The 71,855-nt window shown below is 43.8% G+C and overlaps 1 protein-coding gene across 1 annotated transcript; it reads left to right on the top strand.

Moving 5' to 3' along the window:
• Positions 1-12,062: 12,062 nt before the first annotated feature.
• Positions 12,063-66,357, top strand: LLGL2 (LLGL scribble cell polarity complex component 2). Its single transcript, XM_056858934.1, has 24 exons — positions 12,063-12,168; positions 28,351-28,448; positions 29,351-29,432; positions 32,902-33,020; positions 34,662-34,820; positions 35,675-35,837; positions 36,462-36,594; positions 37,961-38,015; positions 38,755-38,909; positions 44,598-44,815; positions 47,503-47,570; positions 49,138-49,291; positions 49,417-49,521; positions 53,110-53,402; positions 55,381-55,519; positions 56,038-56,188; positions 57,790-57,906; positions 59,160-59,326; positions 60,303-60,564; positions 61,591-61,744; positions 63,039-63,079; positions 64,094-64,141; positions 65,237-65,279; positions 66,288-66,357. Exons 1-24 carry the CDS (start codon positions 12,094-12,096, stop codon positions 66,355-66,357), a joined length of 3,069 nt encoding a protein of 1,022 aa, XP_056714912.1. The 5' UTR covers positions 12,063-12,093.
• Positions 66,358-71,855: the final 5,498 nt, after the last annotated feature.

Raw genomic sequence — 71,855 nt, 5'->3', positions numbered from 1 at the left:
GAAACTGCAAGGGCGGAGGGAAAGCTGAAGATGGAAACAGAAGGTAAAGGTAGTTGGGGGTATGGTTGTGAAAGGGAAGGAAGCAGGAAAAGGGGAGAAGGCATGGAAGCTTTCAGAGAAGGGAAAGAGAATATTGGGAGAGGGAAATTAGATACTCCTCAAGTCCTTGCAGGCAGCCACAGAGCTGGGCAACGGAGTGCCAGGGGGGAGAAGCGTGCCGCACACGTGCACACTGGCCAGGCGCCAGTGGCCCTGGTCCCCCTAGCCTTCATGTTGTGCTGGCCAAGCTCGGCAGGGTACGGTGGGCTTGGTGGCACCCTCGCTCATGTTCTGAATCCCTGTAATCAAAGTAATCTTGAAGTAGTTGCATCTTTACACCCTGTTACCTGTGAAGAGGCGTTGAAGAAAGCCACTTGACCATACTTGTTCAGTGATGGTGTAGCTTTTGTCCACCAATTTGAGTCATCAGTGTGAAATTATACATGTCTCATAATAAATGGCTACTTCAGGTACTCGGCATCAAGCAGGCGCTCAGCATTTATATCGTACTTCAGATGCTCAAAATGTTGTGTAGAAAATGTGGAGTTTGCCTCCATTCCTCTTTTCCTGCAGCCCCAGGCAAATCATTCCTTTGGTTGTGGGACCTGTGAGGAGGAATAACCACAGGGGTTGGGATGCTGGAGTGAGGAAGGATAAGAAGTTGAAATTATTGGGGCCTTCCTCTTCAAGTACAGCTTTGCCAAGGAAAGGGGTCGTTTTCATCATTTTGGCCCTCTTCAGCCTACTGATCTGCATAATTGTCCTTCTTCACGGGTCCTGCAATCCCAGGGATGATCCTTCAAGGGGTTGGAAGGGGTAGTAGGAATGGAGAGGAATGTGGGAAAACTCCATATGCCTTCCATACATGGACTGCAGGATCTGTACCACTTCACAAATTGCTACAAAGATATTCCTGTGATCTCTTGCTTTATGGAAGAAACCTGAGAAATGTAAAAAAAAAAGCAGCCAGAATAATGACTTTAAATATGCAAACTGCTAATTGGCATAGCTAGGAGCCCCATGGCGTAGAGTGTTAAGCTGCAGTACTGCAGTCAAAAGCTCTGCTCACGACCTGAGTTCGATCCCTACGGAAGTTGGTTTCAGGTAGCCGGCTCAAGGTCGACTCAGCCTTCCATCCTTCTGAGGTCGGTCAAATGAGTACCCATCTTGCTGGGGGTAAGGGGAAGATGACTGGGGAAGGCACTGGCAAACCACTCCGCAAACAAAGTCTGCCTAGAAAACATCGGGATGTGATGTTTCCCCATGGGTCAGGAATGACCCGGTGCTTGCACAGGGGACCTTTACCTTTTTTAATTGGCATAGCTAGTTGAAAGACACCAGCCTAATATAAATTCCGGAAGGTAGCTGTATTAGTCTGTTGGAGCACAAATGGCTGTAGCATACATTTTTGTGGGTCAGAGAAAAATATGTCAGATATGTTTCATGCAGTGGTAGTATGCACACAATAGTATCATTTAGGCAACTTTTGCCTTTAAGGATGTCCCATCAAACTTGCATCCTTGTTAAAAAAAAGGGGGGTCCCTTTGTTTGAAGCTCTTTGATATGATATTATGTAAAACTATCATTTGGCTTATGTTACCGCTGCAGGCAATAGGCAAGGATGACCCTTTATCTCATTGGTATGTATGTACTTTAAAATATCTGCAGCAACATCAGTACAACTGTTACCAATTCAGTTGGAAACTGCTGTAGTATCTATTAGCATATCTTGAAAGAATTTGAACCTTTTTGTTATGCATTCACAACCCTGATCTTTATGAAGAAAAGAATGGCCAAAATGTCTTGTGCAATCCCCCGAAGACAGGAGTGCTGGTTTTCAGTCTCACAGTTGCTTGGCCAGCAATACAATTTAAAATTAACCATGACTTCAAATTGTAGTTCTAATGAATAGGTTTTGATGTTTTTCCAGCAGACAGGTATTCACAGTCAAGAAGTAATTGTGTACTTGCTCTTTTTTCTTCATCATAAATTTCAAAAATGTAGCTAGCTGCCTTTGTAGCAAGAACAGCAAAGAGTATGGCAGACTTAAATTTATTGACATAAACTTTCTTGTCTAATGCATGAAATGAGACCTACAGTTTATAGAGATACACGTATGATTACAAATAGCAGGAGAAGGGGGCAGTTATTACAAAATGAATCCAGAAGACCTCTGCTAACCAGGAGAGGTATGTTGCATAATTTCAGGGCACAAATAAAACCAAGATTCAGTCAAAGGAGAAAAAGATCCAATTAGGATGTGCATAGACTAGCTCGACCCAGTAAATTGGCAGAATAAGTCAAATAGTGTAAATAAATGTCTAAAGAGCAGCAATTTACTTTCTATATTTAAAATAACAAAGCCTTATGGCACCTAGTAAGTCAGGTGATCCAAAGCCTACTTCATCATATGCATATTCTATTGAAACCACGGGATTGTTTCAAGTCTGCATATGAATTCTATCTTTGGAGTCCTCCCTTTTTAGATTGCTTTTGTTGAAGTATGGCAGCTTTCAAGTCTGTGGGTTCTCATGGTAGAGTGGGTGGGTGTTGAGATGCTCCCCTGCTGGGTTGTTTTATTTTTTAAATTTGTAATGTCTCACTTGTGCCCATTCTTCTGCATAGAAGCAGTCTGATTTGTCCATTGTAAAGTGGCAGAAAGGCAGAAAACAGCATATCTCATTAGAAGATGTACAAGTAAATGGTGGTGTTACATGTTGTGACAGTGTTGGCTGACTACCTTTGGGGAATAAATAGTAGATAGTAGAAAAAAGCAAGAGTCCAGTACCACCTTAGAGACTAATACAATTTCTGGCAGGGTATGAGCTTTCGTGAGCCACAGCTCACTTCTTCAGATAGTAGATAGGTGACTATTTGTTCTTCATGATGAATTTTGAGGGCTGCTAGGAGAGACACAAGTCTCCAAGGTCTTTACGGTCAAACTGTGTTGGTCAAGACTAGCATTTTGAATTGTGCTGTTGAGGCTAGAGGAAATGAAGAAAAAAATGGTGTTTAAAATTGATCTAGGCTTTTTTTAAAATAATTTTTTAAGCTGAGTTTGAGCTTCCTTTGAAAAGGGGTTTAAGTTGAAATATGAATTGAATGTGAATATGCCTTAAAATTGACTTATTAAAGTAAAGCAGCTTTGTTGAGAACCATAGGGAAAGCATCTTAGTCATCTGGGTGATTTTATTCTTTAAAAGCTACCTGACCTCAACAATTGTCTTGAAACTGTAATTAAATATTGAACTGTCTCTGCCAAAGAACATGAACACTTAATTTCCGTCTTATGGAGAATACCGATCTGCCCAGTAACTACTAGTAGCCTTAGTTTCTGGTTGAGATTGTAGGAAGGATCTGTGTTGGGTAGTTATGACATTGGCAAAATGGATAGAATAAAACAGAAAGGAATACTGGTAAGATGAAGAAACTTCTAGGGTTGATTTCCACTAACAGCCTAACGCCTGTCTACAAAAAGCTGTCAAGTTATAAGAGGTACTGTTTGGGGTCATACATGTTAATATTACCGTAAACATTTAACTTACTATATTTTTTCAAGAAACTTGTGGGTTGAATAATGGCTCAGTTTTAAATCAATGTTTTTTATGTTTATAGCTACAAATTAGTTGTGCTTTTGGAGTGGAAAATTTTGATGTAAAGCAATAGTTTTAAATTGGCTGCTTGGTGATTTAAACTCTGATTTAAACTGCTTATTTAATTTCATTTGTTTTAAACTCCTCCACGCTTGTAAAATCCAGTGCACTGAAGCCCATACCAAAGTAGTTTGCAGTCTTGGCTTTATCTACCTTAGCCTCCATTATGTGTCAATTCTGCAAGTGAACAAGAAAAAGATGTATGACATTGTGGGCATTGTACTGCAGAAAATTGCATGTAATGTCTGGAATGTAGGTGTGTATTATAATCCAGATGGAACTGAAAGAAAAATCAAGAGTAGCCACCTGCATGTGCATCAAGTTTCATAGTGGTTCTCTATTTCACAAGATCAGTCTGGGGGCTCTTCCTGGACTGGTTTAGTGGTGTGTGGGTTTTTAAAGCTAAACACAGCGTAGTTCTGAATCTCTTACTGCATTTAATACTTCCTTTTCTTGATTTTGTTTCTCTTGGAAGGGTTTCTGTGGCGGATGCTGGGCACTTTTCCCTTCACACCTGTTCTTGCTAAAAGTATTCCCTGAGGGCTCTTCACTCCATCAAGCTAATGCACCAAATAGTACAGATTTTTGCCCTTTGGAGAGGAGAAATTAATAGGAAAAGTGCAATTGAATAGTCAGTGACTGATCAGTTACTGGTAATGTATCTTCCCCAGTTCCTACATCTGTGGTGGTGACTGCCTTTATCTTACGCCAAGACCATTTATGGCTTTATGCTGTGAAGGGCAACAAGGCCATTTATGCTCCTGTATGAACCTATGTGCTAGTTCTGATGAAGGGAACTTTGACTCTCAAAAGCTTATATCCTGAACATCTTGTTGGTCTGTAAGGTGCTACTGTACTCTAATCTAGCTCTTCTAAGTGTTAAATAGGATTGCCAGCCTCCAGATAGTAGCTGCTATTACAACTGAGCTCCAGCCGATAAAGATCAGTTCCCCTGGAGAAAATGGCTGCTTTGGCAATTGGACTCTATGGCACTGAAGTCCCTCCCCAAACCCCGTCCTCTTGTAACTCCGCCCCAAAAACCTCCTGCCGATGGCAAAGAGGGACCTGACAACCCTAGTGCTAAATCTGGTGTTGAGGCCCTTCTCTGTTTACTCCCAGCTTGAGGCAAGGAGGGTGGGTACCAGACATTTCTTTTTCTAGTGGCACCTGGACTATACGATACTCTCCCTGCAGCCGTTCTCCTTATCATTAACTTGGGGTTTAGCCCCTAGGACATACAGATTATTCATGCAGTGTCTTGGTTTATTTTGCTGTGTCTGTGTATTTTGTGTCTTCATTCTCTGTTCCTGGATTAATTTTTTAAAAATCCATTGGACTGTCTAGTCCAGTGATGGCGAACCTTTTAGAGACCAAGTGCCCAAACTGCAACCCAAAGCCCACTTATTTATTCCAAAGTGCCAACACGGCAATTTAACTTGAATAGTGAGGTTTCCTCCCAGCTCGGCAAAGGGGGGGCGGCGGGAAGTCCAGGGAAGGGGAGCCCTTCAAAGCCTGGCGGCGGGGAGTCCAGGGAAGGGGGGGGCTTTGAACGGCTCCGCGCTCCCTTCAAAGCCCCCGCCGCCCCCGCGAGTGCCCACAGAGAGGGCTCGACGTGCCAGACTTGGCACGAGTGCCATAGGTTCGCCAACACGGGTCTAGTCACTCTTCCTTTTATTGTTTATTTGCGTTAACTAGATTTTTGTTGGCCACCTCCACTAAGAATGGATAGCAGATTTGTTTTTAAGTAAATATGACTCTGATCAGTATTTCAATACTGGAAGAGATTAGGAAGCTACAAAATTGCTTGTGAAGTCTGAAATAACTGGTTCAAGGACTAATGGGTATGAATTCAGCTTGCTGACATGGGAAGCTCTACAACTCTCACTTGGAATAGGATGAAGTAGCAGGTGAACAACAGTCATGGAAGTTAGACCACACTCTTCCACTGGAACATTTCCAGATGGCTACATTTTTCCCACGAACCTCTGTGCCTTTGTGGATGATATATACGCTGAATCATTGTTCCTGACAATTGACTGCCATACTGGGTGTGTACTGAACTTTGTTCTGATGGCAGCTGCTAGCAAGATCAGCATGGGTGGCACAGTGTCAAAACAGAGACACTAGAAGTACGGTACTTCTTTTGAGGCACTTCCTATGTTGGTGAACCGGTCACTGAAGGAGCTGCCCCACTGGAGTTCATTTTGTGAATGGTTTATAATGTGTTCCTGGCATTTCATTGCTTAAGTATGTAAGTGGCTGTATCATCTACTGAACTTTCCTTTTCTTTTTCAAGCTCCCATGACCCAAGGGTCTTGAACAGTAGGTGTGTGTGTGTGTGTGTGTGGGGGTGTGTGTGTGTGTGTGTGTGTAAAGTGCCGTCAAGTCGCAGCCGACTTATGGCGACCCCTTTTGGGGGTTTTCATGGCAAGAGACTAACAGAGGTGGTCTGCCAGTGCCTTCCTCTGCACAGTAACCCTGGCCTGCCTTGGTGGTCTCCCATCCCAATACTAACCAGGGCTGACCCTGCTTAGCTTCTGAGATCTGATGAGATCAGGCTAGCCTGGGCCATCCAGGTCAGGGCTGAGCAGTAGATAGGGAGCCTTTATTTCTTTAAGGAAAATATGGTGGAGAGATACTTGGCCACTGCCAATGTTATTCTTGGCTCTCTATCCACCAGCAAAAAGGGGACTATCTACTGAACTATTGCATGCAACATTGGTGGGTACTCAGGAACTTATCCCATAGCACCTGCCTTTATAACAGAATTGTTCATGGACGGATGAGGTGAACTGTAGTTCAGAGAGGAGGGCAGATTGCTGTTTAACTTGCATTTTACCTGAAGATGTATATACATTTTCCTCTGGCTGCCAGCTGGGAAGGTAGAGGATATTGTTGATTCATTGGGTTTTGTGAGAAAACTCTTGGCCTATTAGGGATGCTTAACATGTGAGGGCGTTTCCTGTACATCCGTTTTCTTCGTCTAAGGGTATATGCTGCTAAATGTAGAGAATTCTCAAGAGGTAGATTTGCCGAGTTGAGACAAAATAAACACTTGCTTGCTTTCACTGGTGGTGTACATCTTTGGTGTGCATTTCATTCAGTACACTTGAGCTGGCCTGTGTAGATGTGCTGTAACCACGAGTTTTTGACAGAATCCCACTCCTAACTGATGATCTTGGCCTAGTCCAAAGGATAGGAGGCATAGTTGTATTTGCTATAGGACAAGCCCTGAGCTAGTTGTCATATTTTGTATTACCCTAAAAGACATGGGGGCTTCTCACTCTGCCTTGGTATCTAATTGGGTGTGCAACGTGCTGACCTTGTCAGTTATGTCCCTTTAATTTGGTGAACGGTTCAGTCTCGTGTAGTGAGTTGATTGGCAGTTCTAATAAAACCCCTGCAGGAATAGTTTGATTTATGACATGCCATGTGGGTGATGACCTCATTACTGGTTGGAATGCAGAGAGAATGAGTCCCCTTGTTTACATTGGCATAAAGTAATAAAACATCTCCGGCTATTGAGACCTTTGCTGCAGTCTAGAAGTTTCATACCAAATGGGTGTTTGTGTGGTCTTAAGTAGCTTGCCCGGTGTCATTACTGCCCTTGCGTCCCACGATACAGAGAAATTGAGAATGCAGTGCTAGTTCAATTTAGGCTTAAACCTTTTTTTTTTTTTAATAATTCTCTTTTTATTTTTTTCCAAATCATTATACATTTCATTTCACATATTAAAAAGTATAATTCTTTAACTTCCCCTCTCCCCTCCTCTGATCCTTTAAATTACATTGTTTCTCTTTGTATTATTTATCTAATTCAATTATAACAGAAACATCCGTATCCAATACATCCGCTCTGAATTAGATCAAAATATGTTTGTTAATATCACACTTAAATTCATTTCTACAATAATTAGACCATGCCTCCCATTCTTTTGCAAATTCATTATCGTCCTTTTGATTTATCGACGCCGTAAGTTTTGCCATTTCTACTAATTCCATCATTTTTTCAATCCACTCTGATTTATTTGGTATATCCGTCATTTTCCATCTCCTGGCATATACCATTCTGGCAGCGGTAGTAGCATACATCAAAAAAGGTCTCTGGTTCACTATGGTATCAGGTATTATACTCAACAGCATCATTTCTGCTGTTTTGGGGATATTTTGTTGTAATACCAGCCTTAATTCATTGTAAATCATATCCCAATAATTCTTAGCCTTCTCACATAGCCACCAAACATGATGAAAAGAACCCACTTCTTTTTGACATTTCCAACAGTTTGGTGACATATTTCCATACATTTTGGCTAATTTCTTTGGTGTTAAATACCATCTATACATCATTTTATAAATATTCTCTCTCAAAGATTGTGAATACATATGTTTCATATCCTTTAACCACAATCTTTCCCATTTGTACATGTAATTTAGGCTTAAACCAACATGGTGAGTTTGCTTGCATCTAAACCATGTATTGATTCATAGGGATACTTGTAAAGCTGTATTCTTCATATTTTGTGCAATACGTGTGTGAAGCTGCAGAAGTATTTTTATTTTGAATTCTGTTTGTCTAGCTTGTTCTTAAGTTGCCCATCACCTGAAGTAATCTGTAGGCATCTGTTTAGATGGTAAACCAGGTAACTTGTGTTCCATTGTAGACCCATCTTCTGACTTCTTGTAAAAACACAGCCTTTTTAAGGGCAGATCACTGTTTGAAAGACTTCAGCATATCTTCAGCTGGCAAAGGTGTGAAAGCAAATTATAAACAGCCAAAAGGCCATACAGTGCACGAGGCATAGTTTGTGATATTTCTATGTAAAATACAAATCTTTCAAGATAACTAGAGTGGCTTTCACAACCACGGTAATCAATAAAGTAGAGGAGAAGAAGAGCTGGTTTTTATATGCCGACTTTCTCTACCACTTAAGGAAGAATCAAACTGGCTTACAATCACCTTCCCCTCCCCACAACAGACACCCTGTGAGGTAGATGAGGCTGAGAGAGTGTGACTAGCCCAAAGTCACCCAGATGAGAAGACTACCAATAACACAATTCTCTCCCCCCTCCCGGTAGTGGGATACCCATAGGTAGGGTTGCCAACCTCCAGGTACTACCTGGAGATCTCCTGCTATTACAAGTGATCTCCAGCCGATAGAGATCAGTTCACCTGGAGAAACTGGCTGCTTTAGCAATGGGACTCTATGGCATTGAAGTCCCTCCCCAAACCCCGCCTTCCTCAGGCTCCACCCCAAAAACCTCCCACCAGTGGCAAGGAGGGACCTGGCAACCCTACCCGTATGCTACATGGGCTGTAAATTCTAGTTTGCCACTTTTTCCTGTAGATAGGCCTTAATTTCCAGTCATTCGCATTGTGAGCCATAACAGCCCCAGAGACAAACAACATATGATTTCTTGGTACAAATAGCCACTGCAGGAAGTGTGAGTGGCAAGTATGTGAGCATGCTTGTCTGCAAGTGACTTTGGGGTGGGGTCTCCTTCCCATCTGTGGGCTGGCAGCCCCGGGGAGATTCAGGTGGGGAGGTAGAGACTTACCCAAGTGACATCCCGCAATGCTGCGATGTCACCTCTGGCTGTGTAACCAACCCTTGTAGGATGCTCTAGGATTTCCCAAAAATGGTGACATCACTTCCAGTTATGCAGTCAGAAGTGACATTGCAGGGCCACCCATTTCTCCTCTGCCACCTTAAGGGACTGAAGGCAGGGTTCTGCCTGCCAAAGCAGGCTGCCTGGCCACCCTACTGCCTATATACATAGGGCTTGAAGATTTACTTCTAGATCTTAATGTCTTTCCTTCCCTGTTTCAATATCCCTTTTAAAATTGGGCCCATGCTCTTTAGGCTTAGGATTCAAGGTTCCTCAAACCTCTTAAGCTATGATTCATACCTAAGTCATAGTATTTCCTTAGCTTCCTCTGTGAGTGAACAAGTTGTATTTTAGGCTCAGTATTCTAGTGCCCCACATGCTATTGTTAGTCCAGTAGATCACGGCTATTTATTTCTCTGTACAGTCGCTTATTGGCTTTTGTGTAAGTATGAAGCACTCAGGTGTGTGAAGAGGTGCAAAGAACTGTGTAGGCTGCAAGTCCTTCAGTTTTCAGAACGGTTGTCACTTTCTCAATGCTATCTGCTTTAAGCAGAGGTGTTTGCACTTCACCTTCTACAGAAAACAGGTTAACCATTAACTCAGTCCATATACTAATGTTGCATCCCACTCCTGAACCACCTTCTCGGCTTAGTATCCATAAACGCAGAGCGTGCAGAAGAGTCCCATGGCCCTTAAAGAGGGGCAAATGGATTGTAGCAGAAGCTTTCTTGGACTTGAGTCCACTTGGTCAGATGCCTATGAAACAGACAAAACAGTTCTCTGTACATCACAATTGCTGTGGGGGATGCATGTATAATGTGTGGAGCTGCCCAAATATGCACATAAACTGTACACTGCTCAGAATAGGTAGATCATTTCATTTTCTGAGAACATTTTTTTCCATTTGCTATTTCAGTTTTTTCAGTGCTATATTTTGCATGCAGTAGTAGGTGACTACAATGTAATTTAAGTGCCTGAAACTGAGCAGCTTTGCAGCCAAAACTTGTAGGATTTTATAGTTCCCAGACTTTCAAGATTACTTTGACAGTACATTTTGAAGGTACCCGTGGTCAAAAGGCATGTTATGTCTTTTGAACTGAAGTTAGTCTCTTGCTAGGGCCTCCTTTCTCACTGGTGTTGGTCTGATTGGCACCTCCTACCTCTTTTAAACCTAGGGTTGCCAGGTCCCTCTTCACCACCAATGGGAGGTTTTAGGGGCGGAGCCTGAGGAGAGTGGGGTTTGGGGAGGGACTTCAATGCCATAGAGTTCAATTGCCAAAGCAGCCATTTTTCCAGGTGAACTGATCTCTATCAACTGGAGATCAGTTGTAATAGCAGGAGATCTCCAACTAGTATCTGGAGGTTGGCAACCTACTTAACCATCCAAGTCAGCTCTAATAGTCTAACATATGTGAACGTGTCTTGAATGTGTAAAATAAAAATAAGCAACTTAGCATAGTTTGTATAATTTTGAGTGTGCGTATTTGAGCTCATGTAATAGGATTTTTTAGACTTATCATTACTGGGAGAAAGGCAGGCTTACAAATATTTTAAATAAATCCATCAGAATAGATACAGGAGTGATAAAAAGCTGGGTGGCTTGATATTCACCTTTCTAATCCTGGTTAGTGGTTTTGTGGAACCAAGGTGAGTCGCTTCAAACCGGAGCATAAGTCTTGTGCTGTTTTACCTGTTACATGTCAAGGAGTCCTTATGATTGTTTGATGTGTAACAGGTAAGATGGCACAAGCCAGCATGATGTAGTGGTTAAGAGTGGTGGTTTGGAGCAGTGGACCCTGATCTGGAGAACCAGGTTTGATTCCCCACATGATTTGTGTCCCCACTCCTACATACAAAGCCAGCTGGGTGACCTTGGGCTAGTCACAGCTCTCTTAGAGCTCTCTCAGCCCCACCTACCTCACAGGATGTCTGTCGTGGGGAGGGGAAGAGAATGTGATTGCAAGCCAGTTTGGTTTTTCCTTAAGTGGTAGAGAAAGTCAGCATATAAAAACCAACTCTTCTTAAGGTTGTTGAGCCTGTGGGCTCTTCTGGAACATTGCAAATGGAGAATTGGCGCCAACTCAAAATGGTCCAGAGAGGAGCTGGGGCCAATTGCAAAACATTGTGGGGTTGAAAGCCAAGCCATTCCCCTGTGATGGAGCTGACTGTTAGTAATTGGATGTTCTTTGCAGATGGTGTCCAATGGTTTTTGGTTTTTTTTGAAGCACCTGTTGCTCCAATGATGTGAGGAAAGCCAGGAACTTTGGGGGGGGGGGTGCAGTACTTTGTCAAAGATGAAAATGAGCACCAGGAAAGATGCTGTAGAGTCTTTGGGTGCCATCCTGAGGGTCACTTTAGGGTTGCCAGGTTCTCCCTGGCCACCGGCAAGGGATGAGCGGGTAGGGTTGCGTATCCAGGTAAGCAAACTCCTGGAGATTTGTGGATGGAGCCTGGGGAGAACAGGAACCTCAGTGGGGTAGGATGCCATAGAGTCCACCCTCCAAAGCATCAATTTTTTCCAGGGGAACTAATCTCTGTAGACTGGAGATGAGCTGTAATTGCAGAGGATTCCTGCGTCCCACCTGAAGACAGGCATCCCTAGAGAGCTATTTGCTGTTGTCTGATACTTGGCTCCTAGTGCACACGCTGCTGTTCAGAGGAACGAATTCAAAATGCAAGCTGCAAACCTCAATTTTATGTGTGTCTGAAATGCTCTAGGTGTGTTAAATCTTTGTGATACTGAAATCCACCTTATTGTTCATTAGGTCTTGGTGCCAAGTGATTAAAGCAGAAAATGAGGCGGTTTTTGAGGCCTGGACATGACCCAGTAAGAGAGAGGCTCAAGCGGGACCTTTTCCAGTTCAACAAGGTATGTGGCCCAAGAAACAAGCAGGAAATGTTTGAACAGCAGCCTGTGCCGGCAGGCTGAGGTGTGGGAAGGAACGGGATTGTTTAGCTGTGCAATGGGAGAACGGCATTCAGCAGGGATGATTTCACTCTGCTTTTAAATGAGCACAGGCTAGGAAACGGAACAAATATTTGGTACGCTAGTGCTGGGTTTACTCGGCCACATCACAAGAGTGTTTACATCTACTTGTCTTAAGCTAGCAGGCTGCTTCCTGACTTCCGGATGGCCATTCAGATCTGATGGCTTCTTTTATTTATTTATTTTAGCAGCGGAGCACCTTTGGGCAACATTTTCACTTTGAGGAGGCAAATGAGCTATTTTGGTTATAGTGGTGCTATTAAACAAACAAGAGCCCCGTGGCGCAGAGTGGTAAGCTCCAGTACTGTAGTCAAAAGCTCTGCTCACGACCTGAATTCGATCCCGACAGAAGTCGGTTTCAGGTAGCCGGCTCAAGGTTGACTCAGCCTTCCATCCTTCCAAGGTCGGTCAAATGAGTACCCAGCTTGCTGGGGGTAAAGGGAAGACGACTGGGGAAGGCACTGGCAAACCACCCCGTAAACAAAGTCTGCCTAGGAAGCGTCGGGATGTGACGTCACCCCATGGGTCAGGAATGACCTGGTGGTTGCACAGGGGACCGTTACCTTTTATTAAATAAACATGAGAGGATCATATACAGCCAATAATGGGCTTACATTTAAATCCTTACATGTAGACAAGGAGCTGAGGTTTTTTGTTTTTTTAAACATTCTCAGAAGTAAGCTGTTAATTCAAAATGAAAACAGAGACAACCTGATATATTGCAGTTGCGGGGCTGAAGGTGTTACTTCCTCTGGCATCACAGCACACACAAGCCCACGCTTGGTCCACTTAGTTCAAGTGTAAATGGTTCTTGGAAGCTCCACTCCTGAACATGCTGCTTCTAATTCCATATTGTAAATAGAAGAGCTGGCTACTTGGAAGTAACAAGCTGTCTAGAACAGGGGTGTCAAACTCATTTGTTTTGAGGGCCAGATATGACATAAATGTCACTTGGACGGGACAGGCCTTGCCAGCCCAGATCGGGACGGGGGGCGGGGGGTTGGCTGGCTCGCAGGTCGGATAAGAGCTTTCATGGGGCTGGATCCAGCCCGCGGGCCGTATGTTTGACACTCCTGGTCTGGAATATAGATATCACAGCATAAATTGTTGTGCACATTATTCCAGAAGGTAGTTGTGTTAGTATGTTATCAGCCCAATGGAAGTCTTGTGGTACCTTGAAAGGTTAATCAGAGCTGGTTTGATGCCTAAGTGGTGCAGACGGCCTCTTGGTGTGCCAAATCACCATGGGCTGTATGGTGAATTCAAAAACTGTTCTTTAACTATGCAAGCTGTACTTTATGTTGGGACTCATGGAAGAGAACTGAAGATGCGGGGGGAGACAAGGGAAGTAAGTCTTGATTGGATGTTTTGTTGTGACTATTACTAGCGGTGTGCATTCAATATGCTGAATTTTAAAAAATCCAAAAAATAACTTTTCGGTATTTGGGTTTTTTTTTAAATTGGTAAAAAAGGTGGCAAAAAAGGGAGGCCAAAAAAGCAGACCCGAATAATGCTGAATTTATTCTGCATTGGTTCTTGTAGGTTATCCGGGCTGTGTGACCGTGGTCTTGGTATTTTCTTTCCTGACGTTTCGCCAGCAGCTGTGGCAGGCATCTTCAGAGGAGTAACACTGAAGGACAGTGTCTCTTCTGCATTATTCAGGCTGCTTTGGCCCCGCCGCCATTCCCTCCCTCCCTGCCATTTTCCCCCTTCCCTCCCCCATCACTTACCTGTTTGTCTGACTCAGATCCACGGCTCCAGCCTTCTCCGGACTCTGGAGGCCCGATCCGGGCCCGATCCGGCATGCAGCTTGGAGAGGGAGGTGGGAGTGTTCCTACTGGCCCCACTGCCCGCGTGCTCTGACTCATCAGAGTGTGCAGACAGCAGGGGGGCCCTTGCCAATTTTGGGGGGGTATTTTTACGGTTTGGGTTTATTAAACTCAAACCTGAAAAATACCGGTGTGTGTGGAAATCGGTGCACACCCCTAACTATTACAGCTAGAACTTTAAATCTGTTCTCTGACTCTAATTGGTTAAAGACATAATGGGTGTTTGTAACTTGAAGCTTTGAGGCCTATTCAGATAGCAACCTGATCAGGCTTTCCTCTCAAGTTCTGTGTTGCCAAAAGCAGCTGAATTGAATCAAGCCTCATTCTTTGTATAGGGAGCAAGAACAAAGTGTCATTGGGAGTGGGAAGCTTCTCCTTGACTTCCTAAAACTTTTCTTTGTTACAAATAATAACTGCAAGCACTTTCATGCGGAGTCCTGCGTGTGTCGGAGCCAAAATACACATTCAGTACGATTGGAGTTGGGTCATGGGTGCCCAACCCAACTCTCAGGCACATGTTCATATGGGTCACCACACCTAAAAAAGGATATTGCAGGGCTTGAGAAGGTGCAGAGAAGAGCAGCCAAGATGGTCAGGGGACTGGAGCAACTGCCCTACGAGGAGCAGCTAAAACGCTTAGGGATGTTCAGCTTGGAAAGAAGGCGGCTGAGGGGAGACATGATAGAGGTCTATAAAATTATGCATGGTATGGAGAGAGTGGACAGGGATAAACTTTTCTCCCTCTCTCATAATACTAGAACGCGGCGGCGTCTGCTGAAGCTGGAGGGTGAGAGATTAAAAAAAGATAAAAGGAAGTCTTTCTTCACACAACGCATAGTTAAATTGTGGAACTCCCTGCCCCAGGATGTGGTGATGGCTGCCAACTTGGAAGGTTTTAAGAGGGGAGTGGACATGTTCATGGAAGATAGGGCTATTCATGGCTACTAGTAAAAATTGATACTAGTCACGATGCATACCTATTATCTCCAGGATCAGAGGAGCATGCCTATTATATTGGGTGCGGTGGAACACAGGCAGGATGGTGCTGCTGCAGTTGTCTTGTTTGTGGGCTTCCTAGAGACACCAGGTTGGCCACTGTGTGAACAGACTGCTGGACTTGATGGGCCTCGGTCTTTCTTATGCTCTTATGGGATTTAAAAACCTCAGTTGCTCTGCAATGCTCCAAACTCTGTGGGATGGGGAAGGAGAGGCTTAATGCCAGGGGTTCCCAACGTGTTGCCCACCGACACCTTTCTTAGCATCCGCCAACTGTTTTTAGAAAGTGGTCGTCTTTTACCCAGCAAGGCTTCTGAAAGGCCACTGGAGATTTTATTGGCTGTACAGATTTTTTTAAAATATTGCTCTGGCGGCATTTTGTGGCTGGCTCTGCCTCCTGTGGCATTCATTTTGTGGCTGCACCCACCAAACTATTTCAGAATTCCAAGGGTGCCTGAAGGTTCAAAAAGATTGAGACCCCTGAGTTAAGCAATACTATTTATTGTGTGTGTGGGGGTAGGGGTGTGAAGTTTGCTAATAAGTTATTAAAAGCAGGAGACCCACAAGGGTTTGTGAGGGGGCCATCTCATTTCCCCCTACTATGTCCTTTTTCGTTCTCCAGAAAACCCCCTTCTACTTCCTACTCTCCTTTCCCACCAACCTAATGTTATCTGCCACATGTCTTCAGCTTTCGCTCCCCCTGGCAGCCTCTCCCCAGGAAAAATGTTGCCCAGCTGCATGGTGCCAGCTGCTGTGCTGAGTTATATGGTGCTGGCTGGGATGGGGCCAGGTGCACGGTGGGGAACCTGCAGGTACTTGCAGGGAGCACCTCTCTTTCTCCTGTATCCCTCTCCCCACACTGTTTCCTCTTCCTGTCTTTCTGACAGTCCCCACATCTTCAACTTTTCCTGTTTCCTTCTCTCCTTCCCACCCACCAGCTAACCTACTTTTTACCTCCTCCCCTTCAACTCTATTTATCTACTTCATATATATCTCATCCCCCCCACAATGGGGGACCAGAGCAGCACACATCATTCTCTCTTCCATTTTATCATCACAACAATCCTATGAGGAAGGTTAGGCTGAGAGTGAGTGACTGGCCCAAGATCACCCTGTGACCTCCCAAAGCAGAGTGGGGATTCAGACTTTGGTCTCCCAGATCCTACTCTGAAACTCTTAACAACTAGATCACGCTGGCTTTCATAGGGTTGCTCATGTTGAACAGTAACAAGCAACTGGGCCTGGGTAAGACATGCATGTCAAGTCACTAGTGGTTGCTGTTGGACCTGACTCTGATAAATCCTCCTTCAAAGGCCAAAACAGCCCTGGAAAGGGCTCTGGCCTCCCCCTGCCTTTTACTGACAGATGTCAGTGCTTCAAGGCTGTCAATACTATTATGGTTACCTAGCAATGGCCACTGATGGCACTTGTTTCTTAAAGCTACAAGTGATGCTTCTATCATTTGGAGGGTTAACCCCTCATTGTATTTTTTTTAAAGATTTCAGATTTTTCTGCAGACCTGCGGCTTTTTCACGTTTGTAAAAAGATCTATCTTGTCTTGTCTGTCCATGGGCCCAATCTCTGCATTTAAATATCTGCAGATGAAAGGGTTTCCAGGTCCCTCTTCGGCACCAGTGGGAGGTTTTTGGAGCAGTGAGGAGGGCGGAGTTTGGGAGGGGAGGGACTTCAATGCCATAGAGTCCAATTGCCAAAATGACCATTTTCTCCAGGGGAACTGATCTCTGTTGGCTTGAGATCAGTTGTAATAGCAGGAGATCTCCTGCTAGTACCTGGAGGTTGGCAACCCTAGCAGATGGGGCCATGTTGAGAATTAGCTATATCAATGCTTCTGCCCTGGAAAGGGAGTTTTGGGACGAGAAAACAGGTTTTAAGTTTACATTAAGAAACTTCACTAATTGTAATAGTAAATATGTTATTTATGTTATTAGATGCCCATGTGGCCTTCCCTATGTGGGTAAAACCAAGAGAGCGATTAAAATCAGAATCCAAGAACGTAGGTCCCCTATACAGAACCGAAATTTGGAGGCGCCATTAACCGCTCACTATCTAGAAAAGAATCATCAGGATTTTGAGATGCAGTTCTTTGTTGTATAGCAATATAAGGGCAAGTCCTTTTCTATTACTGTTATAGACCGACTCATGTCCCAACAAGAGTCCCGATTTATATTTATGTTTAATTCCCTAATACCTAATGGACTCAATACATTTATGGACCTGTCTAGTTATTTATAACATCATTTATGCAACTTTCACTTTAAAAGACGTGGCACTTTAGAAGGCAGGGTGCTACTTTTTGTGGTAATACGGTAATGAGTATGCTTTCTCTGAGACCCTTCTTAATGACGTGGCTCATTGAATGAATTAGACGTCTTACTTTGCCGTCCAAATACACAGGAAAGGTACACTCCTTTATGCATTGAATGGTATGTTATTTTAATTATTTATCTATTTATTCTATTCATCAGCATTTTATAACGGATGGCATGTTATAGAACAATGCATTTTTCCACAGAATAGTGCACGGAAAGACTGAAGGCTTGAGAAAGTTTACACGAAATGGAATTATACCGGACCTCCATTGTATCACGTCTTGTTTCCGTTGCCTACTGGGGCAATATTTATGGACTCTTTTGAAACGGACTGAATAAGAATTGAGCCTTTGAGCCTTTATATTTTCACATTGTAACACTTTATGTTATGAATTGGGGTCTTTTTTAGACCAATTGTTACATATTTTCTGCTCAAGAAGTGTGACTGTATGATAATTGTTCTCAATATATTTACCTAAAAGCAAGATTTGCATATTTGCATTTTTGTTTTCCTAATTTTGGAAAAAATTGTCTTGTGCCATATTTTGAATTCCATACTCCTGAATAGCACTTGCAGGCCGTTGTTTGATTAGTACCTGGAGGTTGGCAACCCTAGCAGATGGGGTCATGTTGAGAATTAGCTATATCGATGCTTCTGTCCTGGAAAGGGCCCTTGTTAACAGCACATACATTATATACCTCTGTCTCCTTGCTATCTGCAAGAACTCCCTCTCCTAGGGTTGCCAACCTCCAGGCACTTGCTGGAGATCTTCTATTACAACTGATCTCCAGCCAATAGAGATCAGTTCACCTGGAGAAAATGACCGCTGTGGCATTGAAGTTCCTCCCCAAGCCCCACCCTCCTCAGGCTCTGCCCCCAAAATCTCTAGGTATTTTCCAACACAGAGGTGATAACCCTACCCTCTCCTGATTTCATGTTCAGGCTTTTAAAGGAAGCATTTAGTAATGTAGTCTGAAAGAGACATCCTATATGTTCTTTTGAAAAATCAGATTAAATACTTTGCCATACTAAAGTGCCGTAGGTGGTTAACCATTTACTCAGTTCCATACTGCTCTGAAATGAGTAACAGCTCACCTGTTCTGAATTAACTGTGTATGTTGCAAAAGGGGAGACCTTTTCTCTCAGTTGTTGCCTAAACAAAATTGTTGGCTTTTCCCTAGTGAAGGATCCTTTTAGATGGGCCAGAGTTGACTTGACTGAACTGACATTTCCACTGGAAAATTACAAGACTTTATGTTTGTCATATTATGTCTTAAGTGTTCAGACTGGGCTTCATAGCCCATGGATGCAACAATCAAACGGTACCACCATGGCAACTTAAGGGGTATGTTCAGCTATGCAGTGTGGTGTCTTTCTGTACATGGAAGAGAGTTGGATGATTCTTACTGTTGAAAAACACGAAGTGAACTCACAGGATAAAAACAGGACTCGGAGGGCTTTTAGAACTTGAAACTGTATGTTCAAAAAAATATTGTGTATGTTCAAAAAAATAGTACAGGATGAGAATGGGTCCCTGTTATTTAGGTAAGTCAGTTAAGAACATAACCCTGATAGGGCTTGTAGGTTTTTACTTGTGCATTCTTCTCTTGGACGGCCTTATTATTACTATTATTTTAATAGCTTTTGTCATTGGCGCAACAGCTAGTTTAGTGTTTGAGGAGGGTTTTTTTTGTTACTGAATGTCTCGTTCAGAGAAGTGAGCTCCTACTGAATACTCTTCTGGCTTTAAAGTCGTGATGTATGGCCTTTTGCTTGTCTACTGAGCAGGGTGGGAAACAGAACTTGCTGATAGAGAGCTGAAGTAATTGTATACGTTGGTAGCCCTGAGTTTTGTGTGTGTGTTAAGTGCATTCAAGTCACTTCCGACTCATGGCGACCCTATGAATCAATGTCCTCCAGAATGTCCTATCCTTAACAGCTATGGCTTCCTTTATAGAGTTAATCCATCTCCTGTTGGGTCTTCCTCTTTTCCTGCTGCCTTCAACTTTTCCTAGCATGACTGTCTTTTCCAGTGACTCTTGTCTTCTCATGATGTGACCTAAGTATGACAGCCTCAGTTTAGTCATTTTAGCTTCTAGGTTCAGTTCAGGCTTGATTTGATCTGTAACTCACTGATCTGTGGTGCTTTTTTGGGGGGCTGTCCACGTTATCCGTAACACTCTCCTCCAACACCACATTTCAAAGGAATCTACTTTCTTTGTATCAGCTTTCATATAGGGGAGCAAAAATGTCTTGGAATTTTCCTACTACAACACTTAACTATTGAGCTGTTCCACAACACAGTGCGACCCAGCATTGCAGAAACCTGGCAAATCAACTTGGTAAATAGATTCATTCCAAACACTAAAGCCCCTAATAAGCGTAGTCTTAACACTTCCTGTTTTCAACTGTATTGGGCCTTTACTCTTTGTTATTTACTGTTGTGGTTTTAAAAAATCCCACCCACAGTGGTTTTCTCTGCATCCTCTACTTAGACTAAAGAACTCATGCTTCACTGTGAGTCTGATGCAGTTTGGGCACTGGACTTGGTTGGTTCTCATAATTCGTAAACAGTTAGGTGGGTGGGTTGGTTGTATGACTTAGTTAAGGTGGGTGGCTTAAGAGTGAAAGGACCCAAATTCAGCTAGGAAACAAGCCATATTAAGAGCAACATGAACCTTGTAAAATAATAACAAATTAAGGTACAAAGTGGCCTCATTAGAGTACCTGCCATCAGGATAGGATACCTGGTCCCAGTTGAATTGTTCAAGAAAGTAAATATGAGAATCATAGCAGCAGGTGAGGAGAAGGGAACCCTCATCAGATGCTAGGAAAACAGCTTATGGGTTTGGGTATGAAACCTTTATTTGATGTATCTATTCTACACCAGCATGGTGTAGTGGACAGTGTGTCCAGTGAGAACCTGGGAGGCCCATGGGTTGAATCCCCTCTGCTGTAGACGCTTATTAGGTGGCCGTAGGCAAGTCAAACACTTCTATCCTAACCTACCTCAGAGAGTGGAGGTTGTGAGGATAAAATAGGAGGAATTCTGGAAGCTACTTTGGGTCCCCATTAGAGAGAAAGGTATGAATTATGTAATTCTTTCAGAGTGATGCCTCTTTTGCTGTCTCCTGCTTTTTATGCTCTTCTCCCCCCCTTTTTCTTTTGTGCAGTTAAATAGAGGCCGTGAAATCATAGAAACTGAAACCTAGGGTTGGAAGGGGCCTCCAGGATCATATAATCCAATCCCCTGCACAATGCAGGAAATTCACAATTACCCCCCCCACACACACACACACACCCAGTGACCCCTTGCTCCATGCCTGTGTGTAAAGTGCCATGTTGTGTTTTCATTTCCTTGGGAATGAAATTCAGTATGCTGGAATTTGACTTTCCAGGATCCATGCTTCAAATGCCAGGTTGGTGCCCTTCTTCCCCAACAGGTTCCCTGGTGGAGAGGATTGTTAACCAGCTTCCATTTTGAAACAGCAGAGTGGGCCTAGGACTAGTACGGAACTGTCCTTAGGGTTGCCAACCTCCAGGTACTAGCTGGAGATCTCCTGCTGTTACAACTGATCTCCAGCCGATAGAGATCCTCTCACCTGGAGAAAATGGCCACTTTAGCAATTGGACTCTATGGCATCTCAGCTAGCCGTCCATGATTACAAGGAAGGTACACTCCTTTGCTTCATAAATGGACTCTTAAGCATGCGGAAGACTTGGAAGCTTGAAAAAATCGCTATGAAATGGGAATTTACCGGAAGCCCATTGCATCTTTATCACTCCATTGCTTTTGAACTTTCAAACGCCTTGCGTTTCATGTACATTGTGATACTTGACCTGTTGATCTTGCACCTGATTTTTTTGTCAACTGTGTTTGTATACCTGTTGGTCGCTTTGATAATACACTTCTATTAGCAATTTCCAGTTTTGGTATTTATGTGCCATAGGTTGGCTCTTTGTTTTTGTGCTGTTGGTTTGAATTCCAACCTCCTGTGTAAGCGCTTGTAGCCTTTCTTGATTACTAACCTCCAGGTACTAGCTGGAGATCTCCCGCTGTTACAACTGATCTCCAGCCGATAGAGATATGTTCACCTGAAGAAAAGGGCTGCTTTGGCAATTGGACTCTATGGCATTGAAGTCCCTCCCCTCCCCAAACCTCGCCCTCCTCAGGCTTCGCCCCAAAAACCTCCCGCCAGTGGTGAAGAGGGACCTGGCAACCCTAACTGTTATACTGTTCCAAATGGCAAGCTTGCTAGGGGCAGTATTCATCCCTTTCCAGACACTGGAAGTAACATTATGTGGCAAATGAGGGCCTTGTTAATGAGGTATGTGCTTCCCAACAACAAAGCCAAAATGGGAGACCCTAATTTGAGAAGGCTTCCGGGAATCTGAGCACAAAAATCTTCTGTTAGACCAGGAAGCAGAGCAGAGTGAAACTTCAAAATGAAGCAGTATCCTCCCTACTTGAGCCTTGGCTCAATAAAGCTCCGTACGGCAGGCGTGTCTCGACTGGTAATGTTAAGTTAGCAGATTGGCAGCGTTCAGCTGTCAGACGGGCTGGTTCACCTATATTTTACCTAACTGGAATCTTTCCATTTAATTCATAACTAAAAGGGATTCCTTGCTTCTTGTCTTCTCTAGCCTGCCCCGTTCATTGATGTCAACCCAGGCGCTCTTCGTTGACTAAGCAGTAGTAAAAAACTGATTCACTGTTGCTTAGACTTTGTTCCCTTTCTCAGAGCGAATTTGGTTGAGCAGCTGTTGCCTTCGTAGTTGTAAAATTATTTTGAATGCCTATGTTGGGCAAGAAGTGGGAAAAACAGCTGCTAATCTAATCCTTCCAGTTTGGCCCTGAGGTTGATTCAGCTTCTCCCTTCAGAACTGCTTCTGAATGTAGGCTGAACCCCCATCATAACAGATTTCAGCCCTTTAAGGCTGAGCAATGTTTTTCACCTGAAGACAGACAATTAATAAATGACTGCTACTGTCATCCACCTTCAGTATGTCCTTTACAAGGCTTCATTGTTTTCCTTCTCTCTTTCCTCCTCCTCCTTGGTGTACACTTTCCCCCCTCTGGTCTTTTGGCACTTGGTGATACAAAAGGGAGTTCTTCTCTGAAGTTGATGCAAAGTCTAAGGTGAAATAAACAGGTAAGTCTAGATTAGACTGCCCAGATCATGATCAGCGGTCACATTTGCAGCACCGTATTGTAAAGAGTTAAGTAGCTGTGGCTAGTTTTGCATACAAGGAGGCACTTAAAATATACGCATTTGGGTCAAAGAACCGAGAATGGAATTCTGCTTGTGCAGTGGGTTGTTACTACCTTTCCCCTTCCTGCTGTAGCCAAGGATGCTGTAGAACTGCAGAGAGCTGCAGTAGTAGAGGAAATTGTGTATGTGGTAGGGTTGCCAACCTCCAGGTACTAGTAGTGGAAATATAGTACTAGGCTCAAACCAAACAATATAAACAATACTCAAGCAAGCTATGCAAACATGTATTGTGAAAGACGTGTAACATCTACAAACAAATGAAAACAACGGCGAATCTATATATACAAGCAAGTCCAGAATGGAAAATCTTTTCCAAGGTAAGTAAAAGTCTTATCTCTAGGTTGCTTCTTAAAAAAAGTAGCACAAGGAAAGCTGGATAAGGATGAAGAAGTCAACAGTAACGCGGTCCCGGATGCTCTCAAGCATTTGCACTGCAAAATTGCAGCTTCATCAGCTGGAATCTTCATAAATATTAAATAATTTGTCTTTGTAGATGCAATAGTAGCAGCATTCTGAGCAGCCTTCTGGCTCAGTTAGTGTGAATATTTATTTCTGTATTAGACTGCTACTATTACATCTACAAAGACAAATTATTTAATATTTATGAAGATTCCAGCTGATGAAGCTGCAATTTTGCAGTGAAAACGCTTGAGAGCATCCGGACCGCATTACTGTTGATTTCTTCATCCTTATCCAGCTTTCCTTGTGCTACTTTTTTGAAGAAATAACAAGGAGATAAGACTTTTACTTACCTTGGAAAAGACTTTCCATTCTGGACTTGCTTGTATATATAGATTCACCGTTGTTTTCACTTGTTTGTAGATGTTACACGTCTTTCACAATACATGTTTGCATAGCTTGCTTGAGTATTTATATTGTTTGGTTTGAGCCTAGTACTATATTTCCACTACTATCTCAGTAGTACTTGTGCATATTTCTCTCAGTTCAACCTCCAGGTACTAGCTGGAGATCTCCTGCTATTACAACTGATCTCCAGCCGATAGAGATCAGTTTGCCTGGAGAAAGTGGCTGCTTTGGCAATTGAACTCTATGGCATTGAAGTCCCTCCCCTCCCCAAACCCCGCCCTTCTCAGACTCCACCCCTAAAACCTCCGATTGGTGGCGAAGAGGGACCTGGCAACCCTAGTGTGTGTGGGGGGGTGGGGGGCTTGGTTAATAAATTGGTTTGTATCCCTCCATGGAGATCCAGCGTGGCCTAGTGATTAAGAGTGGCGGACGCTAATGTAGAGTGCCGGGTTCGATTCCCCACTCATCCACATTAAGCCTGCTGGGTGACCTTGGGCCAGTCACTCTCAGAACTCTCACGGCCAACACAGAGGCAGGCAATGGCAAACCACCTCTATGGGGTCACCATAAGTCAGCTGTGACTTGATGGCACTTCACACTCACACCCTGCCATACCTTTTGAGGGCTTAGAACTACTAATTGCATATCACTGTGGACATAGGGCTAGGCCAATATGTCTTCAACAAGGTGGGTATAGTTTTTGCAGGGTGTGGATAACCAAGGCAAGGTTATGGATATCCATGGATTATTCTACCAGTCAAACAGCTTGGCCATTGACTTTCATGGAGAAACATTTCCCCACCTAGTAAATACAAACCTTCTGGAAAGCAATAGGCACTTCATCTTTATTGCTTAGTTAGTGCAGCTCTCCTTCATAGAAACGGGAATGTGTTAATTGCTAAAGCATTAAATGGGTTATTCAGAGAGATCCTAACATTGTATTCACACATACGTCCCCAAGATCTGCCCTTATATCTGGGGAGACTGTTTTAAATCAATGTTTTATATATGTCCATTCTAGCTTGCATTAAAAATGGATCACAACTGTATCAAAGAAAAGAATTTAAAATGCCGGGGTGGGGGGGCTGAATGAGTGAGAGGAAGTATGTGTGTGGGGGGATGAAAACTATATCAACAAGTCCTCCTTCCTCCCTACTCCACTGGTTCCTTGGTACACAGGAGAAGGAGAGGCCAGAAGGGCCAATTCCCAGTGGTTCCAGCAGCAGATATAAATGGTGTCTTCTCACGGAGTCGTTGCTGTCCACAGTTGCTTGTGTATTTTGATGACCCTTAGAGGTTGGCAAACTGCAGTAGGCCCATATATGTAGTATCAGGATTAAGCTAGATCATTGGTTCCCAAACATTTTGAGTCATGGAGCACTTTTCAGGAGAGAAATTTGTCACAGAGCACTAATTTTCACCTAGCACCTATATACTAAACTGAATGATACATGATTAGAACACATGAAGCTGCCTTATACTGAATCAGACCCTTGGTCCATCAAAGTCAGTATCATCTACTCAGACTGACAGCGGCTCTCCAGGGTCTCAGGCAGAGGTCTTTTACATCACCTACTTGCCTGGTCCCTTTAACTAGAGATGCCGGGGATTAAACCTGGGACCTTCTACATGCCAAGCAGATGCTCTACCACTGAGCTACGGACCTTCCCCAGTAGTATTTTTCTTTCCAATCTCTTCATGGAGCACTAGGAAATGTTTTGCAGAGTACCAAGTGCTCCGTGGAGCACAGTTTGGGAACTGCTGGGCTAGATTAATGTAGCAAGTCTAGCATTTTAAAATATATATTGAAATAATATAAAACGTATTACAAAGTATAAGGATATATTCCATTTCTTGATTATTGCATTTTGGACTTTTAAAAAATCTCTATTTCAACACATTTGTGTACATACACATTTGAATTTTGTTCATTTGTATGTGAACATATTAACTTTGATAAAGCCATTTTCCATGTTTAGTCATTGAAGAAAGGATCTGCCATCTTTTAGCAAAAAGTGAATGCTATATTCTAGGCAAAATGCATAAGAGCAACACACTGCCGCAAACATAAAGAAACAAACTGTACCAAAGGCATACAAAAAAACAACACTTTCAAACACAACTAGATGAATTCAACTAGGCAAGTAATAGCCGCAAAGTTCAATCCCAAAGTTGGCAACGGCAATAGCCGGTCCCGTTGGAGCCAATCAAAAACGGGAGCTGGTGGTCATGCGCAGAGCAGCGGTGATTGAAGCGAAGTTGGTCATGCGCAGTGGAGAAATTGAGGGTTTTAGCAGCAATAGATATTCTAGCAGCAGCCAACAAATTCAGTACCAATTCCAGAACAGTGTGAACATATGAAGCTGCCCTATACTAATCACACCACTGATCTATCAAGCTTAGTATTGTTTACTCCTAGTGGCAACAGGTCTTCAAGGTCTCAGGCAGAGGTCTTTCCCAGATTTTATTCACTACATAGTGCTTGTATCCCAGAAGATTTTTGGGACCAGTGCAGAATACAGTGCAGCATGTTTGCAGCAGTGGTATGACTTCTCCAGCATATTCCAGGCACATTTTTATACACATTTTTATACTTCTACAAAATAAGCTGCTTGGCATGAAATAGCACTGTTAGCCTTCCTTTAAATGATTCTTACAAGTCGGTCAACCCTAGACTTGGAAGTTACTGGGACTGTGTCCAGTGTCACTCATCAGGATTTAGGGACATATTAACAGCTTGATTGCACTTCCAACAACCTCATAATATAGGTCGGTGTTAACCCAGTATTGCAGTTGAGGGACTGAGGCGCTTGCCTAAGGACAGCTAAGGAATTCATTGCAGAGGTGAGATTTGAAATGGTGTTCTCCTGATTCATAGCTCAGCTGCTGCAACACTTTAGCTTAGATGAGTTAAAAGATCAGGTGGTGGTTCAGCATCTTCTTCAAATCTCTCATCATATTTCTGAGCTTTCATCAGAAATATGACACACCTCCAGTTAGAGATCTTCCTGCTGTGGTGTTGATCTGCCTCTGGGGGGGGGGGGGAAATGATCAGGAGACAACAGCTCCAGAAAGCGCGCATCGATATTGTCTGGTTGTTTAATTGTGAAGGCCACTTGGGAGAGGTGGTCTGATATGTTTCAAGATGAAGCTTAACTGCCTTGTCTTTTGCGGCTGATGGCTTCTTGACGAGACACTTCAGCATTTCACACAGTAGTGCTGTTATGAGGGAAGAGTATTCTGGGCTTGATGGTCTGGTGATCTGGCTGTGTATGAGATGTCTATAGCGTTCCTCTCAAAAGTAGCTCTCAGAGTTGTAAACACGGTCACACGAAAGTAAGGGAAATGCCAGAGCAGATACTGTGGCTTGTCTTTTGTTTCTGAGGAAAAGTGCTCTAAAACAACTGCCACTTTGGGCAAAAATAAGATAAACCCACCTTAAATTTACAAGCAAAAATGAGAATACAAGTTGAGGAAACATATAAAGGTTGTTCCATCTCCCACTCATGCTGTTTAAGCTGTAGTAGTTGAATGGGATAGACTGTTAACGGATTGTGCTGTTCTTATTTATTTTCATTATTTATAGTCCGCCTTTTTTGCAAGGACTCCAGGTAGATTACACATAGTGAGTCAGTACATTAAACAAAACGGGACATTCAATAACCAATGCATTAGGATTCTAGACGTCTAGAACTACCAGAAAGAACTGAAGCATAGCATAAGTATTAACATGATGCGGTACAGAGATTACATAATAGGATTCTGCTACAGTAAGCTATACACAGCAGTGTAGACTACACTCCCAATCATTTATCCAGGTGAGTTTGTTAACCGGTATGCACAGTGCAACCCTGTTACCTGTGCAGAAAAGCCCTCTTGAATACTTCAGTTTTGCACAGTTTGCAAAATGCTGGGAGAGTGGGAGCTTTCCTGACTTCCTTGAGCAGGCCATTCCGCAAGGCAGGAGCCACAATGGAGACAACATGTGTACAGTAGGGTTGTCAGGTCCCTCTTTGCCACCGGTGGGAAGTTTTTGGGGAGGAGCCTAAGGAGGGTGGGGTTTGGGGAGGGATTTCAATGCTGTAGAGTCCAATTGCCGAAGGGCCATTTTCTTCAGGGGAACTGCTCTCTATCGGCTGGAGATCAGTTTTAATAGCAGGAGATCTCCAGCTAGTACCTGGAGGTTGGTAACCCTAGTGTACAGGCAGTTGTTTTTTTTTGCCCATTTGCAGGTTGGCCCTTGCTGACATGAGCAAAGTTCTTGTGGCAGAGCATAGTGAGAGAGGCAGTCCTGCAAATAAGAGGGGTCAAAGATAGGAAGGGGTTTGTCAGTGATGGCTGATACCTTAAAGTGAGCCCAGTAACAGATGGCAGCCAACGGAGCTTCTGCAGAATGTGATCAATATGCATATGCTCCATGCAGCTCCTGCTTATAGCCGGGCTGCAGCATTCTGGACCAGTTGGAGTTTCCGGGTTGATTTTGAGGCTGAATATTGGTCTTGAAGAACAAGAGTTATACTCCTTTATTGACCAGATTTGTGTATTTACTTCTCCACTATAATTATTCCAAAAATAGTTCCGTCATTTAATTTTGTTGAGGGGGGGAATTTAGGCATCAGGAAAAGGGTGTAACATTCTTGCCGTGGATCTCTCTGGCTCCGTCAGACTTTGCTATGTGAAAAAGTTCTGGTAAGAAATACGGTTGTGCTTTATCCTGATTTGGTTTGATGCCAGAATTCTGGTAAGTTCTGAAAGGGAAAGAAAATGTCCACTTTCCCCTTGCTATAGTTAATACAATAATACTTTATATATTCTTTGTTTCCCCCCAGACTGTTGAACATGGCTTCCCACACCAGCCCAGTGCTTTTGGCTACAGCTCTTTCCTCCACCTTATGGCTATTGGAACCCGATCAGGAGCCATCAAACTGTATCCTTTTTACTTGCTCAAGAGCTGCGTACCTGTTTCCAGCAGCAAGTAGGTGTGTCAAACGTGTGGTGATACCTAGCATTTATACATTCTCAGTAACCCTAACAACGTAACCCCTGTATTATAGTTGTAGGGTAGCTAGAATGAGGAGGGGAAGTAGGGATGAGAAATAGTACTTTAATAATGCCTAGCAAGTTCCTGGTGGAGGCAAGTTTTGCACTTAAGGAAATCTGGTTAATCAGAATTTTAATAAAGGTTCCAGCAAACTCTGAAATGCTGCAAACGATAGTTTGTTACACAAATGACTTTCCAGTTTCTCTAGGCTAGGGGGAAATGATACAAATAAATAGCTTTTATCATCTTGATTCCCATGATTTGCATTCCATGGCTTGGGTCCACTGGAATGTTTCCATGGATGAAACAATTTCCACCTGCCGAGCACAACTTTTCACTGTCCCCAGGCACAACACTTCAGAGGCCATTTGGCACTGAAGTGGGAGGGAGGAAATAGTTCTGTCCATAGAAGCACTCCAGCGGATCCAGGTCAAAGTCTGTTTTTAAAAATCCTCAAGTAGAAGGGCTTTAAAAAAAAAAGCACAGTTCAATATCTGTGGCTGCTGCTTGTGGTTTATTGTCTTAACATTTTATTGCTAGTCACTTTTAACTGCGGTTACAATGATGTTGCTTTTGTAGAATTTGGAAGCCACCTCAGGAGACTTCTGGCTGAGAGTGCAGGATCTAAACATTTTATACAAAGTAAATATCAGCTTGACACAAGCCTAATTCTACTCCAGTATGGAGAGAAACTGCAGCTACTCTAGGTTAGAATTAATTTAGTGCAAGGAAAGCTTACCAAAAACTGAAGCAAGCTTAAGTACTATTGACTTTAATCAGTCTTTCAGCTATGGAACTCCTGGAGTGGAATTTATGGGCTTGCACGAAGAGACCAACACTGTTATGCAAATACATTTCATTCCTGGCCAGGTGAGTAAAAATCAGATAAAACTTTTATGTTTGGCTTTGTGGAAATGCATGCTTTCAGAGTTCTAGAGTCTGTATGATTTTACTGGCTGAGAGACTTGTCACAAGTACAGACTTTATGAAATGTTGCCTATGAAAGGGTTCAACATTTCTGGATGAATGTTCACATTATTGCTTTGGAAGGCTTGGCTTCTTTCCTTGTGGTACTGAATCTTATAAAGGACGGCTGTCGACTTTTGGATTGTCAAGGGTATGTCTAAAGCTCTTTATGTCTGTTTCTTCAATGCTGATATGGCTAAGAGGTCAGTACCCTTAAGGGTGAGGTCAGTACTTCTAAGAATCCACAATTCTTCCTAGCAGAAGAAACAAAAGTTGTACTGCTGGTGCTGATGTCTTAAATTATGAAGCTATATACTTGGAGCTCACCCCCCCACACACACACACACAATGTCTAGTATCAGTTAAGTAAGGAACAGAGTAGATTCCAAGGTCACAGCTTGCTTGTCAGATATTTAGGTAGCCACATTTCTGTCCGGATTCAGTGCTACCTGATGTAGTCCCTGAATAACGGGCTTTCGTAATCATGAGTCTCCATTGACACTAAAGCCTGATTTAACCATGATGGTGGTGGGGCAAAAGAATGCACCTGTTCAAATTTGCTCTCAGTATCAAGTTTAAATTAAGCCTTCATATGCAATATTATCATGCCAGTGATCTGTAGCCTAGGCAGGTATTGCCCTGGTCTCAGTTAAGGCTGAATACTCGCCATGTGTAAAGTCATACAGGTAAATGCATTAGTCCTGCTGTCAACAAGTTTAAATTGGGCCTTAGCTGTACCCATTCTGGAGTCACCTGAAGTGTTACTCCAACTGCCTGTCTATTCTGCAGCGACCTTAGAATAACAACAAGTTAAAATGTCACTTCTGGAGAAGGGACATTGCTATGCACAATTTAGATATATGCCTTTAAGGGAGACTTGCTGTGAAAGAAGGTTTTGGGATGAGGTGGGGAAGGAGCGCTTGAGTTCATGTGATGATAAATGTGCTTAAGATGCCACAGGACTCTCTCCTGTCCCTGTCACAAAAAGGCATTTCTGTTGGGTTGATTTCTGTAGCAACAACTTGTAGATAAAAAGAACCATTACAGCAGAGCTGGAGTTCTGCATAAGCTAAGAAAGCTACAGCTTGGGGTGTCCAAATGCAAACCAAATTTTAAATTACCATTAGTAATGCTTTGGGGGCCTCTTAAACTTGACGTAGTTTAATGCATTACCATGTCTTAATATGGTCCAGCCTCACAGGGAAGGGGGTAGATGAAATCTGGATCCACCTGTTAGGTGGAGTAGTAACTATACACCTAGCTTAACTAGACCTGCACCTAGCGGTTGCAAATTAGTCTTGGACCTAATCCAGAATGGGTCTGTATATTCTCGAGGAAATCTGCAGCGCCACCTGTGGCTCTTCAGAAAAGGAAACTGCTATGTCGCTCGCTACTCTAGGGCCAGTCAACCTTGGATCATAATGGCGGAGGAAGGAAGTTCAGCTACTGCTTGGCATCTGTCCTGCATGGATCATCTGACACTGTGTGGTTTCCTGCTGCATATGCATTACATATGGCACGAGGATAACTTTGCCATAAGCACACAGATTTGGCAACTGTTTGGAAGCTGATGCACACATCTGTGTCCTTGCATGTGGTGTACTCTGTGCATGTGGTGTACTATGTACCTGCTTTCTCTTGTACAGAGGTGGATCTCCACATAGGGTACATACAATGTAGGAAACAACCCTTTCCATTCAGAGTGGCTTTAAAGAAGGCCTTTACATAGCGAAGCTCATTTATCTGCCTTTTGGAGATTGCATTCAAAACATGCTACCTGGGTATCAGATTCCCAATGTAATGCCCTATTAACCCTGAAAGAACCTTGGATATGCAAAAGATTAGAAAGGAATTTATTTTTTGGCCCCTTAAGTTAACAATGGGAAGAATTCTATGACTGTGAACTTGTTTTAGCACTTTCTGTCTCCCCATTCACTGGCAAATTCTGGACTTACCCCTCTAGCTTATGTAGATCACTTTTACAAGGAGATCCTATTACAAGGAGAGACCACAGTCACCTCAAAGTATGAAAAACCATTGAAATACCCATGGGAAACGTTGTCTGTTCTACCAGGTGTGGTTTCTGCAGGCTCCATGCTTGATTTCATCATCAGGGTTTGGTTAGGGCTGGGCTTGTACCAGATATTCTAGAGCTCCTGTAGAATGAAGTCAGCTATAAAGAATGCAAGATGAGTAGCAGAATACACCATTGACATTGAAAGCAGGGTGGGGATGTATTACTTGAATGGCAAGAGATTAAAATTCTGAACAAAGCTTGCTGATAAAAGCAGGTGGTTTAGGCAATCTGTCTGGGTCGTGAACAAGGTGTCTAGCTAACACAGAATTTGGTTAACTGCTACGAATAACTTATTGGTATTTCTCAGGAGTAGTGAGACACTGAGGACCTCAGAAGTGGCCTGAATCAAGATGTTGAATTTTAGTTTTCTTCAGTTTGGAGGTCAAATTTTGTGGTGCACTTTTTACATCACATCCAAAGGCTGGTGCCAGCTTGTAGGGGCCTCTGGGGAAAATGCTGTCTAGGGGCTCTGCTGCCTACTGTAGCAACAGACAGGAGATTTGTGCTGGAGGCACTGTTGTTGCTTGCAGCCGCTGATGTCATGATCATAGTGGCACTTGGGAAGGAAAGAAGAAGGCAAAAGAGCACAACTTTGGGGCAGGAGCTACAGTTCACTACCTCCAGGTACCTCTCCCAGTAGAAAATGGAAGGTTGTCCGGAGTTTCCTGTACCATCACGGGGCCTCAGAGGTTATACATTCATTTATATCCTGCCTTTCTTCCCATGGGGATCCAAAGCAGCTTACATCATTCTCACCTCCTCCGTTTTATCCTCACGACAACCCTGTGAGGTAGGATAGCCTGAGAGTGCATGACTGGCCCAACGTCACCAAGCAAGCTTCCAATGGCAGAATGGGGATTCGAACCTGAGTTTCCCAGATCCTACTCTGACACCTTAACCACTATACCACACTCCTGTTATCTCCTGTTCCTGGTGGGAAGAGATGAGGCTGATCCTCTTTGGGCCGTGTGCTGGGCTGTAAGCCTCAGCAGATGCCTGCTCATGCTGACCCTTGATTCCGGCCTGGAGTTTCTTCTGTGGATGCTCCATCCTTGCAGTGATTACTATCTCTTAACCTTGCATTAAAAACTGATAGATACACCCGAGAAACACCTGCTGAGAAAAGTATCTGTAAACTGTGTTCATCATTTTATCCCATCCTAGTTAACTAAAAGTTTTAGACTGGTCCTGTACTGTGGCCTCACAAATTACTGCTGAATAACATGACTTGTGTAGTTTTTTGCTAGATTTGGATTGTGCCATCTAAAGGCTGCATGTTGTTTTCAAAACTTTCAGTGCCAGCTTGTGACACTGCTGGATGACAACAGCCTGCACTTATGGAACTTGAAACAGCAGCGGAACGGTGCATCCGAGCTGCAAGAGAAAAGACACTTCACTCTCCGAGGACCTCCTGGGTAACTGAGATACTTTCTCTACCACCTAAACCAGGATATGGAATGGAATCTGAGATGTCTTCATTCAACTCTTTATCTTTCGAACGAATGCAAGTGTGATCTGCACGGGGGAGTACTGTACCACATGCTGACACCGCCCCAGGATTGCCTTCTGCGTAGATCCCTTCTCTGGGGCAGTCAGCTGGACTTCAGTAGGATAGGTTTTATTCTGCAACCTGCCAGAACTCTGGCCTAAGCGTGGGTGAGCTAAACTCACACACCCCAGCGCTCCACAAATAAAAAGATTTATGTTTTTAAAGTAATGGATCTTAAGCATTGACATTTAAGGTAAGGGATTTGGGATTCAGGAGCACTTGTCATGGATTTCATCTTGGCAGGATGAAGGATAAATTAACAGTTAAATAATTTAATTACCCTCAGCTATCACTATGTGAGTAATTGTTCTCCCATATCTATAACCATTCTTTGTCCGTTTGAGAGCTATTAAACATCATTAACATGTAAGCCTGTTACTAACCATCTCTCTTCTTTTCCTCCCTGACTTGCTGTTTCCAAACTGTCCTTGTCCCATCATATACTCAATTCTGAACAAAGATCCCAGAGTGCAGATTAAAACATCTGCACAATAGGGCCATGTACAGTTAAGAAAGGCTTGTCTACAAACCGGGGGGAACTCCCCAAGTTTACAGAAAAATAAAAACAATTTAAAGAGTGAAAATTCTAAAATTCACCAAACCCTAACTTACTGGGTTGAAATGAGATCTTGCAGTGCTTACATTGCTATATTGGGAGTTGCCTAGCCCAAACTCCATAAGCTTGCAGCAAAAGAAGCAAGATAGCCAGTGGCAGCAGCAATAGTGGGGAAGGAAATAAGCACTAGATGAGGAGGGAGGGGGCAGGGAGGATTGGGGGAAGAAAGGCCACCAGGGGGTGAAAGAAGCAGAAGATACAAGGTCTGGATCAGAGCGGGATTTCCCCTTCCCTACAAGGACTGTTGAGTTCTAATCTTGACTGAATCGTGCAGCTATTAATAAATTATGAAAGGCGCTTCTATCACAGCAAGCTTTTAGGAATACTTCTGTGTATTTTGTATAGCCAGGGCATTGTGGTAATAATTTTAGTTTGCAGGGCTTTTTGAAAATGAATGGCTGTCGCAGTTCTTGAAAGCAACTAATAAAATGACAATGTGGGGACCCTTGTCCTAGAGAAACAGTGCAGCCTTTGGGTTATGGGGTCTTTTGACTACTCAGGTTGTGTTACCTGGCTGCTTAGGTTGCATTTGCAAGACTTGCATTTCTGTCACATTGAGAAGGCTATTTGTCTGTAAGCTATGCTTCCAGTTATTTCAACAGAGCGGTATTCGTAATTTGAGTAATCTTCTGATTTGGGGGATGATTTGATACCAACTTTCTGTTACCACATTGACCGAACCTACTAGCTTTCTTGTACGCTTTTTTTCCCTCCACTGACAATTTTATTTCCGTCTCTGGTATTCAGTAATGATTTTTAAAGACCTTGCAAGCATATCTCAGATCTGCTTGAACTGTCTGCTTTGATATGATGGTGTATGAATGTTGACAAGGGAACTTGCTCAGTGGTAAATTAGTGTTCTGTGTGGTTTCCCCCCAATTTCACCTGCAGTTCTCCTCCAAGCGCAACTCAGGTGACAGCGATCCTCGCACATTCCTCGCAAGAATTCCTGTACCTTGGGACTGAGAGTGGTAATGTCTTTGTGGTGGAACTCCCGTCCTTCAAAGTGCTAGAAGACCGGACGATTAGTCCAGAGGTGGTGTTGCAACAGTAAGCATAGAGACGGTGGTCCCATGCATCTGTTTTGTGCTGTTACTTTAAACTAGCAAGGAATCTGGGATGTTGTACTAATGTTGTTTGAGAATCAAAGTCTAGATGTGGACACAAATCCTGTGAAAATCTTTAGTACTTAACTAACTAGCTGTTAGGGCCACTTTGCTTGAAACAGTATGAGTACCACCTCCTTGGTTTCTCCAGGAATTTATAAATCATCCACTTAAGGCAGAAGAAGAAGAAGTTTCTTTTTATATGCCGACTTTCTCTACCACTTAAGGGAGACTCAAACCAGCTTCCAATCACCTTCGCTTCCCCTCCCCACAACAGACACCCTGTGAGGTAGGTGGGGCTGAGAGAGTGTGACTAGCCCAAGGTCACCCAGCTGGCTTCAGGTGTAGGAGTGGGGAAACAAATCTAGTTCACCAGATTAGCCGCCGCCGCTCATGTGGAGAAGTGGGGAACCGCTCTGTTAGAAAATTCTTCCTAATGTTCCTAAAATTCTTCCTCAGACTGTTTCACATTCAAAATGTACAGCAAATGCCTAAAAAAGCATCTTACTCATTCTAAAACAGAAAATATTTAATAGAAGTTTCATTTCATGGTTCCCTCAAGGTTTCCAAGGTTTCCATCAGAAAATCTGGAAAAATATTTCCCTCCAGTTTTCTGTCCCCTTCCCCCGGGGCTCTTCACGTCTTTAAGTAGCCAAGAGCTGGGCACATTGGTGGCTTAGGGGCATCTCTTGGGAGAGGAGGTTAGAGAAAAGATTAAGAGAAAGGCTTAAAAGTTTGTTTTCCTACTGTAATGGGTAGGATGACACGGATGCTTAGCTACCCTTCACTTTCTCACAGGGTTCCAGAAGATTATCGAAATAGACGGTCACTTGAATTGGTAGAATCCTTAAGGGAACATCCCCAGAATCCCAGCCAGATCTTGATTGGATACAACCGAGGCCTGATTGTCCTCTGGGACTTGAAAAGCAACAGAGCAACGCACCATTTCCTTGGAAATCAGGTATGCATGTGAACTAGGGATTCTGGAGCAGGGCTTAGAAAATAAACTGTTGGAACGTTTTGGGCCTGGATTGCAATGGTAGAAATGAAACCTTGTGGTTTGGTGTTGATGAAGGCAAGCAAGCAGGATCCGTACGAGGAAAAGGGACAAATTGCTGTCAAGGGCACTGAAAGTCCTGCCACACTTTCTTTTGTTTTTTTTAACTTTCATGGGGTGCTATCAGCACAAGCTTTTTCTGCATAGCCATAATGGTTGGAAACCAGCTGTTTTCTGGCTCTCACAAACCATTCTTGGCATACCATATTCTATGACTGATAGATAGGGTTGCCAGGTCCCTCTTTGCCACCAGTGGGAGGCTTTTGGGGCGGAGCCTGAGGAAGGCGTGGTTTGGGGAGGGGAGGGACTTCAATGCCAAAGCGTTCAATTGCCAAAGCGGCCATTTTCTCCAGGTGAACAGATCTCTTATCGGCTGGAGATCAGTTGTAATAGCAGGAGATCTCCAGCTAGTACCTGGAGGTGGGAAACCCTACTGATAGACCCACAGAGTTTGTGGGAAGATACAAATGAATTATAATGATTCTGTGGCCACCTTGGACTTTGCTTTCTTTTTCTCCATCTCCCTAGCAACTGGAAAACCTCTTTTGGCAGAAGAGCGGCCATCAAATCATCAGCTGCCATTCTGATGGGAGTTATACTCAGTGGCCAGTTTCAAGTGATGATAGGAAGCCTGAGCCATTGGAAAGTAAAGTGCCTTATGGTTAGTATGTTTACAGCTGGACATGCATGCCTTTTGTGTCATCGTTGATTTGGTGTGTATTTAGAGCTGGCTTGAGCAACTTGTGACATACAAAGCAGAATGTAACTTATCAGCCTCCAGCAGATTAGTGTCCTGTTCTTACTCCCTGCCTGAGAGTGCAAAAACAGGGAAGTTGTGAAGCCCCTGGCTGGCAGGTGACAATATGTAATTGGTAGGCTGTGTCTGGCTTGGTTCTTCTAAAGTTACATAGGTTATGGTAGGTCTTGACACTGGTGATAGGAGGCATTTAGTGAATGAGATTGTAGTTCGTGCAGCTCTGAGGGTAAGAAAGCCGGAAAGAAGGTATCTAGGCAATTTTCTGTTGGAAATCTTAGGGAGGTCTTAGGTGTAGGTTAACGTGTAACAGTAAACCATGGCTTGCCACTATGTGAATGAGCTGGGGTGGAGGGAGCCTTAGGGTTCCATGCACCCTCCGTTGTACTGTCTTGTGCTGTAATCTGATTAGAGTTCTACTTTCATGGCAAACTGATTTTGCCATTTCATTCAAATAAACTATGGTTTGTGTTTTCCTTACAAACCAATATTACAAATGAGTGGTTTGCAGATGAAGCATAAAATGTACTTTAACTGGATAAAATGGCAAATGGTGGTTTTTTGCAAACATGCACACTTCTAATTATGGCCATGTACGAGGGGAGGAAGAAGAAGAGTTGGTTTTTATATGCCGACTTTCTCTACCACTTGAGGAAGAATCAAACCAGCTTACAATCACCTTCCCTTCCCCTCCCCACAACAGACACCCTGTGAGGTAGGTGGGGCTGAGAGAGCTCTAAGAGAGTTGTGACTAGCCCAATGTCACCCCGTTGGCTTCATGTGTAGGAGTGGAGAAACCAACCCAGTTCACCAGATTAGCATCCGCCGCTCATGTGGAGGAATGGGGAATTAAATCCAGTTCTCCAGATTAGAGTCCACCGCTCCAAACCACCACTCTTAACTACTACACCATGCTGGTGGTAAAGAAACACTGAAGTCCAAGAATCCACCACACTCATTCACATAGCAGCAAACCATGATTGCCATTGCGGCTGAACTAGGCATGAGTATTCTTGCCTTACCCTGCAGGTCCCAGCGTCTTCTAGAGAAGGTAACCTCTACAGTGTTTCTGATTGCAGCGTCCATGTGGTAGAGTTGTCTAGATATGCAAGCAATGACTATATTCTCCCATGCATCGGAAAGTGAGGTTTTTTTTTTATGTGTATCAAAGCAATTCGTAAAACCAGATATATTCCAGTCATTTCCCATAGTTGTGTGAACTTTCAACTACGGTGTATTTAAAGCAGATTATCTTATAAATTTGTCCTCCTAGGTCCTTTTCCTTGCAAGGCCATCACCAAGATCTACTGGCAAATAGCAAAAAATGGGTAGGTACTTTGGGGACAATTGTCCTTTCTGCCATTATCCATAGATTTTAGAGTAGCCTTTAGCAGTAAGAGGTGCTGCTGGCTAGATATCTGCAGCCGGCTGAATGTCACCGAAAGAATCTATGTGTATTAATGGCATGACCTATATAAAACTCATATAAAACCCCTACCTGGACAGCCCAGGCTAACCCAATCTTGTCAGATCTCGGAAGCTAAGCAGGGTCCACCCTGGCTAGTATTTGGATGGGAGACCACCAAAGAATACCAGAGTTGTGACATGGGAGGCAGGCAATGGCAAGCCACCTCTGAATGTCTCTTGTCTTGAAAAACTACAGGGTCAACATACGTCAGCTGTGACTTGACGGCACTTTCCACCACCACATATAAAACTCACGAGTGCTTAAAATGTCCTTAAACTTCTTGTTTGTGGTCCCTTCAGAAGTCCGCTTATTTTTAGCCTTTCCCGAAGGCTAGATTGTTTAAAGAGGAAATTATAAGGGTTCAGAAGTTATGTCTTGCCATAACTCTTTTCGAAAGGAAGAACAGCTAGATCTGAGTCCCATAGTGCTGTAGAGACCAACAAGAGTTTCGGGGCATGATCTTTCAAGTTCCCTTCGCCAGATGCACCTGACGAAGCTGTCACAAAAGGAAGAAAACTCTCTTGCTACAAGAATGGCTTGTCTCACTTCTGACCATGAAATACTGTAATGAGCATGTCCCTAAACCTCGTCCCTCCCAGGCTTCCTTACATTATATTTCAAGGAGGGATGCCGCGGGCAAGCTACGGTGATCGGCACAGCATTTCTGTTATCCATGGCAATCAGCAAACAGCCTTTGACTTCACATCACGAGTGATAGACTTCTTCATCATTGCCAATCCCGATCCACTTGCAGGTATGTGGAAGACATCAGGCTTTTAACTTCTGAAGGCTGGATTGAGTTAGGTCAACTTTCGGGGGATACTGAAATGCCAAATGTGTCCACTTTCAGATCAGTGTGGAATATTAGCTAAGTCTGATCAACTCTTGTAATGGAACAGAGACATCTTTAAAGAATCCATGTGTTGGACTAAAAGTATAAAATGTTTATAAGAGGGGCTCCTAGCATCTTTGAAGTATGACTCTTTTAAATCCTTGTGGCAAATAATCTTAGATGAGAAATTGTCATTGTTGGGCTTCTCGCAGGGTATGATATTAGATCTTGGGAAAACTGAAGCTTTCACCAAAATTAAAAAGTGCATTAGAGAGCTTGATTATAACAGCACTACTTTTCGTGCTTGCAGTGTTTGTTCATCTCAGTTTTTCGGAATACCAACACCACGTGGTTTGCCCACTTATACTTATTATTTGACAACTCCTCTTCTTTCTAGAGCTATCTGTTTCGCTAGACTGAATGCTAACCCCTCTATGGTTATGCAAGGGAGAATTTTGAATATACCATACCCAGAAAGGACCTGTCCCTTCTCTTCTGGCTCTATTGATTCATTAGCTCATGCCCTCTTGGAATGCAGCTTTTATGAGGAACTTCGATCACGTTATATCTTTCCCCTTTTAATATATAAACCTAATGCCTCTGTGTCTGACATGCCTTTTTTATTAAGGAACAGGGATCCCAAGGCTACATTGTCAGTGGCAAGATTTATTTCAGTCCTTATATCCCTCAAACCCCATTAGATTTAAAATTAGGCTGCTCAAGATCAATGGATCAAGGAGTTTCTAAGAAGGGACAAAGGAAATGTTTATAAGAACAAGGAGAGGCAAAATAGCTATTGTTTTAAGCTGTGAAATACGATTTGCAGTCCTCCCCTGAAACAGAACACTGTGTTCATGATGATAGAGCCTCATTTTTTTTATATAACTTGTATCAGCAATGTGGTCCTTAATTACTGTTTGGATTTTCACTGGCACTGAGCCTGAACCATTTAGTATTGTCAACAAGTGGCTGTGTTGGCAAGACAGAAATCAGCCCTGTTGTACTGGTATACAATTGTTGTCCCTTATGCTGGCAAAATAGACCTAAAGATAAGAGGGCCAGAATGTACGTTCTGCAGTTCTGAGACATCTTGCAACTCTGCAACTACAAGCTATGTTTTTGAGAACCAGTAAGGTAGTCAGTCTGCCCTGAATGGCCAACTGGGTCAGTCACCATCCTTCAGCCAAACTTCCTTACACTATCAATATATAACGAGGGGAGTGGTATCTGAACATAAACCAAAAGAAACCAGTACTGTTGCTTTAAATTTCACAAGAGAATCTTAGCAGTTTTTGAAGTCTTACTGATTTTTATTCCTATATGTAAAACAAAGTTTATAACATAAGTTTGCTGATTCCATATTGCCTTATTTATTATGAAGGCTTCTGCGGAAGCAAAAGTAAAACAAGGAAAAATCGCGAAACCTTGTCAAAAGCTTATGTATTTATGTTACATTATCTGTATGAAAGCTTATATATGTAATGGGAGTTAACCATTAATTAATGTATATAAAATAGACTCCTTTTTGTACAGTGGTGTTGGTTTCTATTGGTTAAACTTCCCTACACAGCATTTGTGTAAGAATAAAAGGGGCTTGTGTGCTGTCATGAGATGAAGGGTGGGATAAATGTAATGCCTGTGAATCTAATGGACAAGGCAGTTTTCTGTAAAGACGACTGCAGCAGCATTATCCTTCCTGTGTTTCACAGCACCCAATATAATAGGCATGCTCCTCTGATCCTGGAGAGAATAGGTATGCATCATAACTAGTATCCATTTTGACTAGTATGCATCATGATTATCCATTTTACAACACATCCGTACATGCATGAAATGATGAGGGAAGTTGTAGCTGTTCCATGCTTAATTCAGGAAGTTGGTTCAGTCATTTGAGGTTTCTGTGGCTGGCCAGCTTCCCTGTAACCAGTTGCCTAAGCCTAGTGGGAATCTGCCGCGGTTCACCTCATCTGCTCCTTTAGAAACTCTGCTCTCAGCAGACTGAAGGAGCTATATACCAAATCCACTTATGTTAATGAGTCATGCTTATGCAATTGCACTTGCGGTGTTGGGAAGCCTTTATTAAATGTTCATGGACAGGACATTTCCAGTGCTGGTTATTTGGACTTGCGTCTTACAGTTCAGAATGTAACTGGACTCATGACAAACAACATATAGCCATCTATGATCAACATAATGCTCTGCCAAGAGTACAGTTTGGGTAATCACAACAAAATCACACAAGGTTGGAAGAGACCACAAGGGCCATCCAGTCCAACCCCCTGCCATGCAGGATCCCACAATCAAAGCGCTCCCGACAGATGGCCATCCAACCTCTGCTTAAAGACCTCCAAAGACGGGGTACAGTATCATTCTTCTGTAATGCAGGGTCCAAAATGCCAAGTTACATTAATTTGGTATCCAGAGGAGACAGTTCTATTTGTGTATCTTTTCTCTTGGCTGTGACCTGGCACTTCAGCTGTTGCAGTAGTTTGAATTCTAGATTGTAATCTTGCTTTTAGAGCAGGTTGGGATTCCAGCCACCAGTAAAATGTTTCTGTGAAAGACAGTGGCCATTTATGCTTGGTAATTAGCAGCACGTTCCAGGCTGAAGTTCCCCGCAAATTTTTTTTTTTTTTAGTTTTTCACCCTGAACCATCATTCAGGAAGTGACTGCGAAGCCGGCACATGCCTGCTTCACATTTCTTCAGAGCCCCTTTAACGCGACCTTTCGTGTTTGCTCCGCCCCCGCCTCGAAGAAGCCCCTCAAGGAAGCATGCAAAATCATAGCCGCTCGTAAGCTATGCAAATAGAGGTTGCTAATGGAAGAAACGAAGGAGCAGGCGAAGAGGTGGTGGAATTTCTCCTTTTGCAGCAGACCGTGAATAGGCATTTTAAAGGTCGCATTTAAAAAAAGAACTTTGAGCGTCAAAATTGACCCTGCATAAATGGCCTCAGTTTGCTTACACAGTGGGGAGTGGTGCTGGTATCATTTGCACTTCTCCTTTAGGCACAGGAGGAGTTTGGCTGTGATCCCTTCAGGTTGGAATTCCAATGTGCGTGAGCGACGCCACAAGGGAGGAAGGCTGTTAACGGCACTGAAGGGAGTCTATAGATTTTTATTTTTTTTGCTTACGAAGAACATTCTTTGACATTTGATAGGAGTTTTTGAAACGACAAATACTGAAATGGTCGGGCATGAAGCAAAACTTAGAGGAGGGGGCCCCTCTCTTGTTTTAAGGCGTAGCCTTCTTCAGGCAAAGGCCAAAAGCTGTTTTAAGAGATCTAGATGCAAGCATTATCTGCCTTAAGCAACTGCAGGACAAAACCAAAATGCCTTATTGCCTTGAATAATGCATAATGCATCTTTTGTATTGCAAAACTGTATTCCAGTGCAGAGACTGATACAGTGGAAGAAGTGCCTCTGAAGCTGTTGAGCTCTGTTGACGCCCATTTGTGTGGCGTTGCCACAGCACGCTACTTTTCCTCTTTCCAAAGGAACTTTGTATGGCAACAATCCCCTTTTGCCAATCCGTACATTCTTTAGTGTGCATTATATGTATTTTGCTTTCCAAAAGCAAAAGTCTTGGTTGGCACCTGCAGCAGCTGTAGTGGAGACTTCCAGTTTGCTAATTAAAATTCCTCTTGTTAAGCAGAACCTGCAATGCAGCTTAGATCACTTCTAGTGACCTGGGCCAGCCCCGCCAACTAACACAAGATTAGCGGGATCATTGCAGAGTGAGCAAAAACGCAATTCGTCACCCAGCTGCAGGTGACAAATCCTGTCAGTTCGTGTACTAGCCTCAAATAAGAGATTTCCAGACCTCTTTGGGGGGATGTTTTGTGTGGCATTTACTACTCACACAATCTTGAATAAAGCATGTGCTCATTCATGCACTGTCCATTTTTTCCGCAAGTATTTGAATCAGCGGAATATCTCTGTGCCCTGTTATTGGACCTCCAGAGAAACTGGTTGGCCACTGTGTGAGACAGGATGCTGGACTAAATGGAACACTGGTCTGATCCAGCAGGGCTCTTCTTACATTCTGTGTATGTACTTTCTCATTTTTCCACTACTGAGGGGGAACTCTGAGAAGCAGCCCCTAATACAGCGATGGCGAACCTTTTAGAGACCGAGTGCCCAAACTGCAACCCAAAACCCACTTATTTATCGCAAAGTGCCAACACAGCAATTTAACCTGAATACTGAGGTTTTAGTTTAGTGGCCCACATCTATAATGAGGTAGCACATACCCATCAGGGTTAGTAACCCATGATGGACCTTTCCTCCAGAAATTTGTCCAATCCCCTCTTTGTCCACATCCTGTGGCAAGGAGTTCGACAGGTTAATTACATGCTGGGTAAGTGGGTGTTCTTCTTTTAGTAGGGGATTTCACTGAAAGGTGGGAGGCGCCACAAAGCCCGCGCTGTGGCCCGAGCACTCTGCTCCCCTCCAGCTATGCCACGCTGTGAGCTATGCTCCCCTCCAATCTAGCTCCTCTCCAACCCCACCACGGGAATCACCTTTGCCACAGACTCAACAGGCTGCCGTCCGCGCCGCACCCTCACGCCGCATGTGAGCCACCCGGCATGTGAGCCACCCTGCCGCATGGGACAGGGGAGGGAGGAAGCGCTCCCATTGGGCTGCTGGGCAGAGGGGCGGGTGATGTGAGAAATGCCCTCAGGTGCATGTGGAAAGGGGGAGGGGAGCAGCCCGGCCCCGCGTCCCTCTGGCTTTCTAGTAACGAATTCAGACGAACTCTGTGCTGAGGCAACGGCTCGCGTGCCCACAGAGAGAGCTCTGAGTGCCCCCTTTGGCACGCGTGCCATAGGTTTGCCACCACTGGGTTTGCCACCACTGCCCTAATACAAGGATTGGCTCTGTTTTTGCCATGCCTGCTGCAGAGAGTACCGTGAGGTAAGATGCTCACATTGAACCACTGATAAAAGATATCTTATATCTCTCTGCAAAAGACGAAGTGGTTTTTCTTTTGGCTGACCAGCACTCTTGTGCTACGGAGAAGGTAGCAATGTTTCTTTTAGCTACCATGAGAATTCAAGGAAACTAAGCGGAACTTACCATATTTTTCCGTGTATAAGACGACCCCTATTTTTTTAACCCAAAATTAAGAAATCAGGGATCGTCTTATACATGGGGGTGTGTACAAAATACGGGCAGGGAAGAGAGCAGGGACCATGGGAAGGCCGGTTGCTGGCCGGCCAGGGCAACCGGGCTCTTCCCTGCCCGCTCTCTTCCCCGCCCTTCAGCTGACGGGCGGGGAAGAGAGCGGGACCTTCCATGTATAAGACGACCCCCAATTTTTTTCTAAACATTTTTAGGAAAAAAGACCGTCTTATACACGGAAAAATATGGTACCCAATAGCTACCATGAATGAATTTTATTAGTTGTATTTTTATATACTAGATATCCATTTTATACGATAACCAATATGCCAATAAAGATAATTGAGTTGAGTTGAGTTCTGTGAGGTACCCTCATGCACTTGCTGGAACCCGACAACAGACCTAAATCACTGGCCTTCTCATAATATTTGTTGCTGAATGCACTCTTGTCTTCCTGCATGAAGTCTTTTCTTATCTTCTCCCTGCAGAGTTCGATGATCCTTCTGCAATGGTGGTGCTAGCTGAGGAAGAGCTGGTGGTAATAGACCTCAAGACTCCAGGCTGGCCTTCCGTCCAACCTCCGTATCTTGCGTCCCTTCACTGCTCGGCTATCACCTGCTCCCACCATGTCTCCAATATCCCACTCAAGCTGTGGGAAAGGATAATTAGCGCAGGGAACAAACAGAATTCTCACTTCTCAAACATGGTATGACAAGCACGTGTTTGGTAGAGCTGGAATGAACTTAAAGTGAACGATTGCTGTGAATGTGTCAGGTTAACATCTCGGTTCTTTTGGAATGTTTCTGCTCTTAAGGGAGAATGGGGGAAGTTTGCAACATTTAAATCTTAAATTCAGTCCCAAACACTTATAAGTAATTACATTTCCCAGTCCATAACCCAATTAGCTGTTAACATTGCTGGGAAAACTTGGAATACCTTCTGTGACACGCAATGAAGTACCTCTCCCAAAACCTACACAAAGGGTCAAGGAGGATGTGCACTCTTACTGCGCAATCCTGATGTGGGGGCAAAAGGGGATAGGAGCCGGTGTGATCCCTCCGCCTGCATTAGCGTCACTCGCACCGGCTAAGTGAGCACTAACTCCAGCGGTGGGGCACCTATGCTGGCTCTGGGGAGCTGCGCAACAGCGCGAGCTGTGGGCAATGGCACAGCCTCGCTGCCATCATTTCCCTGGTGCTAGGCCTCACACCTTCGTCATGGGGGGGTGGGCATTCCCCTAACCATTTTGGGCCTGGAAATGCCCCTTTTTGCAGGCGCAGAGTTGTGTGTGTTAAGTGCCGTCAAGTCGCTTCTGACTCATGGCGACCCTATGAATGAAAGTCCTCCAAAATGTCCTATCTTTGACAGCCTTACTCAGATCTTGCAAATTGAAGGCTGTGGCTTCCTTTATAGATATCCAATGCAGATTGAAACCTCAGGAAAACATGTCCTGCAATCCTTGAAACAATACAGAATTTTGCATATAATGCAAAGGTTGTCAGATTTCTCACTGGATGTTTCTGTGGGTTGGGGTTCAATCAGATGAGCATTCTGAAAGAGGTGGGGGAGACTGATTCAATGTCCAGTTTGAATTAATTTGATTTCAAGATTATCCATTGTTCCTTGTGAGAGGAATGGGTATGGATTAGCTTGAAAACTGCCCCTTCCGCTAGGTTTTGCATGTCTTTTTTTTAAAGTGTCCCTTCCATCTCAGTCCTCTTCCACTAAAACAACCAAATTATGGCTCTTAAATATAACTTACATGCTCTGCTGTAACTTGAACCTGTGGATTAATATGCATTTCTAAACTTCTTGATTGCTATGCAGACTGGAACTGTGTGCATCTAGATACAGACAATCAATACATGATAGACAGACTGGACGGTCAATTGTCAGAACCCTAGAAGGTGACAGTAATGTTCTCTGGCCTTACCAGCGCACAGTAAAAATGGACTGGGACTCAAGAGTGTTTCCACCAGTTCAGGCTGGTGCTTGCACTCGGCTTTCTGCAACAACAGCTGCTGTTTGCAGATAATGCAGCTTAGTGGATTTCTTCCCACCTTTAATAGTAAAAACTTAGCAAGATGAAATTGGCTAGTAAAAGAACTGATTTCTTGCCTTAATCCAGGGGTCTGCAAACTGCGGCTCCCGAGCCGCATGCAGCTCTTTGGCCCGTTGAGTGTGGCTCTCCAAACTTGGTTCGGAGCCCCTGCTCTCGCGCCCGCTCCCACCGGCAGCCGGGCTGCGGAGCCGCGCGCCTGAGAGACCAAGAGAGTGCGAGAGAGCAGGCGAGCGGGCACGCTGTATCTCCCCACCCCCGCCGTGGAGAATGGCCAGGTCCCCCTTTCCCTCAATGGTTGGGAGGCTAAAACCTCCCCTCCCCTCTAGCCGCGCGATTGCTGGGCAGGCGGCTCTGCGGTTCCTCCCCCCCCCCACCTGCCCGCCTATCAGCTGTTGGGCTGGGCGGGCTTCCTTTGGTAGACCTGGCCTCCGGCTGAGTCCCATTGGGAGGCCATGTTTACCCACTGGCTTTCTTGGCGGTAGACCTGGACTCCGAGAAGGGGAAAAAGTCCCCCTTCAGAGGCCAGGTCTACCAATTGATTTCTATGGTCCTCCGGAGGCCAGGTCTACTGCCAAGAAAGCCAATGGGTAGACCTGGCCTCCCAATGGGACTCAGCCGGAGGCCAGGTCTACCAATAGGAGGCTTTTATGACGGTAGACCAGGCCTCCAGACGGGGAGGGGGAAATGGCAGGGACTTACAATTTAATTTTTATCAATAAATAAGATCACCATTAAGTATGATATCAAGTTTTATTCAGTGTACCTATAGTTTAATTAAGACTTAAAACTTTAATTAAAGTTTATTAAGTTAATAAGCAGTGTACTTACCTATATAGTTTAAGTTTAAGAAATTTGGCTCTCAAAAGAAATCTCAATCGTTGTACTGTTGATATTTGGCTCTTTTGACTTAATGAGTTTGCCGACCCCTTCCTTAATCCAACAAAGACTTGTATTTGCTGTTGATTTGCTGTGGAATGCTTTCTCCCTCCCTTCCCCCTCCCTGCATACATAATTGTGAGCCAATGTGGTGTAGTGGTTAAGAGCGGTGGTTTGGAGCGGTCGACTCTGATCTGGAGAACCGGGTTGGTTTTCCCACTCCTCCACATGAAGCCAGCTGGGTGACATTGGGCCAGTCACAGTTGTCTTAGAGCTCCCTCAGCCCCACCTACCTCACAGGGTGTCTGTTGTGGGGAGGGGAAGGAAAGGTCATTGTAAGCCAGTTTGATTCTTCCTTCAGTAGTAGAGAAAGTTGGCATATAAAAACCTACTCTTCTTCTTATACTGTTTTTTAAAGTTGTACGCTTGTGCCCTGTCCCAATTTGTCTCCTTAGCCATGGCCAATTGATGGAGGTACCAGCTTGGCTCCTGATCCTCCCCAGAGGGACTTGCTGCTTACAGGGTAAGTATAAAAACAGAGAGCTTCCTTCAGGTTACTTTTACAAAGTCGGAGTGGAGACTCTTGGCAGAGATAACTGACTTCTGATTGTCGGATGGTGTAATGCAAGGGTCCTAACATTGAAAAGGAAATAAAAAACATTGACCGTTTTGAAGAGGGGCCAGTCTGTAGTTCACTGATAAGGATTGGTGACCTTTCCTGAAGGTACCAGGTCAGGCCTGTCACCGAAAAAACAAGTGGGCTTGTGGGGTACGAGAGAACAACGGTACCTGTGGTTGTTTGCCTGTGTGTATGTACATGTCTCTTGCTCTGCACAGTATGACTATTACTGTTTTTCATGTAGAACATTAAAAAAACTATTTAAAGCTGTGCAAAAATCTGCAGAGGATTCCTGTCCAGATTTCTGATAAAATTGCCCCACTAAAAGGCCTAGGCATCCTGCCCCTGTGCTCCCAGGTACAGGAGCATTCAGGAGATGCAATTTTTGATATCCCTGAGAACCCTGTGCCCTGATTTTGGGTAGAGATGGCCAGACTTTACAGCCTTTCACTGGACTTCATAAACCCTTGTGGGATACAGGAATCTTTGTTGTGGGATTAATCAGGTTAGCCTTTTCTGTTTCCTTGCTGAGTATAACAAGCAGGCCCATGGTGTCTCAGATAGAGCCACATGAAGTTTTTTATGCAACTGCTTGCCATGTGCATCTGCCAATTGTGCTACTCCAAACTCCTTTATACAAATCTTGCCAGTTCATATTATTCCCCTCCAATTCATTCTGGATGTTCATTGGAGTTTTGTCCCTTAATTAAGTTGTTGGACAGTGTAACAAAAGCTTTCTAGAGTGGTAGTTATCATGAACAAAAATTCCCCTCTTGCCTGGCGAAAGAGCAATTGCTTAAAAATATGTGGAAATAAATACAGAAAAGCAGTTTCCCCCAGTGGTTTTCAAACTGTGTTCTGAGGAACCCCAGGGTTCTTCAGTCAAATGCCAAAGCAGGCAAGCTTTTGTAAAACCAACTGTCCTAACACTATTGACTTTTCCCTTGCTGTGTGCAGCCACAGGGGAATGTTGATGTGGTCTTGTATGAATGTTGACATTTGTGCTTGGCAACAATTTATGTATGTCTAATGGGCCTGTGATCAATACTCCGTGTGACTGTGCCTCCTGGAGTATATCTCAGCCCTCCTCTAAACCCGGCAGGGTTGTTGTGGCCTGGAAAGTTGGCAGTGACATTAGCATGACCTTTTTGCCCTTTTCTTAATTCTTTTCTGAGAGCCAGCATGGTGCAGTGGTTTGGAGCGGTGGACTCTGATCTGGAGAACTGGGTTTGATTCCCCACTCCTCCACATGAACGGCGGAGGCTAATCTGGTGAACTGGGTTTGTTTCCCCACTCCCGCACAGCTGGGTGACCTTGGGCTAGTCACACTCTCTCGGCCTCACCTACCTCACAGAGTGTCTGTTGTGGGGAGGGAAAGGGAAGGTGATTGTAAGCCAGTTTGAGTCTTCCTTAAGTAGTAGAGAAAGACAGCATATAGAAACCAACTTTTTTTCTTCTCCTTTTTCACCAGGCATGAGGATGGCACAGTGCGGTTCTGGAACGCGTCTGGCGTCTGTTTGAGCCTCCTATATAAGCTAAGCACTGTGAGGGTGTTCCTCACAGATGCTGATCCCAATGACAATATGAACCAAATGGGGGATGATGAGTGGCCTCCACTGCGCAAGGTGAGATGTCCATACTATGGGCAAGATCTGCTGCCGTGTATACCTGCTAAGAAGCCAGTCTGTTGTGCCAGTCCTTGCTCTGTGCTGAGATGGTCTCTTTGTTTCTTCCCTCCCTGCCATACTAGGTTGGCTCTTTCGACCCTTACAGTGATGACCCCCGGCTTGGGATCCAGAAGATCTTCCTGTGCAAGTACAGTGGCTACTTGGCTGTAGCAGGAACAGCAGGGCAGGTATTGAAATGTGCTAGAAGTACTTTGGTGGGTGGTTTGAAGCACACCCTTCAGCTGGCCACATGAACCCATGAAGCTGCCTTGTACTGAATCAGACTCTTGGTCCATCAAAGTCAGCATTGGTCTACTCAGACCGGCAGCGGCCCTCCAGGGTCTCAGGCAGGGGTCTTTCACATCACCTACCTGTCTGGACCCCTTTAATTGGAGATGCCGGGGATTGAACCTAAGACCTTCTGCATGCCGAGCAGATGCTCTACCACCGAGCCACAGCCCCTCACCAAGATTCTGCATAAATGCTGTTCATCTAGTGGTCTTCTGTGCAGTCCCACATGGGAACTGCATGTACGCAGGTCAACCGCGGAGAACTCTGATGAAAAGCTTCTAGAAGCCAGGGGACGCTTTGCCCCCTCCCCCTCCATCAACAGCTCTTCCCGCCGAAATGGCCACGGGGGCAGGGAATGCGGCCATCCCTCAGTTCTCTCTTCGCCACCGTGGGGAGAGGTCGTTTGGAGAGCTTCTCTTCCAATTTTTGTGAGTCTAAATGGATTTTGAGATGGCCCTGTTTAAGAAGTGTAGGACCTGCCGGGACCAAGGTGGCTCAGATAGATGAACACGATAATTGCCTCTACTATCTGGGAGAGGGGCACATTATTGCTTCTTGTAGTTACAAGTAAGCAACTCTGTTTTTCTTCCCCAGGGAGCATTGGTGATTTTATTTCTGTTCTCTCTGAAGTGAAAGATGATGAAACCGGTTGCCTAAATGACCTGGAATGTCCAGGGGTTGCAGGAGCAGAAGCTTTCTGTACACTTTCCATGCTGTTCATACCCAGGCATTGTTTTATATGTTCTTGAGTTGAGCTCTGGCTTAAACAGGCTCTGGGAACGAAATCCTCATTAATCAGATTCCAATACCATCTCCAAATTAAGGGGGAGTTATCACACTAGCAAATCAATGCTCTATAATGGGCTTTTTCTTCAGTTATGTCTGTTTGCGATATTCATTGTGCATTTTCCATTCTGGTGGTTCTGCATCTTATGTACTGACATATCTGCCACTTAGCCAGCCAATTTGCAATTAAGGCTACTTCAGCCTAATTGCATTCATTATGCCTGTCATTTTGAATACATCTACGTTCTGAGTTCTTGCTTTGTTTTAGCTACCTGGCTCTTGATGCTAGCAGCAGCTCTACCAGAATACAGTTATCAGCATAATGGAGCAAACTGGGAAGGATGTTTTAAAGCTTTCATTAGCTAGAGTGCTATATGAGAAATTTCTGGATTGTCTTGCTGGTTGCTGCTTTTTCTACAAGGTTTTTGTCATTTCCCTATCAATGAAAATGAAAAAGGCTTGAATGGCTGATGTGGGGCAGAGTTGTGCTTTCCACACAAGACCTTTTTATTGGCAAATTTCATTCAAAAAGTCTCTGCCACGGTACCCATTGGCCTGTTGAGAAACTTCTGTTGCTGCATCAACTATGGAAGGCCGATGCATAGACACAGTTGAATATATTTTAGTCCCTGATACTGGATTGGGAAGCCCAAGCAGGATAAAACAAATGGCAAAGACACAGGCATATAAATATCCATTGCGAAGTGTGAATTTCTCAGAGTGTGGGCATGTGTTTTTAAACTAAGATAGGTACCACTACCAAACTGGAAAGGAGCCAGTGTGGCTAATGAGCAAAGTCACTGGAGTCATAAAAGGCAAGAAATCATCCTTTAAAAAATAAACGTCTTGCCCAAACAAGGTAGGCAAGAAGACACTTGCCCAAGTGGCAAACATAAGGTGACAATAAGGTGGGTGAAAATATAATATGAAGAGCCTATTGCTATAAATATTAGTATAAACAGCATGAATTTCTTTAAATAGATCAGAATTAGGGGACTGGCTGAGGAGGCAGTGGAACCTTTAGATGTCAGAGGTCAAAAGATTTCTAAAGGAGGATTGGGAGACTGAAAAGACATGAATGTTTTATGTCATTTTTCACTGAAGAAAATGTGAGTCATTTACTAATACTGGAACCTCTGTCTTCATGAAAGGTGTTGAGCTAAGTAAAATAGAGATGATCAGAGATGAATTTCTAAGGCTAATGGGCAGATTACAAACTAAAAGTCACTGGGTCTGTATGACATGCACCTGAATGTTCCTTAAGGAAGTCAAATGTGAAATACCCAACATTTCTAACATTGGTCTCCCTTCCAGAGGATTGGAAGGTAGCAAATATAATTCCAGTTTCTAAAAAGGTTATCTGGGAAATTAAAGGCCAATTAGCCTGGCATCTGTTATGGGTAGGTAACTCTTACAGGTGCTACTGGATTCAAATCTAAGTGTCTTATAGTCAAACAGATAGAGGAACAAGCTCTTGAAGAAAGATCAGCATGCTTTCTGAAAAGGGAAGCCCTGTCTCACCAATTTTCTATAGTCCATTGAGAGGATTAACTAATATGTGAACAAGGGTGATCCAGGAGACATCATATATTTGAGTTTCCAAAAAACGTTTGACAGAGTCCGTCACAAAAGGCTCCAAAAGAAACTTAGCAATAGGATAAGAGGACAGGTGTTGTTATGGATTAAGAATCTGTTGAAAGAGGAAGCAGAGTAGGAGCAAATGGACATTTCTTGCAGCGGATGAAAGAAAGTAGTGGAGCTCCAGAATGATTGGTATTGGAACCAGTGCCATTTAATTTGTTCATAAGTGATCGGGAATTCCCCTCCCTCATTCAGTGGGACTCAAATGGCTTACAAAAAACAGCATCCAGAGCACAAGACAGAGCAGAGCACAAGACAATTAAAAGCCAAAAGAGTTGTTATCTGGGTCTTACCTACAGTGGTGCTCATGTAACTATTTGGTAGGCTGGTTATCAGCAATGACCTGCCAAATGGTGGTAGAAATTTTCATTACACAGTTGCACCATACCAAAAATAGGAGAAGCAAGGTATTGGAATAATTTTGGCTATTGGCAAGAATGTTTACTAACCATGATGTCTGCTTCATGAATGGTTGTCTGTGGCTGTTACCGCACTAGGTATTCCCAGCGATGTATCAAGTGTTTGGAAATGTTATAAAAAGCATCGCTTTAAAAGGGTTTTTGGATGCCACGGCTAAAAAATGGTTGGAAGACGTCTTCACAACTAAAGGGGCCAAACAAAGTGCTAACAGTATTTTTTATAACATCTCTTAATACATCGGTGGGAATACACAGAAAGTGCAAACAGTATTTTTTATAACATTTTCAAACTCTTAATACATCGCTGGGAATATCTAGTGCGGTAACAGCCTGTGTTGACACAGTGACCTAGCACCAGAAAAGCTTATCTTACCTTTATTCGAGTAGCACTCCTTCAAACGTCATGAGTGTTTTATGCAATAAGTGTCAATTCTATCAAAAAATGAGTTTGCTTGCTGCATAGTATTCCTCTCTCACACGCACACCCTAAAGTGAAATTAAGTCATGAAATAGTAAAATGCAAAATCTCTTCTTCACTGATTTCTTGGTAAAGACCTAAAGAAAGGAAGGATGAGTATGAAATAGTTTGCAGTGCTGAGATCTCGAAATGGTCCTGAGTGAACTTTTTGTCCCCTTTAGGTACTAGTAATGGAACTAAACGATGAAGAAGCAGAGCAAGTGATCGACCATGCAGAAGCAGACCTTCTCCAGGATCAAGAAGGCTATAGGTGGAAGGGTCATGAACGGCTAAAAACCAGAGAAGGGCCTGTTCGGTTTGAACCTGGCTTTCAGCCATTTGTCCTGGTCCAGTGTCAACCACCAGCTGTGGTTACAGCACTGGCTCTTCACTCTGAATGGAAACTGGTGGCCTTTGGTACGAGCCATGGCTTTGGGCTCTTTGATCATCAGCAGAAGCGGCTGGTCTTTGTTAAGTAAGTGATTTCCTGGAAAGATACAAAATCTCCAAATCTTGCATTCATAAAACTGCTGTGTGTTTAGAGAAGTGTAGGGAGGACAGGTTGATCAGTGGTTTATTAGCCAGGATGACAGAATTCAACTTTCATATTCAAAAGCAGTAAGCCCCTGAATACCAGTGCCGAGGGACAGCAACATGGGGAGGACTGCTTTGTAGTTCTTTGAGGGATATCTTCTTGGCTGCTATGTGAAATAAGTTGCTGTGCTAGAAGGTCCCCTGGTCTGATCTAGCATGGTGGCTCTTATTTTCTTAAGGTTGCCTCCAAACGTTTGTGGCCTACTGTATAAGAACATGAGCAACAAGCTGTAAGAACCAGGGCCAAATCTTAGCTCAGCTAGGAAATTTAGGCAAATGATGGTCCCTTGGATTCAGTCCATTATCTGTGATCATCCCCCCTACTTGAAAAGTGTGTCTGCAGTGTGTGGGTGCTAGTCATCAGATGGAAGGGGAAGGAGGGGTGCAGAGGATACATGTAGGAGAATCTTGCATTTAGGAGGACCTAAAAAAAATTTGTGTTGACTTGAGTATAGCTCAAAAATGATTGGGTTGTCAGTGAGCCCAGAATTTCCTGGAGAGTGCAATGAGTGGTTGAACCCATTGCAGGGAACACAAGGAGCTTTACCTGTGGGTTTTGCTAACATGTACTAGAAAGGTGAGATCCTAAAAATATTGTAACTACCACTACACCCTTACACACACAAATGCACACACCGAGTGCAAATATTATCCAATATAAAGATAACAGTGAAATCTGGAATATCAGTGTTTCCAAAATTCTGTTTTCACTTCTGAAAAGTGTTAAGTTTCCAGCCATTATGGCTGCAGAGAAATCTATAAATCATTTAGTATTTGAAGGCCTCTGAGAGGGCTTCTTGATGTCTGCTAGAATTTTAGACCACACGAACATTCACAAAAACAGATAATCACTGTGTTCAGACATAATGACAAGTTGTAACAAACCAGAAACTGGCGTGATTGTAGCTTGCTGTTGTGTTTGTGCTCTTCCCTTGCTCCTCAGCTTGAAGCAAGAATTATTGGTTTGATCAAACTCCACAGTGACATCTAAAGGCAGGCACCTTGACAAATTGGAGTCTTATGCCACTGAAGATGGATTCTAAACTGGTACTAAGCCAAGGTTTAGAACTCCAGCACTTTTGGACGTTGCTGGGTATTGGTACTCAATCAAATTGGGATTCCTTGCATTACAGTCAAAGGGGTAGGGCTGTAGTTCAGTGGTAGAACATCTGCTTGGCATGCAGAAATTCCTAGGTTCAATCTCTGGTATCTCCAGTTTAAAGGGATAAGGTTGGAGGTGATTGAGACCTCCGCCTGAGGCCCTGGAGAGCTGCTGCCAGCTAGAGTAGGTGATACTGACTTGGACAGACCAATGGTCTGACTCAGTATAAGGCAGCTTCATTCGTTTAAAGAGGAGGGAAGAAGAAGAGTTGGTTTTTATATGCCGACTTTCTCTACCTCTCCCCATAACAGACACCTTGTGAGGTAGGTGAGGCTGAGAGAGTTCTGAGAGAACTGTGACTAGCCCAAGGTCACCTGGCAGGCTTCATGTGGAGGAGTGGGGAATCAAACCCGGTTCTCCACATTAGAGTCCACCTCTTAACCACTACATGCTGGAGGGGTGCATACACGTGCAGCAACAAACCTTATGCCAAATCACAGCTCAATTTCAGTTTGTCCTGATGCCTGAATGCAGCCTTTATATTGTGTTCAAAGTGCATAGGCTTGCAAGATTCTCACTCTGGCTTTTCTTGTGCACAAGCCGTATATTTTGGCATGTTCAAGGCCTGTCAGTGTCCTGTGTTGCCCTACAAAGGCTTCCATGATTTAAAGTGTTGCAAGCTCCCTGTGTATGATCGCTGCTGAACTGACGTTTGATCTGAACATGGGAGCAACCCATTCCGTTGGTTTCATCCTAGGTGCACCCTGCACCCAAGCGACCAGCTGGCTTTGGAGGGCCCTCTTTCCAGGGTGAAATCCTTAAAGAAGTCCCTCCGTCAGTCCTTCCGAAGGATCCGGAGGAGCAGGGTGTCCAACAGAAAGCGGCGAACTGCTGAGGTAAGGCAATACCCTGCTTGGCTTCGCATGCCTAGCAATTTGTTGCTTTGGGAGGAAGATTAATTCACGGCTGTGTCACATCTTGGCCTTGCAGCGCTGATATTGTGCAGGAGGAGGAGATACTAGCCATTGGATATGTCCTTGGAGCAAATTTGTGCTGGCTTCCTTGATTTAGTGCTGGCAAAACGCCTATGTTTTCTTCCAGTGTGTTTTCAGTTGCTTTATATCATAGAGTTATGAAGGAATCTTAGTGAGAAGCAGTATGCAACACTAAAGCATTCTCTTCTTTAAAAGGTTTGTTGGTTTAACCAGGTATCCCAATGTTGAGCATTAAACGCACAGTAAGTGGTTGGCACTGTAGGAGAAAGCTGTCTTTGAAGTTGCTTAACCTTAGTTCTATTCCCAGGCAATATTCATAGTGTATTTTTTTAATAGCTTTATCAGAATATCTGCCGGCTTGAGAGAGGCTAAACTGATGAAGCTTTATTTGCTTGTTTCCTGTTTTGTATTGTGGAAAGGTGCAAGAAGGAATTCCCAGGTATGACCAGGATGCATTACAAGAGATAGAGTTAGCTCCAGTCCAGCGGAAGATTGAAGCACGGTCTGCTGAAGACTCTTTCACTGGTTTTGTTCGCACTTTGTACTTTGCCGACACCTTCTTAAGAGACAGTGAGTGAGACAGGCTTCTTCTCTCTTTTGATTTGCACATGTTCCTGTATTGGATGTTGCGAGAATGGGGGTTTGGTGAGTCAGCTGGGCTCTGTGACCCTCTGCGTGCAGCTCTTGGGCTAATGTAAAGCAGGACCTTGCTGATTCATGCAGAGAAATTCAGTCCAGGCAGGATGGTGCTGCTACAGTCGTCTTGCTTGTGGGCTTCCTGGAGGCACCTGTTTGGCCACTGTGTGAACAGACTGCTGGACTTGAGGGACCTTGGTCTGATCCAGCATGGCTTTTCCTATGTTCTTAACTGTTGTGCCCAAGTTCTGGTGATGTTTTTTTTAAAAGCTGTAGATTCCCAACAGATATCACCAATTATGCTTTAAATTTAGTTTTATGTTTTCCAGATACTGCACTGAAACTCCCTTTTTGTGGGCTAAACCAGGCTTAGCAGATCTGTGAACAGACACCCTATGTTTTTAAAAAGTGTAAATATAAGTTAGGGGGTAGATTCAGGTTGGGGTTACCCTGTCTTCCCCACTCCAGGAGCTGCTACTTGGCCCCAGGGGGATGGAATTTAGGGTTCCACATGGTGCCCGTATCTTTTCCTTTATGGGAAAAGTTAAGGGGAGGTAGAATTAAAAAAAAGCTTGTCTCAGGAAAACTAGAAAGGGTTCAACCTTGCAAACACGTTACAGCTTGATCTGAAGTGTGGCAGCTGTGTTCACAGGTTTCCCGCCATAACTTTGAGCTTGACCCTATGAATGACTTCACACAAGATGAGTTCACAGCATCTGATAAAATAGGTTCAAGTTCTATGGCACAATAAATTGGTTAGTCTTAAAGGTGCCATGGGACTTTTCTTCTCTTGTGTTTGCTGCAGCTAGTAATATACAGCTACCCCAATGAAGTTAAGACAGGCTCAGAATCTCTAGATTTCTGTATTAAACTTTAAATGTGGTCAGATGAGTCCTGTATAAGTGAATGTTTTCTGTTTTACTCTTAAGTGCAGAGTTCTTGATTTGCAGAATGCGTGGAATATTTTGGGTGGTACATGGGAAAGGGGAAGAGAGGGAAAAGAACGGAATAGCTATGCAGATGTTGGCTAACCCCCATTCTTTCTCACTCTCATATTAACCTTGCCACACCCCCTCACCCCACCACTTACCAGCCATTTCCATTATCTTTTATCTTTTCTCACAGCCTTGAAGGCTAGAACTTTGGGTATGTTTATTCAGTGGATATACTGCACATTAAACGGAATTGTTATGGCTATGCAGATTTCTAAAGGTCCTTGTGTTGCATTCTTCAGCCTGATATGTGTACTTTGATGCATAGATGTGTTTGGGACACAAATGTGAAACAAAGAGTCCTTATCTACTTTGCATCACTTGCAGTTATAGATGCCATGTCCCTCTTCGGGGAGGTTTTTGGGGCAGAGCCTGAGGAGGGGGACTTCAATGCCACAGAGTCCAATTGCCAAAGTGAACATTTTCTCCAGTTGAACTGATCTCTGTTGCCTGGAGATCAGTTGTAATAGCGGGAGATCTCCGGTTGGCAACCTTACTTGCAGTACACAAACATGAGAGTTCTGCTCCTGGGTTCTGTTTCAGGTTCTCGGCACTGTCCTTCCTTGTGGGCTGGCACCAACGGCGGCACTGTGTATGCCTTCTCTCTGCGTGTACCTCCAGCCGAGAGAAGAATGGATGAGCCAGTCAAGGCAGAGCAGGGTGAGTGAGCCATGTGTTTCTTTAAATTTAGTTAAATGGCTGTCTCCACAGTTAGGGCACCACATACACACCTTCTATCCTAAAATTCAAAGAATCTAGCCTCTAGCAAAGAGACTGCTCTTGGACCCTTGAGGTGTCTTGTGTACTAAATTTGTGAGTTTCAAAATAACTTTGAAATAGTCCCAAATAGGCTCCGGCAGCTCGTGATGAGGTAAAATAGAGTAAAAAAGAAAACTGTGGGATGACCTATTAACAATACTGCTTCGTGTCGGCCATCTTGGCACTCCCTAAGGGCCCTCGCATGCAAGAGTGTCGAAAGCAATGTGTGTATTCTGTAAGAAATAACCCAAAGGATAATGGCTAGAGCGCTTTACAAGCTCTTGAGTATTGCAAGTACTGCAGTTCCTGACCACTCACGGTAATGCAAATAAAAGTTTCTTTTCAATTTATCTTGTCTCCATCTTTTTATTATTATTTTTTGTCTTACCCAAGGATCTAGGAAATGTTACTCTATAATAGAATGAGTGCCAAGGGGTCAAGAAGATCATCTAACCAAATTTCTGAGACCGAAACTTATGTCTTGAATATCTGTCAGATGTTTACATTCCTGTTTCTGTTCAGAAATTTGAGTGCCTAAGTGCCAAAACACAACGCATAGTTAAATTGTGGAACTCCCTGCCCCAGGATGTGGTGATGGCTGCCAGCTTGGAGGGCTTTAAGAGGGGAGTGGACATATTCATGGAGGAGAGGGGTATTCATAGCTGTTAGTTAGAATGGATACTAGTCATGCTACATGCCTGTTCTCTCTGGTGTCAGAGGAGCATGCCTATTGTTTTGGGTGTGGTGGAACACAGGCAGGATGGTGCTGCTGCACTCGTCTTGTTAGTGGCTTCCTAGAGGCACCTGGTTGGCCACTCTGTGAACAGACTGCTGGACTTGATGGGCCTTGGTCTGATCCTGCAGGGCCTTTCCTATGTTCAAAGTATGTGGGCGAATCCAAAAACAAGTCCCAGATTATTAAATAGCTGTAAAATGTTCCATTAAATGTTTCCACTTCCGGGGCAAGAACTTGCCCTGAGTGCATTAAAATGCTGAGGCAGACTGGAAAATATAAATAAATATATTGACTATTTTGGAATCCAGCAAATCTAGTTAAAGGGGGAAGTGCACATCGTGGAGTGGTTTACTTATCACCATTTTTGGATGAAGCCTTGTATATCTGTGATGTATAATTCTGGCTGCATCATTCACAGCCAAAGAAATCCAGCTCATGCACAGAGCACCTGTTGTGGGGATTCTTGTCCTGGACGGTCGCAGCACTCCTCTCCCAGAGCCCCTGGAAGTAGCGCATGATCTTTCCAAGAGCCCTGATATGCAGGGAAGTCACCAGCTCCTCGTGGTATCTGAAGAACAGTTTAAGGTAAGTGTGGTGTGTGTGCACACGCATATGCATGCACATGCATTTCTATTGGAATGCAGCAGACAAGGAACTTGTAGGAATTCATTTCCTTTTGATAGCCTTAACTGGATCTTGCTTGATGTTGAGTGACATTTCAGTTACGCCCTCTATAGAAAGCTGCCTTTGAAAGTGAGCATCCTTTTAGACTAGGGGAGTTGAAAGGAACATCCTTTTCATAGAATCATAGAGTTGGAAGGGACCACCATGGTTATCTAGTCCAACCCCCTGCACAATGCAGGAAATTCACAACTACCTCCCCCTCACACCCTCGGTGACCCATACTCCACGCCCAGAAGATGCCCAAGATGCCCTCCCTCTCATCATCTGTTTAAGGTCATAGAATCAGCATTGCTGACAGATGGCCATCTAGCCTCTGCTTAAAAACCTCCAGGGAAGGATTGCTTACCACCTCCCGAGAAAGCCTGTTCCCCACTGAGGAACCGCTCTAACTGTTAGAAAATTCTTCCTAATGTCTAGACGGAAACTCTTTTGACTTAATTTCAACCCGTTGGTTCTTTTAGACTAATACAACAGGGATTTTTACCTTCCTCTTCTGTCCACTTCCTTTTTTCCCCCAATGCACATAATCTGATACTCATACTTCACATAACAAAGGGAAAAGTCTGGCTACTTAGTAGATCTTGATTGCAAGCCAGCCTTTTGCCGATACTGCATTATAGCAAGGTGGGTGGTGATTCAAAACTGTGAGAACTGGATATGGTACAATCCCATCCCTGTACTGTAGTTTTGCTGCTTGTGAAGAACTCTGCATCCTGCAGTGAGAGGCGGCAAACCTGAGCCGCTTGCTCACTGCTTGCAGAAATCTGGACTATTCCCTGCTTATGGAAAGAGGCTCCTCCTACGCCCACTTCCTTTCTACATGTGGAAGCTTGTGTTTATGGTGGATGACTATAATGTTGCTTATTTGTGTCGGCAGATTTTCACATTGCCAAAGGTCAGCTCCAAACTGAAGCTCAAGCTGACAGCCTTGGAAGGCTGTCGGGTGCGGAAGGTGACGGTTGCCAACTTTGCCAGCAACAAGGACGAGTACAGTGAGAACGACCTGGCTATCCTGACCAACTTAGGAGACATCCACATCGTTTCCTTGCCTTTACTCAAAATCCAAGTGCGATACTCCTGCATCCGCAAGGAGGATGTGAGCGGCATCGCCTCCTGTGTGTTCACCAGATATGGACAAGGTAACACTATGGTCACCTGCGAGTTCTGCTGCTGTTGTGATTTCTTTGGCAACCTTTCATTCTAATACTTGTGACAATGGCCTCTTTATTGTGCTGTGCACAGTACCTATGAAATTGGAGAAGTGAAGAGCCAGCATGGTGTAGTGGTTATGAGAGGTGGTTTGGAGCGGTGGACTCTGATCTGGAGAACTGGGTTTAATTCCCCACTCCTCCACATGAGCTGCAGAGGCTAATCTGGTGAACTGGATTTGTTTCCCCACTCCTGCACCTGAAGCCAGCTGGGTGACCTTGGGCAAGTCACAGTTCTCTTAGAGCTCTCTCAGCCCCACCTCCCTCACAGGGTGTCTGTTGTGGGGAGGGGAAGGGAAAGTGATTGTAAGCTGGTTTGAGTCTCCCTTAAATGGTAGAGAAAGTCAGCATATAAAAACCAACTCTTCTACTACTACTTTAGTTGGAGAGACTAACATTAAAAATCTGGACCAAGTGATTCAGCTGCTTTTACAACCAACCCAAATTTTGTCTGAAGTAGTTTCTAACAGGATGGCCAGTGTACCTTAGTACTGCTTTCTCTGGAATAGTCCATTTACTTAAAGCCAGCTTTTAAGGAGGATAGGGGCTACATGCCAATATGCCCATCCATGTATAAGCCCCAACAAGAATCAAAGGTTTACAATCCACCCTGGGTATGTTTTAAATCTCTTGTAATAATCCCATGTATTCTCTGTGAAAAGCCAATCTTGAGCTTTAATTCGCTTGTGCAGCGTAAAGCTGTGCAGGTTTACTCTGAAGATAATCTTTTCTTCAAGGGCACTTGCTTCCAAATAAATTTGTGGGTAGCTGAAATGAAAAACGTTCCATTCCATATAGCAAATACGCTTTGAGATGAGCTTCCAAATAAGTGTATAGCTGTATTCTGAGTGGGAAAAATTGAAATATATCTTTTTTAAAACCCACTTCTTCTGCACACTGGTGTTCTGTGTGTGTGCCTGTATGCACAGCTTGCAGTTTTTCCATCTGTCTTTGCAGGGTTCTATCTCATCTCCCCATCAGAGTTCGAGCGGTTTTCCCTTTCCACGAAGTGGCTGGTTGAACCACGCTGTCTGGTAGAAGCACCTGAAAACACTGTCAATAACTACATGCACAACATGTCTGGCGTGGAGAAGGCTTCGAAGAAATCTAAGTACGAATGCTTGCGATGTTCCCAGTGACAACCAGTAGGCCACTGGCACTGAAGGGGTGCTTCCTGGCACTGCCTGGCACAACACTCAGGTTGCCGTCTTGCTCACACTGAACCATGAGAAAGTGGCAGCCAAGGAGCTTCATGCTCACCTTGGGTAGGGATGCGATGTCACTCTATGCAGCGGCCCTACCTGACAGCTGATAGAGTGCCTCTGCTCATCTTGCAACCTGTTTGCAAGGCTGCCCTTGTTTTGTTTAGTCCTGTTACATTATTCTTTTCCAAAAGAGAAGACATTTCAGAAAGGTTCAGTACCATGGCCCCATCTGTAACTTATGCAGAGATTCCTCAGCTTCGCAAGGAAATGCCACAAAACAAAAGCCCTGTGAACCAGGTAGAAAGTGGTCACTTTGTTATGTGTCTTTCCTGTCTGCGATAAAGAATTATCAAAAACTGAGAACACCGTGGCTCTGTTGTTTACTGGGGTGGCAAACCTTTGGGCTGCACTACTGCAGTTGGGGAAAATTGCATTATTGATTGTTCCTCTATACAAAACTAATCTCTCTACATAGCAATAGTATGCAAAGGAGGGGGCTAGGCTAGAACCCTGGTCCCTGATAGGCTATATTTCTGTAAACCATTAATTTGCTTCATATGGAGGAGGGATTTCATCATGTGAATCTATTGTCTCAAGTAGTAAAGGCAAGACACAAGCTTTACCACCTACAGTGCTTGAAAACCAAGCCTATGCTAAAGGGTTCTGTGCATTTTGGGGTATGAAGTTGTTTAAAGGTAACAGGTGTCCTTTGCAGCAGTGCGATGTGAACCTTTGCATAACTTTATAATTTGCCTACATCAGTGTCCAGGTAATTTCTCTAGGTTCTATAGACCAGCCAGGGGGTGAGCTAATTTCTGACTGGTCAAGTCTTGGCGAGGAGCCCCATGGCACAGAGTGGTAAGCTGCAGTTCTGCAGTCCAAGCTCTGCTCATGACCTGAGTTCGATCCCGACGGAAGTCAGTTTCAGGTAGCAAGCTCATAGTTGACTCAGCCTTCCATCCTTCTGAGGTCGGTCAAATGAGTACCCAGCTTGGTGGGGGTAAAGGGAAGATGACTGGGGAAAGCAATGGCAAACCACCCCGTAAACATAGTCTGCTTAGTAAACGTCGGGATGTGACGTCACCCCATGGGTTAGTAATGACCCAGTGCTTGCACTGGGGACCTTTACCTTTTACAAGTCTTGGCAGGAAATCTTCTGTGGTCATTCGTCTCACTGTCTGTTCTTCCTGTCTTCTACAGCAGAGAATCAGGACGGAGCTCTAGTGAACAAGACGGAGATGGTAAGCAAGACACAAATGCCCAAAGTTAAATTACTGCTTAGTGTCCTGCATTTTGCATATTTAAAAAGAGGGAGATGGATGTAAATGCAGGTGATTCCATCACTGTCTGGCTACTTCTCCGTGATGGTTTTGCTCCATCTTGTCATCCAAACCAAAGTGTGGGGGGGATAGAGGGGGGGTTGAGCATCCATATACAATGTCCCTGATCGTCTACTTTCCATGTCCCCCCCCCCCCCACTTTCCTGCAGTCTTTTCCAAACTAAGCTTGGTGTGATCTTTTTGGAAAGATTGCAGTCAAAGTGTGTATGTATGTCGGGTGGGTGCTTCATTCCCACTGTGAGTGCCTCTGCATTTGCAGCGGGAATGAGACCACAGAGAATAATGACTATGTGGTGGTAGGCTCAGTGAACTAGACAACTTGGGTCAGTGCCAGCAATCTTGGCGTGAATAAATCAGATGGCAGCCCTATGGCTCAGGGCAACATTGTGCAACTACTAACATTGGCTCTAAATTTTAATAGTACAATGTGTCAAGTAGTGTGTTTTGTAAATACAATTTTGGGCACGCTAGGTCGCATGAAGAGAGCTCCTACCAGTTTAACTGGCTGTACTTCTCAGGTGACTGAATGCTGAGACAAGCCTTGAAATGAGCGTTTTAAAAAAGTTGATATCCTTGTCATTGCTAAGGCTTTTAGTTTGGCTGTTAGCTTCCTTAACTACAGCAACCTACAAAAACGTTTATGGAAAGCTGGCCTTCTGTTGCTCAGAGGCGCTGGAGAGAAGAATACTCAGTAAGACTAAATGAGGGCTGTTATCCAACAGCCTGCATCATGACCTTCAATCCTTTTCATGGATAAGGGACTGTCAAAATGGGAGTAACCGGAGTAGCTTTTAACAGAGATAAGCTTAACCTATTTTTCTTCTCGGGTAGATAAGCTGGAATGACTGTTTGGCTTCTGAGTTTTTTATGTTGCACTATGGGAATTTGCCTCTAACTCTACATTTTCTTTTTCAGAGAGGAAGTCTGGGAAGTTGATGGAACATGCCTTGCTCAATGACGAGAGTAAGGAAGACATTATTTCCTTTGTGTGGGGACAGGCTTTATTTAGGGATTGGCCTGAAATGGTTGGCTTGGTTCCAAGCCATTTTTTTCATAGAATCATAAAGCTGGAAGGGACCACCAGGGTCATCTAGTCCAACTCCCTGCGCAGTGCAGGAAATTCACAACTACCTCCCCCCCCCACACCCCCAGTGACCCCTACTCCATGCTCAGAAGATGGCCAAGATTCCCCCCCTCTCATGATCTTCACTCCAATAGCTTGTAATAACATATAAGTGGGTGTCCACATGACTTCAACTGGATGGGGGAGGAATTCTGTTGGTTTACCTTAAAGGGAGTTGCCAGTAATGCAATTCAAGGGACAAATATTTGATCACTTTGAGCAGAGCTTCCTGTTGGCATCTTTTTCAGTGCCTAGGTAGCATCAGTCTCCAGCAGCATCTGTTCAGTGATACTGCTGTGCTTGAAAGAAATGTGTGTTTTTAATGGCTTGTGTTTTATAATGTGGTTTTAATTGTAAGCCGCCTCTAGCCGGGCTCAGGGTGGCTTCCAACAGCAATACACTATAAAAATATACAAGTTAAAAACACAATTAAAACTGTAAATCCCAATTTGCTTAAAAGATGGCATTCTGGTTACAATCTACTAATATACTAAAAAGAAATTAAGAAGGGAATACATTCAAAACATAATTAGCGTGGCAAAAAAATCCCTTGTTAAGGGTAAAATCTTTGACCTTTGCCAAGGATCCATAAAGCAAAAATCTATAAACAAATGGGCCAGGACCTCAGTCAGCAAAACAGACAACCAAACTACTTTAAAATAGTGTATTAACAACATTGGATGCTGAAATATAAAAGGGTGTTATCATCAAATATAATCTCAACTGCAAATTCAGTAACAATATCAGATATAAATCAGATATTAATTTAACACCACCACAGGTAGATACTCTGAAGACACACCAAACTTGTAGAAAAGCTTGCAGGAACCTTAGAAACCATGAGGTTCCGGTAGTTTTCAAACCAACAATACCGGAGCCTGTTGCAGGCCTGCATTTGTTTCTCGTGACCACTTTATTTTTTGTCGTTCATTTAGAAGTTCTGAAGGAAATCCAGAGCACTCTGGAAGGCGGAAGAGGGTGAGTGCACCTTGCAACCGAGGCTTCTGATTTCCCTGTTGGTATCTGTTCAAATGACAGAAGGGAGAAGGCACAGAGAAGATCTCTGAAAGCAGCGTTTTAGCAGACATGGATTGCCCAACAGTGCTTGTTCTTCAGGGGTTTTCCTTGGCATGTTCTCAAACTTAATCTCATGAGGGGGGAACACTCTCCCCTGTTTTTTTTTGTTTTTTTTTTGCAAAGGTCTCTTCACCCAGCTTGGGTTTGAGAGGCATGCTATCCCAATCTAGTGAATAGTGAATATTTAAACAGGTAAAGAAATCCTTGGTGTTCAGAGACCAGGAAAAAATGTGCCTATTCAGCAATGATGAAAACTCACCTGGAGGAAAGAAAAACTGGGCTAGGAGGGCATAGAGGGGAATATGACGTTCTCGCCATTTTTGCGGCACTGGATCGTCAGTTCTTATTTCACAAAAGGGATTCTGATTCAGTGATCCTATAGTTATATGAAATATTGGTTGTAATTCATGGTTATCTCCTCTAGGGAAGAACTTTGCTATTGGACAAGGCAATGGTACACGTGGATAGAAAGGCATCAACTATCTGCCACATCATGACTTTAGATCACGATGGGTAGCCGTGTTAGTCTGTCTGTATCAGTAGAAAAAAAGCAAGAGTCCAGTAGCACCTTAAAGGCGAACAAAATTTCTGGCAGGGTATGCGCTTTCATGAGTCACAGCTCACTTCAGATATAGCTAGAATGTGAGTATTAAGTAGAGAATTCAGACACCCAATGGCAATAGCATATACATGACAATAGCAGGCAAATTACATTAGCAGGCATGATTGGATTAGGTGTGATATGCAGAGGGGTAGTAGGTGTGGGGAAATCAGTATTGGTAATGAGACAGGAATCCCAGGCCTCTATTATTCAATCGAGGAGAATGCATTGTCTGGAGCTTCATTATTAGTTGTAATTCAGCAGACATCCTGAATTTGTTAGGGTAACTCGTTTTGTTTTCTCTGTAGGAGCTATGGTGACAGAATTTCAAGGAAAATCCAGTTAGGACACAGACTAAGTAATGGAGGAGGTAAGTGAACATACCTCAGTATTCATGTCTGTGCATTCTAACATGCAACCTGAGAGTGTGCTCTCAGGCCAAATCCCAGGCTATGATCACCTCCAAAAAAAGACCACTCTTCACTGTAACTTCTCAAAGTATTGATTAGGCTTTTGGACAAGCAGCTATAGGGATGAACACCACCTCGTAAGTGCAAACTGTGTGTCCTTGTTTTATAGTAATGGACTTCAGAGCAAACATTACTCCACTAGGAATAATGTGATTCATTGTAAGATGTAATTTCCAGATTTTGTGGCTACTCTAGGGCTGTTATGGTGCACTTGTTCCAGCATCTAGGTGAGCTGGAGCACTTGTGTCGTTTGTGAGGGAGAAATAGGCATGTGTCTGAAGGCCGCTGGGGGAAGCGTGCAGTTTTTTTTGGATGCTTCACATGAAAAAACAGCCTAATGAAGAGCTGCTGGGGAAAGACAGGCACACTGAAATGGGGGCGGCTGCCTGCTGACAATCTAGTCACTTTGCCATTTGGGTGGCTAAATATACATACCACAAAACAGTTCCAAGAAAAACAATGTTGGCTCAACTTCAGCTGGGAGGCTGTTTCGCTACCTTAATGCAACCCTGTTATGCTTCCTGAGATAACAGCTGCCAATAAGGCTTTTTAGAGTTTTTTCGGGCCTCTTCACTGCTGCCAAAAAGATCTGGTACAGAGCCAAAAGGAAGATTTTATCCCCATTTTCCTCCCATGTTCTGCAGTTCTCTTTTAAAGGCAGGCTACATCTGGGAATCCAGCCAGAGTTCAATATATCCCTAATACAGCCAAATAAATATTCTGCCTTCTGGCTGACCTAATTGAACTTGCTATTACTCAGCATCCTTGTGGCAAATTTCCCCACCCCCAATCTGTATCATCAAGTCAAACTTACTCTGAAAGTTTGGGGGTTATCATATAGGAGGTTCCTCTGGTGGTAGCCACCAAAAACTTTAGAGCAGCTACATTTGTGGAAATGTATACAATGGCCCAGATCTGTGCTAGGGGCTCCTGGGTGGTAGCAAAGCTAATTCATAGAGTTGGAAGGGACCGCCAGGGTCATCTAATCCAACCCCCTGCACAATGCAGGAATGTTCCCAATCATCATCATCATCCTTTTACTGGCATAAAAACACAACTCAAAAGGTTACAAAAGGAATAGAAATATTAACAGGTGCCCGTTATAATATGGTTAATAGGGGGTTACATCGAGAAATACTGTTAGTTAATGCCATCTAATTAGCTGTTTGGCGGGCTTTTAAAACAAACTTTAAAAACTGTGCCACCATCTCCAGTATTTGGGGTGAACGATTTTTCAATAAATAGCAAATGTTAAGAGAGTCTGAGACATTCAGTCTGTTTACCAGCAGGGGGCTTAGTAGTTCATTACGAGATTCTGTATAGAAAATGCAATAAAACGTGAGCAGTGTTGTTCCCAGTCTGCTGACGGCATGAAACAACGGTGTGATTTTCTCTTCCTAGCAGAATGATTGTGTTCTGGTGGTGTCACTGTGACGTCTGGCGTTTTGGGAAGAGTGCCATAACACTACTGCCTGCCATCCCTGGGGAGATGCATCCACTGATCATGGCCTCGAATTAAATTGCAAGACTGAACCGTAGCTGGACACTGACTTCTTTCTCCTCTTCCGCGCTGTGCCTCACTTGAATCTGTCTCTTCCTCGTGTGTTCGTTAGTCTTGCACACAGGCGGGAATTATTATCTTGCCCTCCTTTTCCTTTCATGCCTCTTCATGTGTTTTTGCAATTCTTCAAATGTTTGCACAGTTCTTTCCTTTTTTAAGAAAAAAAATTCTACTGGGACGGGTTTTAAATTATACTTATTGCTGCCTTGGGCACAGAGTTTTCAATATCCTGTTACCTCTGATTAAGATTGTTTTGTACATTTTTAAAAAATCATAATGGGTGTTTTTGTTTAATAGAGACCTATTTTAGAAGAGTGCTTTTTTAAAAAAACTGAATGAAATAATATATCACTTTAGATTACTGTGGCTGCTGTAAAACTTTTTTAAATAAGGAAATGGCAAAGGTTTCTTTTTTTTTGTCATGTTACGGTACTGTTATACGGATTGGCAGACTTGGGTAGAATCTATTTTTGTAGCTGTTCAAATCAGAAAATTAATCAAACTTGTTTTGTGTCTGAACACTACATTGATCTGTCTTGAAATAAACCAATATATTTACATACTTTTGAATTGTGATCAATGAATACTCAAGTTCTTTTCCCTTGCTTTGACATAATGGTGCCGAAGTCTGGAACTGGGAAGCTCAGAATGGAGAACTTGAGTTGCCCCTCCCCAAACCGCAACTAATGAGGGGCCCAGTTCAAAAGTAGTTTGCCGAAGTCATCACCAAAGTGGCTTTTCACAGGGGAGGGGCGCAACAGCATCGGGGCTTCCACGTGGCAGGTTGCCCAGCCCCAGTCTGCTGGGAGCAGGACCCCCACCCCACCCGTCAGGTCCCTCTTTGCCACCGGTGGGAGGTTTTTGGGGCGGTTTGGGGAGGGACTTCAATGCCATAGAGTCCAACTGCTAAAGCGGCCATTTTATCCAGGTGAACTGATCTCTGTCAGCTGGAGATCAGTTGTAATAGCAGGAGATCTCTAGCTAGTACCTGGAGTTTGGCAACCCTAAGTAGCACCTTAAAGACTAACAAAATTTCTGGCAGGGTATGAGCTTTCGTGAGCCACAGCTCACTTCATCAGATAGCTGGGGATAAAATTCAACAGATGTCTAGCGGCACCTTAAATAATAACAAAATGTATTCCAGTGCTTTTATCAGTCAGAGCTCATGTCATTGGATGCAACAGAGCTCGGACGGGGGGGAAACTTATGCTAGAATATATTTTGTTAGGCTGTAAGGTACCACTGGACTTGGATTTATTTTGCTGCAACAGACTAACGTGGCTATCCCTATGGAATGTAATTGGGAATGCCATCCTTCTGAACGCCTACTGAGAAAAGCCATAATCTGGCAAAAGATCCAGCATCATATGGTGGTTAGAGAGTCAGACAAGGATCTAGGAGACCAGCTTCAAATCCCCAGCAAACCCTGGTGACCTTGGGCTAGTCTCTCTCTCACACAACACCCTCACAGGGTTGTGAGGAGAATGATGTTAAGCTGTTTTCGGTCCCCACTAGGGAGAAGGATGGAGTTTAAATGGGGGGGGGGGAATCAATAAATAATGCAAAACTACTGTGGATCATCAGTTTTATGTAATTCTTCCATAAACACCACAAATAGTATTTTTTTTTAAAAAGTGAGTTGAAAGATTCATCCTCAAAAGGGAAGGGGTGGGTGGGGAAATCTGCCGTGTGATGCCTCCTAACTCACTGGTTCCTGGACAATGCTTCAGTGTATCCTTCTAAAACTGCAATCCAGCATGCGTTTACCTGGGAATAAGCGCCACTGAATATCGCTAGGACCTACTTCTGAGTAAACAAGCACAGGCTCAAAAGCCCTACCGAAGAAAAGGGTGTCTAGTGGCACCTTAAAAACTAACAAACTTTATTCCAACACACTCTTTAATGGCGTAGAACCCAATTCTGTATCCCAGGAAAACTTACACTGGAATAAAATTTTGTTAAATCTGTAAAGGGCCACAAATTCCTGTTCATTTTTGTTGCAACAGACCCCTGCCCCGAGGGCCATCATAAAAAGCGGCCGCCGCCTCAGCGGGCATGATGCCTCCTCTCCCCTCCCCCATGTCATGTGAGTCTAGAATCCCTGCTAGGCCCAATTAGCAAAGATAAGGTAATTGAACAAGCCTTCTCTTGCAGAGTGACTTGCCAAGCTTCCTACAGCTCTATAATTTGAACTAATTATCCAAACAATACAGTTGTTAAAACTTTTAAGGCCTGCCTGAGCCTCCAGGGAAAAGATACTGGCCAGAAGGTAGCAGTCATGACTAGTGCATTTGTATCTTGCGAAATCTAGCTTCACTGTGTGGAACTAACACACTCCCTCAGAAGCCACCTGAGGTGGGGGCTTAGGTGAGAGAAGGTGTCCGATGTAAAAATACCTCTAAAGCTTAATAGTGGAGTGGAAATTTCAACCGGGCTTTCTCCACTTACGAGCATTGGAAGAACATAAGAAAAGCCATGCTGGGTCAAACCAAGGCCCGTCAAGTCCAGCAGTCTGTTCACACAGTGGCCAACCAGGGGCCTCTAGGAAGCCACAAACAAGACAACTGCAGCAGCACCGTCCTGCTTGTGTTCCACAGCACCTAATATATTCGGCATGTTTCTCTGATCCTGGAGACCATGGCCAATGTAACACCATTTATTAAAAAAAAAAAAGGTTCCAAGAGAGACCCAGGAAATTACAGGCCAGTTAGCTTACCGTCTGTTCCAGATAAATTGATGGAAAGCATTATTAAAGATAGAATTGTGAAGCATATAGAAGGGCAAGGCCTGCTGAGCAAAACCCAACATGGCTTCTGTAAAGGTAGCTCCTGTCTCACCAACCTATTAGAGTTTTTTGAAAGTGTCAATAAGCATGTGGACAGGAATGAGCCTGTGGACATTGTGTATTTAGATTTCCAAAAGGCTTTTGACAAAGTCCCAACCAAAGACTGCTAAGCAAACTTCATAGTCATGGGATAAGAGAACAAGTCCTCTTATGGATTGAGAGCTGGCTGAAAAATAGGAAGCAGAGTAGGAATCAATGGTCAGTTCTCACAGTGGAGGGATGTGAGCAGTGGGGTCCCTCAGGGATCTGTGTTGGGACCAATGCTTTTCAACCTGTTCATCAATGACCTGGAGTTGGGGTTGAACAGCGAAGTAGCCAAGTTTGCAGATGAAACCAAATTATTTAGGGTGGTTAAAACAAAACTGGACTGTGAAGAGCTCCAAAAGGATCTCTACAAACTGGAAGAATGGGCATTAAAATGGCAAATGAGATTCAATGTGAGCAAGTGTAAAGTGATGCATATTGGGGCAAAGAATCCCAACTTCACATATACACTGATGGGATCTGTGCTGGCAGCAACAGACCAAAAAAGGGATCTTGGGGTGGTAGTGGATCACTCGATGAAGATGTCAACCCAGTGTGCGGCTGCTGTAAAAAAGGCAGATTCCATGCTGGCCATAATTAGACGAGGAATAGAGAATAAAACTGCGGATATCATGCTGCCCTTGTACAAATCTATGGTGAGACCACACTTGGAATACTGTGTACAGTTCTGGTCACCGCACCTAAAAAAGGATATTACAGAGCTTGAGAAGGTGCAGAAAAGAGCAACCAAAATTATTAAGGGACTAAAGCAACTGCCCTATGAGGAGCGGTTAAAATGCTTAGGGCTGTTTAACTTGGAAAGAAGGCAGCTAAGGGGAGACATGATAGAGGTCTATAAAATTATGCATGGTTTGGAGAGTGGACAGGGAGAAGCTTTTTCCCCTCATAATACTAGAATGCGGGGTCATCTGCTGAAGCTGGAGGGTAAGAGATTCAAAACTGATAGGAATTATTT

This window comes from Euleptes europaea, chromosome 1 (genome assembly GCF_029931775.1).
Source record: "Euleptes europaea isolate rEulEur1 chromosome 1, rEulEur1.hap1, whole genome shotgun sequence".
In the NCBI taxonomy this organism is placed as follows: Eukaryota; Metazoa; Chordata; class Lepidosauria; order Squamata; family Sphaerodactylidae; genus Euleptes; species Euleptes europaea.
This window is presented reverse-complemented; position numbering and strand designations above follow the sequence as displayed.

What these genes read in the sequence shown, in the direction of transcription:
- LLGL2 (XM_056858934.1), top strand. Translation starts at nt 12,094, where the DNA reads ATGAGGCGGTTTTTGAGGCCTGGACATGACCCAGTAAGAGAGAGGCTC. An exon ending in GCCAGTCAAGGCAGAGCAGG is followed by an intron (nt 57,907 to 59,159) that starts GTGAGTGAGCCA and finishes CATCATTCACAG; the next exon opens with CCAAAGAAATCCAGCTCATG. An exon ending in ACTCTGGAAGGCGGAAGAGG is followed by an intron (nt 65,280 to 66,287) that starts GTGAGTGCACCT and finishes TTTTCTCTGTAG; the next exon opens with GAGCTATGGTGACAGAATTT.